Source organism: Mya arenaria, chromosome 9, assembly GCF_026914265.1.
Source record: "Mya arenaria isolate MELC-2E11 chromosome 9, ASM2691426v1".
NCBI classification, from domain to species: Eukaryota; Metazoa; Mollusca; class Bivalvia; order Myida; family Myidae; genus Mya; species Mya arenaria.
Genome location: NC_069130.1, coordinates 3,964,618 through 4,036,706, shown reverse-complemented (window position 1 = coordinate 4,036,706; position 72,089 = coordinate 3,964,618). Strand labels below are relative to the sequence as shown.

The window sequence follows — 72,089 nt, the reverse complement described above, 5'->3', positions numbered from 1 at the left end:
GATATTACTAGTTTTGATAATTATGTTAGATATTTGATGTAATAAGATGTCAATAATCACGCTTTAAATGACAAGGCGGTGGACGAGAAACAGTTGGAAACTAATGCAGTATTAGCCAAAGTTTAAACAACTGATGCATCGATTAAGCCTTGTTTCATGAGCATATAAACGCTCTATTTATTGACATTACATTTTATTTTATGCCAGAACAAAAATCCTAAAATGCAGCAATACTTACATGGCGATCTACGAAAATGCAGTTGCCAACTAATATTGCACTTAACCAAAGTTGGATTAACTGAATTTTTCGCCTAATCCTTATAACCTCTACCACGCCAGCATAGAGATCTAGATCTGATAAGCGCTTGCGGAGGCAGCCCCGCTCGTGAAAGTCACTCTTAGCCACCTAGGTCCCTGTCGCTACCTGCACATAGAGTTCTGGAGAATATTCGGCTCAGATTTCTAAAAGGCGTCGAGCGCGTGTACACCAAGGTTGAGCATCAGAGGTAATCCACTTACGAGAAAACCCGAACAAGCGCTACCAAATCTAGACAACCGTACCATCGTAATAGTTAACATTAAAATGACGTAATATAGCATGTTATTGTGTTAAAAACGTTGCAATATCATTATGTTATTTAGTTCACATGAAAAGTATATCGATATCTCGTTAAGCTTGGAATGCGCGTGTTATCATTATGGTTTTAATCACAAGAGCCAACAAATGCTTTGTGAAATGTTTTCAATAGAAATTCACAACGTTGGCAACTTTATTTCACTTATAAGCATATGGCTCCGAAAAGTGCAGCATAGGTACTAGCACTTATAGAAAAACACAACAGTGTTGTAACAATGCATATTAGAAAGTATAGAACTTAGCTGATTTCCAACATTTCTGCTTCATCCAAGTAATATTCCAAAACTGCTGGTTCTGAACTTTTTATAAGTATGTGTAATGTAAATGAATAAATGGTAAAGGTCGACTAATCTTTAACTAACGGCTTAATACCCTCAAGTTATATATTACGCGTACACGAAACACCTACACTAATCTATTTCTAAATTGAAAGGAAATTTGATTGATTCGCACATGGTTAAAATCGCTCACTATTGGGGTGTGATTGATAAACAGTGTGTTACATTCGTCCTAACAGTAGAAAATTACACCTTTACGTTACCAGCGGCAATTTTCATAACGTTTTCCTTTACTTTCAATCAAAACCATTTCTCCTTTGTATACAGTTTAGGCCGTGGTTACAAAACAGAACAGAACATAACATTTATTGCTAACTTGAACATATACAGTTCATAACATAACACACTGAATGGCAATAGTTGATAAATGTGAGACTCCATTAAATGAGAGAGGTTACAAACAGTATCATATCTGAGTTCAGACTCAAGTGGCCGAACTGCGAAACCTCATTAGACTGCAACGTTCTTTCTAGATGAATATTGATGATAATAGTTGCTATTTTTGTAACCGTTTTACATGATGCTAGTGTATATAAATATAACATTTGCCATGTTAAGTATCAAACTGTAAAAAGAGTTTCTTTTTTAGTATTTTGAAAAAGTTCTTAAGCCCGAAACGGCAATAAAGAGATTGATAAAGTATTTGACATTGTACAATTAGTAACATATATTTTTAACAATGTCTCTTGCATAAAGATAAAATGTTGTTCGTCTTATTCAAACAAATCAAATATTGCTCAAGATATAGACGAACGGAAATATGTAAGTTGAACCGTAATTTTCACACATACAAACGTGTAACGAGTGCCACACAAATGTGATCATAAAGTTATATACCTCTCTATACACCCCCCCCCCCCCCTGAAACCTCACAGTAGAAACGTATTTGTCACTTGTCAAAACGAAACATAAAATGTTAAAATAGTGGCCATACGAATACGTCTCTCATTCCCACAACAGTCTAGGCCACTGAGATAGATCAGGGGTCATATTGTTTTTGCTATGTCCGATATAGCTGTCATTTTTGAAGGATGCTAGAACAGGGGGTAAAGCTGTCTAATTATGTAGTTCTCAAAAGTTTGAGAAGCTTTCGACACGTATGCTTCATTTTTATATAGTAATACCATATTTCTTTCAGAGGTCACTTGGTCATAGGTCAAGGTCACATGGAGTCATATAACACTTTAAACATCTTGAAATGTCTTTGACGCAAATCATCTATGGTTATCTATATATATATATATATATATATATATATATATATATATATATATATATATATATATATATATATATATATATATATATATATATATATATATATATATATATATATATATTAAATTTATTTTCCTTTAGTGACTTTATGATTGTTCGATTCCGTCCGTCTGTCCGTCGCAGTTCATGTCCGGTCACTTTCATTTTGATGCATGGACCGATTAAAACAACTAAATCATAGTTTCTTAGATGAAAAACGGATATAACTTCCCTACTGGGTAAATGTTCATCTCATCCGGGTTACATGCACACATTTTCGGCCTAATGTAACATGATTTTGTGTCTTGACCAAACAAGTCCTAAATATACCGAGACTACATTTTGCTGAAAAAAGTAGCCTGTTTACTTGTACCACTCGTTAACATCTTAAATGAACTGGAACAACATGTATCTGATGCTGGAAGTTGCTGCCCGTTTACGTGTACCACTCGTTTGTATCTTAAACATACTTGAACTACATGTAGCTAATACTGTAACATGTGGCATGTTTACTGTACCGCTCGTTTATCTTAATTAACTGGAACTACATGTAGCTGATGCTGTAAGATGTTGCATGTTTACTTGTACCACTCGTTTATATGTTTGCTAAACTGGAACTACATGTAGCTGATGCTGTAAGATGTTGCATGTTTACTTGTACCACCCGTTTATATGTTTGCTAAACTGGAACTACATGTAGCTGATGCTGTAAGATGTTGCATGTTTACTTGTACCACCCGTTTATATGTTTGCTAAACTGGAACTACATGTAGCTGATGCTGTAAGATGTTGCATGTTTACTTGTACCACCCGTTTATATGTTTGCTAAACTGGAACTACATGTAGCTGATGCTGTAAGATGTTGCATGTTTACTTGTACCACCCGTTTATATGTTTGCTAAACTGGACCTACATGTAGCTGATGCTGTAAGATGTTGCATGTTTACTTGTACCACCTGTTTATATGTTTGCTAAACTGGAACTACATGTAGCTGATGCTGTAAGATGTTGCATGTTTACTTGTACCACCCGTTTATATGTTTGCTAAACTGGACCTACATGTAGCTGATGCTGTAAGATGTTGCATGTTTACTTGTACCACCTGTTTATATGTTTGCTAAACTGGAACTACATGTAGCTGATGCTGTAAGATGTTGCATGTTTACTTGTACCACCCGTTTATATGTTTGCTAAACTGGTAATACATGTAGCTGATGCTGTAAGATGTTGCATGTTTATTTGTACCACGTGTTTATATGTTTGCTAAACTGGAACTACATGTAGCTGATGCTGTAAGATGTTGCATGTTTACTTGTACCACGTGTTTATATGTTTGCTAAACTGGAACTACATGTAGCTGATGCTGTAAGATGTTGCATGTTTACTTGTACCACGTGTTTATATGATTGCTAAACTGGAAATACATGTAGCTGATGCTTTAAGATGTTGCATGTTTACTTGTACCACCTGTTTATATGTATGCTAAACTGGAAATACATGTAGCTGATGCTGTAAGATGTTGCATGTTTACTTGTACCACGTGTTTATATGTTTGCTAAACTGGAAATACATGTAGCTGATGCTGTAAGATGTTGCATGTTTACTTGTACCACCCGTTTATATGTTTGCTAAACTGGACCTACATGTAGCTGATGCTGTAATATGTTGCATGTTTACTTGTACCACCCGTTTATATGTTTGCTAAACTGGAACTACATGTAGCTGATGCTGTAAGATGTTGCATGTTTACTTGTACCACCCGTTTATATGTTTGCTAAACTGGAACTACATGTAGCTGATGCTGTAAGATGTTGCATGTTTACTTGTACCACGTGTTTATATGTTTGCTAAACTGGAACTACATGTAGCTGATGCTTTAAGACGTTGCATGTTTACTTGTACCACGTGTTTATATGTTTGCTAAACTGGAACTACATGTAGCTGATGCTGTTAGATATTGCATGTTTACTTGTACCAACCGTTTATATGATTGCTAAACTGGAAATACATGTAGCTGATGCTGTAAGATGTTGCATGTTTACTTGTACCAACCGTTTATATGTTTGCTAAACTGGAACTACATGTAGCTGATGCTGTAAGATGTTGCATGTTTACTTGTACCACCCGTTTATATGTTTGCTAAACTGGAACTACATGTAGCTGATGCTGTAAGATGTTGCATGTTTACTGTGCCACCCGTTTATATGTTTGCTAAACTGGAACTACATGTAGCTGATGCTGTAAGATGTTGCATGTTTACTTGTACCACCCGTTTATATGTTTGCTAAACTGGAACTACATGTAGCTGATGCTGTAAGATGTTGCATGTTTACTTGTACCACCCGTTTATATGTTTGCTAAACTGGAACTACATGTAGCTGATGCTGTAAGATGTTGCATGTTTACTTGTACCACCCGTTTATATGTTTGCTAAACTGGAACTACATGTAGCTGATGCTGTAAGATGTTGCATGTTTACTTGTACCACGTGTTTATATGATTGCTAAACTGGAACTACATGTAGCTGATGCTGTAAGATGTTGCATGTTTACTTGTACCACGTGTTTATATGATTGCTAAACTGGAACTACATGTAGCTGATGCTGTAAGATGTTGCATGTTTACTTGTACCACGTGTTTATATGTTTGCTAAACTGGAACTACATGTAGCTGATGCTGTAAGATGTTGCATGTTTACTTGTACCACTCGTTTATATGTTTGCTAAACTGGAACTACATGTAGCTGATGCTGTAAGATGTTGCATGTTTACTTGTACCACTCGTTTATATGTTTGCTAAACTGGAACTACATGTAGCTGATGCTGTAAGATGTTGCATGTTTACTTGTACCACTCGTTTATATGTTTGCTAAACTGGAACTACATGTAGCTGATGCTGTAAGATGTTGCATGTTTACTTGTACCACCCGCTTATATGTTTGCTAAACTGGACCTACATGTAGCTGATGCTGTAAGATGTTGCATGTTTACTTGTACCACCCGTTTATATGTTTGCTAAACTGGAACTACATGTAGCTGATGCTGTAAGATGTTGCATGTTTACTTGTACCACCCGTTTGTATGTTTGCTAAACTGGAACTACATGTAGCTGATGCTGTAAGATGTTGCATGTTTACTTGTACCACCCGTTTGTATGTTTGCTAAACTGGAACTACATGTAGCTGATGCTGTAAGATGTTGCATGTTTACTTGTACCACCCGTTTGTATGTTTGCTAAACTGGAACTACATGTAGCTGATGCTGTAAGATGTTGCATGTTTACTTGTACCACCCGTTTATATGTTTGCTAAACTGGACCTACATGTAGCTGATGCTGTAAGATGTTGCATGTTTACTTTTACCACCCGTTTGTATGTTTGCTAAACTGGACCTACATGTAGCTGATGCTGTAAGATGTTGCATGTTTACTTGTACCACCCGTTTGTATGTTTGCTAAACTGGACCTACATGTAGCTGATGCTGTAAGTTATGACATGTTTACCTGTATTACTCGTTGATCTGTCTGATAAACTTGAACTTCATGTACCTGGTGCTGAAACCTCTTCCCAGTGTTTTGAAACGCATAATACGAAACCAATAAATTCCGAAAATCATATATAATTTCATAATGATACCACCCGGTTACCCTTCAACTTTAATTCAGCATGAATAGTGTTCGAGCTGTCCTCAAGTATTTTCCGGGAGATATCAGATTGTCTGAGACTGCAGACTTCATAACTGGCATTAATAGTTCATAATGCTCAAATCATTATTATACGCGTATGAAATTGTATTATGAATATAATTTGTTTTTCTACCAAATGCATTCAATATTTTGTTTGAATAACATCCAGAGCGTGACATCAATTGATATGGCAAATGATGAATTGAAACATGCTTTTAAAACTTATATTACCGATCACATTAATGGAGAAGATGATAAATAATTGATAATGTGACGCTTCGTTATCCATCGTCAGTTAACAATTAAAGAAGTATTTTTATATCAGGGGGGATGCTTTATTTGTCTGTGACGGATTTACATATCGGATACGCTGATAAATAAGTCATAATGCAATAAATACCATCAAGCGAACACGAGACCATTAAATAAGAATTCAGTTTATTACTGCTACATTCATACCTCTAGATAGTGAAATGCATACGGGGTTTTGTTTGAACAATATCAAGTGCGCCGGGAACATTGATACGACAAATGATAGAAAATAATGTTATCATCTATTGTTATTTAACGTTTGAAATTCGAATGTGAAAATCGGTATTCTAATATAATTCGATGTTTTTGGTTGAATAAATATAGTAATAATAAAAACTCCATTATTTACAAACTTCATTAAAATCGCCGATCTGATTTCGCCTTGTTTACAAATATAAATGCAGTGGAATTGAAATTATTATTGTGTTTTGTTTGAAAAAAATTATACTGCCTAATGTTGGGATGGTACTGCCTCAGGTTGGGATGGTACTGCCTAAGGTTGGGATGGTACTGCCTAAGGTTGGGATGGTACTGCCTAAGGTTGGGATGGTACTGCCTCAGGTTGGGATGGTACTGCCTGAGGTTGGGATGGTACTGCCTAAGGTTGGGATGGTACTGCCTAAGGTTGGGATGGTACTGCCTAATGTTGGGATGGTACTGCCTCAGGTTGGGATGGTACTGCCTCAGGTTGGGATGGTACTGCCTAAGGTTGGGATGGTACTGCCTAAGGTTGGGATGGTACTGCCTAAGGTTGGGATGGTACTGCCTCAGGTTGGGATGGTACTGCCTCAGGTTGGGACGGTACTGCCTAAGGTTGGGATTGTACTGCCTCAGGTTGGGATGGTACTGCCTCAGGTTGGGATGGTACTGCCTCAGGTTGGGATTGTACTGCCTCAGGTTGGGATGGTACTGCCTCAGGTTGGGACGGTACTGCCTAAGGTTGGGATTGTACTGCCTCAGGTTGGGATGGTACTGCCTCAGGTTGGGACGGTACTGCCTAAGGTTGGGATTGTACTGCCTCAGGTTGGGATTGTACTGCCTCAGGTTGGGACGGTACTGCCTCAGGTTGGGATGGTACTGCCTCAGGTTGGGATGGTACTGCCTCAGGTTGGGATTGTACTGCCTAAGGTGGGGATAGTACTGCCTAATGTTGGGATGGTACTGCCTAATGTTGGGATGGTACTGCCTCAGGTTGGGATGGTACTGCCTCAGGTTGGGATGGTACTGCCTCAGGTTGGGATGGTACTGCCTCAGGTTGGGATGGTACTGCCTCAGGTTGGGATGGTACTGCCTCAGGTTGGGATGGTACTGCCTAATGTTGGGATGGTACTGCCTCAGGTTGGGATGGTACTGCCTCAGGTTGGGATGGTACTGCCTAAGGTTGGGATGGTACTGCCTCAGGTTGGGATGGTACTGCCTCAGGTTGGGATGGTACTGCCTCAGGTTGGGATGGTACTGCCTCAGGTTGGGATGGTACTGCCTCAGGTTGGGATGGTACTGCCTAATGTTGGGATGGTACTGCCTAATGTTGGGATGGTACTGCCTAAGGTTGGGATGGTACTGCCTAATGTTGGGATGGTACTGCCTCAGGTTGGGATGGTACTGCCTCAGGTTGGGATGGTACTGCCTAAGGTTGGGATGGTACTGCCTAATGTTGGGATGGTACTGCCTAATGTTGGGATGGTACTGCCTGAGGTTGGGATGGTACTGCCTCAGGTTGGGATGGTACTGCCTGATGTTGGGATGGTACTGCCTGAGGTTGAGATGGTACTGCCTAAGGTTGGGATGGTACTGCCTGAGGTTGGGATGGTACTGCCTGAGGTTGGGATGGTACTGCCTGAGGTTGGGATGGTACTGCCTGAGGTTGGGATGGTACTGCCTAATGTTGGGATGGTACTGCCTCAGGTTGGGATGGTACTGCCTCAGGTTGGGATGGTACTGCCTAAGGTTGGGATGGTACTGCCTAAGGTTGGGATGGTACTGCCTAAGGTTGGGATGGTACTGCCTAATGTTGGGATGGTACTGCCTCAGGTTGGGATGGTACTGCCTAAGGTTGGGATGGTACTGCCTAATGTTGGGATGGTACTGCCTCAGGTTGGGATGGTACTGCCTCAGGTTGGGATTGTACTGCCTAAGGTTGGGATGGTACTGCCTAAGGTTGGGATGGTACTGCCTAAGGTTGGGATGGTACTGCCTCAGGTTGGGATGGTACTGCCTCAGGTTGGGATGGTACTGCCTAAGGTTGGGATGGTACTGCCTAAGGTTGGGATGGTACTGCCTAATGTTGGGATGGTACTGCCTAAGGTTGGGATGGTACTGCCTAAGGTTGGGATGGTACTGCCTAATGTTGGGATGGTACTGCCTCAGGTTGGGATGGTACTGCCTAAGGTTGGGATGGTACTGCCTAATGTTGGGATGGTACTGCCTCAGGTTGGGATGGTACTGCCTAAGGTTGGGATGGTACTGCCTAAGGTTGGGATGGTACTGCCTCAGGTTGGGATGGTACTGCCTCAGGTTGGGATGGTACTGCCTAAGGTTGGGATGGTACTGCCTGAGGTTGGGATGGTACTGCCTAAGGTTGGGATTGTACTGCCTAAGGTTGGGATGGTACTGCCTAAGGTTGGGATGGTACTGCCTAAGGTTGGGATGGTACTGCCTAAGGTTGGGATGGTACTGCCTAAGGTTGGGATGGTACTGCCTAAGGTTGGGATGGTACTGCCTAATGTTGGGATGGTACTGCCTAATGTTGGGATGGTACTGCCTAAGGTTGGGATGGTACTGCCTAAGGTTGGGATGGTACTGCCTAAGGTTGGGATGGTACTGCCTAAGGTTGGGATGGTACTGCCTAAGGTTGGGATGGTACTGCCTAATGTTGGGATGGTACTGCCTCAGGTTGGGATGGTACTGCCTAAGGTTGGGATGGTACTGCCTAATGTTGGGATGGTACTGCCTAAGGTTGGGATGGTACTGCCTAAGGTTGGGATGGTACTGCCTAAGGTTGGGATGGTACTGCCTAAGGTTGGGATGGTACTGCCTAAGGTTGGGATGGTACTGCCTAAGGTTGGGATGGTACTGCCTAAGGTTGGGATGGTACTGCCTAATGTTGGGATGGTACTGCCTGAGGTTGGGATGGTACTGCCTAATGTTGGGATGGTACTGCCTAAGGTTGGGATGGTACTGCCTAAGGTTGGGATGGTACTGCCTCAGGTTGGGATGGTACTGCCTAATGTTGGGATGGTACTGCCTAAGGTTGGGATGGTACTGCCTAAGGTTGGGATGGTACTGCCTGAGGTTGGGATGGTACTGCCTAATGTTGGGATGGTACTGCCTAAGGTTGGGATGGTACTGCCTAATGTTGGGATGGTACTGCCTGAGGTTGGGATGGTACTGCCTAAGGTTGGGATGGTACTGCCTAAGGTTGGGATGGTACTGCCTCAGGTTGGGATGGTACTGCCTAATGTTGGGATGGTACTGCCTCAGGTTGGGATGGTACTGCCTAAGGTTGGGATGGTACTGCCTCAGGTTGGGATGGTACTGCCTAAGGTTGGGATGGTACTGCCTAATGTTGGGATGGTACTGCCTCAGGTTGGGATGGTACTGCCTCAGGTTGGGATGGTACTGCCTGAGGTTGGGATGGTACTGCCTCAGGTTGGGATGGTACTGCCTCAGGTTGGGATGGTAATGCCTCAGGTTGGGATTGTACTGCCTAAGGATAGGATGGTACTGCCTCAGGTTGGGATTGTACTGCCTCAGGTTGGGATTGTACTGCCTAAGGTTGGGATGGTACTGCCTAATGTTGGGATGGTACTGCCTAATGTTGGGATGGTACTGCCTAAGGTTGGGATGGTACTGCCTAAGGTTGGGATGGTACTGCCTCAGGTTGGGATGGTACTGCCTCAGGTTGGGATGGTACTGCCTAAGGTTGGGATGGTACTGCCTCAGGTTGGGATGGTACTGCCTCAGGTTGGGATGGTACTGCCTCAGGTTGGGATGGTACTGCCTAATGTTGGGATGGTACTGCCTAAGGTAGGGATGGTACTGCCTCAGGTTGGGATGGTACTGCCTCAGGTTGGGATGGTAATGCCTCAGGTTGGGATTGTACTGCCTAAGGATGGGATGGTACTGCCTCAGGTTGGGATTGTACTGCCTCAGGTTGGGATTGTACTGCCTAAGGTTGGGATGGTACTGCCTAAGGTTGGGATGGTACTGCCTAAGGTTGGGATGGTACTGCCTAAGGTTGGGATGGTACTGCCTAATGTTGGGATGGTACTGCCTAAGGTTGGGATGGTACTGCCTCAGGTTGGGATGGTACTGCCTCAGGTTGGGATGGTACTGCCTAAGGTTGGGATGGTACTGCCTAATGTTGGGATGGTACTGCCTAATGTTGGGATGGTACTGCCTAAGGTTGGGATGGTACTGCCTAAGGTTGGGATGGTACTGCCTCAGGTTGGGATGGTACTGCCTAAGGTTGGGATGGTACTGCCTAAGGTTGGGATGGTACTGCCTAAGGTTGGGATGGTACTGCCTAAGGTTGGGATGGTACTGCCTAAGGCTGGGATGGTACTGCCTGAGGTTGGGATGGTACTGCCTAAGGTTGGGATTGGGAACTCCTGAGGCAGAATCAGGATCCGTCGCGTGTACCGGCTACGATAAAGAAGGGTATAAAGACCCGGGATATAGATTTAGCGAATAATAGTAGTTCACTATATCTTCTTAAAGATTCATTTTGGTAATAGAATACTTAAATATTCGATCGAAAGAAGTACCGAATGTTTGAAAACTGATTTTGCCATTCGTTGGCATGCATGCTATACAAGCACACTGTTTTAATAATAATGCAACGACATTAAACGTGGTCATGTGATTCACGAACAAATACGGGATGGACTCGTTGATGGATCATTGACGTGCCGTCGGCATTTAATGAATTTATAACTATTCTGCTCTGACGTGATTGTTCTAAAGTATTTAAAATAGGTTTCACTCTTTTCAAATGAATCTTCTGAACGTTTTTGACCACCTGTTGCTTACTGGCACCGGATTTTCGAACTCAATCTTCTTCTTTTTAATTTTAAACTAAAAGGTAAAATGTGAAAAAATATTGTATTTTATTTTTTGATAAATGTGCAATTTGTTTTGTAATTAAATACTTTAGTATACAGTACAAAGTTCATATTTATAAAAAAAACATTTCACATTTTTGGTATTATAATTTTTAGTTTGGGATTATAAGATTATTTTTTTATTTAAAAAAAAAATGATTTAGTTTTAAAATCCAGTGGCAGTGCCAGTGCTGTTGCTCTAGTTATTGTGTGTTTTACCATTTGCCTATTAACATCACTTTCTATGACCTGAAAAATCAGCAGATTTTACGTATCACGCAACTGTCGTTTTCCAATTTCCAACTCCGTATGGCTACCTTTTTCACACTAGTTTATGAAAGTAATAAACCAAATGTGTTGTTTACAGAAACAGGTGTATTTCATTTCACCAGTGGTTATAATGTTTTTTTTATAAATTGAGCTCATTCACTGAAATCAACACATTTTCTGTTTCGTTTTTGAGGAAATTTGGAGATTAAAAGTATCTTCCATGACCGAGAGTGTTAGATAGGTTCATCCTAACCCTAGCGTAGGGTGTTGTTTTGCGGAAACGAGTTTTACCGAGTTTCCGCAGAACACCCTGCGCGAGGGACGCTGCTTGGCGGATGCTGTACACCGAACACCAAATTCGACGTTATACAGCACGTGATGCACATTGCGTGATACAAGACGGGAAGAACGTGGAGTAATACAAGACGTAAGCACGTGACGTGATCCAAACGTGATACTCATGGAGTGAAACATAACGTGATGCACTTGGCGTGAAAAAAGGACGTGATGCTCTTTGCGTGACACAGAACATGATGCACTTAGCGTGATACAGAAGGTGATGAACTTGGCCTGATACAGATCGTGATGCTCTTGGCGTGATACAGAACGTGATGCACTTGGCGTGATACAGAACGTAATGCACTTGGCGTGATACTGAACATAATGCACCTAGCGTGATACAGAAGGTGATGCACTGGGCGTGATACAGAACGTGATGCACTTGGCGTAATACTCTTGGCGTGAAAAAAGACGTGATGCATCGTCTTGATACAGGAGATGCACTTTGCGTGATACAGGACGTAATGCACTTTGCGTGATACAGGACGTGATACATCGTCTTGAAACAGGACATGATGCACTTGGTGTGATACAGGACGTGATGCACTTTACGTGATACAGGACATGATGCACTTTGTGTGATACAGGACGTGATGCACTTGGTGTGATACAGAACGTGATGCACTTGGTGTGATACAGGACGTGATGCATTTGGCGTGATACAGGACGTGATGCACATGGTGTGATACAGGGCGTGATACACAAGGTGCGATACAGGACGTGATGCACTTTGTGTGATACAGGACGTGATGCACTTTGCGTGATACAGGCCGTGATGCACTTGGTGTGATACAGGACGTGATGCACTTGGTGTGATACAGGACGTGATGCACTTGGTGTGATACAGGACGTGATGCACTTGGTGCGATACAGGCCGTGATGCACTTGGTGTGATACAGGACGTAATGCACTTGGTGTGATACATAACGTGATGCACTTGGTGTGATACAGAACGTGATGCACTTGGTGTGATACAGGACGTGATGCACTTGGCGTGATACAGGACGTGATGCACTTTGTGTGATACAGAACGTGAGTCACTTGGTGTGTTACAGAACGTGATGCACTTGGTGTGATACAGGACGTGATGCACTTGTCGTGATACAGGACGTGATGCACTTACGTGATACAGGACGTGATGCACTTGGTGCGATACAGAACGTGATGCACTTGGCGTGATGCACTTGGTGTGATACAGGACGTGATGCACTTGGTGCGATACAGGCCGTGATGCACTTGGTGTGATACAGAACGTGATGCACTTGGTGTGATACAGAACGTGATGCACTTGGTGTGATACAGGACGTGATGCACTTTGCGTGATACAGAATATGATGCTTTTGGTGTGATACAGGATGTGATGCACTTGGCGTAATTATAATACAGAGCGTGATGCACTTTGCGTGATACAGGAAGTGATACATTCGGCGTGATACGGGACGTGATGCAATTGGCGTGATGCAGGACATGAAACAGAGCGTCAGAAAAGTGTTCTTTCGTTAGAGCCCGTCTCATTTTTACATGCTTTCTTATTTATTTATTAAAAAAATGTACCAAAACGTATGTTACGTTGCCTTAAGTTGCATTTCGGTATGTCAGTAACAATAAGGAATTTAATTCCAACGAATATCATGTTATTCAATGTTTAATCATTATCAAATAACAAACATGTGAAAGCTGTTTATCATTTATTAGATATTATTAGACATAAAACAGCTGGATACAATGGCCCAAAGCATATTACATGAAATATATATATATATATATATATATATATATATATATATATATATATATATATATATTTACTATACTGAAAGTAAAAGTTGATAGCAAAACAGTATCAGAAAGAAAAAAAAATTATACATGTTACAACAGAAATACAAAAATAAGAACATTTCAGAACCTACAAATATATGCCTCATACCAATCAATATCTTAATAATAATAATAATAATAATAATAATAATAATAATAATAATAATAATGATAATAATAATGAGTCGAACATATATACGTATTTTGTCGTTCTATAGTTTTTAATGCTATACCCTCCTCTCCAGTTCCGAGTCTCTCCCAACCCTAACACCCCTCCAAAACTCCCCCACCAGCACCTCTCCCTGACTCCCCTCCCCCACCTTAAGCACTATCACTCCCTATCTCCACCCTCTCTCCCTTGCCTTCCCCACTACCCCCGCTTGAACCCCTTCCCCGAGCGGCCTTGACGGAGGCCCTCTTTTCAACCACGTCCTCAAGAAAGTCCTCGGTGAAGTAGAGCGCCTGTCGAAGCGCCAACAGGGCCAGGGCGCTTGTGGCAGCCTCCAGCTGAACCTCGTTCTCGTAGTTCTTAACCGGAAGTACGTTGTTGCGTGGCAACCCTAGAATAAAGTTGGACAAGATAAAATGGTATTCGGAAAAATTGCAGATAATGCTATGAAATTAAAAGATACTTAATGTATACGAGTTGGAGGAATAAAGTCAATATTGTATTATACATCTGAAAAAAAGTCTATCACTCATTATAAACATTATTTTCAGAGTTTTCCACACAACTGAAATACATGTTACGTAATGGTGATACCATACCTTAAAGGTTATGGCTACCATAAATTAGTACACTCGTTACTTGGTTTGGACACTTTACCGGATAAAAGATGGCTTGATTATACTGAGAAGTGAGGCGACGGCTTCAATTATAAATACAATGACAGCATTGAAGAAATAGGGCATTACGGACTGGTTGAATCATATGTGGTGTGACAAAATGACAGCACTGAAGAAAAAGGACATGTTACGGACTGGTTTCATCATATAATGGCGTGACAACACACCTAGAAGCTTGGCAACTGTGTCCACGACTTTTTCCACGTTTGTGTTCCGGAAGACACTGGACACGTTTTGCGCGACCTCTGTACACGCTACATCCACCTTTGTCAGCAGAACAGCCTGCGGGATACCTGTGGTTTAAACATAATGGTGTTTATTCTAATCACTGTGACGTATTATTTGTACAGTTTATTCTGATTAATGTGACATATTGCGTCTACAGATACAGGCGCACTGTATAGATTGGTGCAAAACACTTTGGATGTTTTTATCTTTTAATGCTTTATCGCGTTTAACATATTTGACTTTAAATTGATAAAAAAGCATATGATTTAGGTGCAGATAGAAATATGAGCGATATTAACTCTGGAATTTATGGCCACGTAACTATTAATTAAACTACAACATTCATAATAGCTCATATGTTATTATTTGTACCTAAATCATTTCCTTGTTTGTTCCTTGTTTCACTTTTTTGCGTTTGGTGGTCGTAACAATATTTGAATTCAATGATTTGTATTAAAAAATAACGTCTCTCACAATACCCCGCTCCCCCTCAATCCCCATATTTGTATTTAAAAGATAACTTTTCTCACAATACCACCCCCTCCTCTACCTTTCTGGTTCATCAGTTTCTGGAAGCTGTTCATCTTTTCCACGAGTTTCGTTGGCAAGTCGTCAATAGTGTTTGCCTCAAGGACAAATAACACACAGTGGACTTTGTCAGCAAGGCCGGGCTTGTGTATAAACCCCGGGGTCTCAGGGGTGATAGGGGTTGCCGGGTTGAACTGATAATATACATATAATCACACATACGTACTATCACGGTAAAGCGAAGACATCGGAGTACAAGGTGTAGTGCGAGGAGTTGAATTGGAATAACGATCATGCACATGTAATGCGTCCGTAAGTGTATAATCATTGACTATATTACAGTTAGGAAAACCATTTATTCACATGTTGTCGTTTATAAAAACGTTTGTATTGTATATTTAAATCATTATTTCCAATAAAGCAATAAAACCGGCCCACATCTACTAACACATAGCAGAATATAAGATAAATCACCGATGTATCCTACCGATGACACCGAGATACTGGTGAATATAATATAAGACATGACGTACGTAGATCTGTTTTCAGGCGCATGGTAGGAAGTTTGCAACTGCCGGAAAGCACGCCAACACTACTTCAATTTGTATAAATTTAGAACGGCAGCGCTCATATATACCTCGTAGTGTTCAGGCACGTGACCGTCCAACAGAAAGTTGCACTCGAGCAGGTCAAGCCCCTGGCTGACCTCAAGGCCGCGCGTGTCACACAACCGGAATTGGAGTCGAGAGCCGCCCTGTTTGCCCACCGTGTATGGCTTATACTGAAATTAAATAAAGGTTTAGTGTGGCGGTGCAAACAAAGATTAAAATAAGTACATTCTCGAGGGATAAACACAGTTTAATATAGAAAGAATCCTAAACGTTTATATACACACAGACATCGCTTATAATCCAGTCATGATGCATTTTTTTTTACTTTTTCTTCAAAACAATGTTCATAAGAATCTAGAAACTCAAGTGCAATGATAATGAGCTGACCGCTGTGGTGATGCTGTGAGCGGAAGTGCCACACCGCGCCCTCTGTGAAATGCGTCCCCGGAAGACAGAGTTCACTGTGTTGTAGAAGCTGGACTTGCCGGTCCCCACGGGACCCAGAAGAAGGACTCGGATGTCGGTCAGGTCTAGGTCACTCTGAGGCTTGAATGTGGCAATTTCCTCTTTCAGTTGGTCGAGGAGCTAAATTTAAAACAAAATTATATAAGAGTGGCTTGCAAATGTGATGACATAGTAATGGCTTTTAACTCAAAGATATCATATCGCAACTGAAACATGGAAACGTAAAGTAATGATTAAAATTAATGATATATGAAACCATCGAACGCGATTGTCGGTTTATACTTTACACATGCGTCAAATGTTGCTAGAGTTATGATTGTGGTCGTTTATCATTTCAAAACTGGATGTACACCTTGTCGTTGAGTTCGGGAGCATTTCGCCACGGTTTGACTTCCTTTGGTTTCTCCGTTTTCACTTTCCGCACCCCATCTACAACGATACCAAACATAAATCACAGAACAACGAACAGTAAAATCCTAAATGTTTTACGGATTTACCGGATAGTTCGTGTTGTAAACGAGTACGAATACCAAGGGCCAGTTACAAGTGCCCATCCCAGGGGCAAATCAGTGCGCATCCCAGGGGCAAATTACGAGTGCGCATCCCAGGGAGCCCGTTACGAGTGCGTATCCCAGGGGCCCGTTACGAGTGCGTATCCCTGGGTAATGTTACGTGTGCACATCATAGGGGCCGATTACGAGTGCGTATCCCAGGGTAATGTTACGAATGCGCATCATAGGGGCCTGTTACTAGTTTGCATCCGTGGGGCTCGTTACGAGTGCGCATCCCAGGGGCCTTGTACGAGTGCACATCCTGGGGTAGGTAACGAGTGCATATCCCAGGGCCCTGTTACTAGAGTGCATCTCTGGGGTTAGTTACGAGTGCGCATCCCAGGGACCCGTTACGAGTGCGTATCCAAAGTCACAAAACATACTCTTAAAGGGTAAAAATCAGAGAACAACATAAAAAACATTGAAAATTTATATCATTTACATGACATTTTAAATTTTTAAACTGCTATTAATGCATGTTTTAATACACTCAAAGTTTCAAAGTTCTAATTAAACACACAGTTTAAATCTTACATACTGTGCATATAAAACATCAATGAAATTGACTATAAAACATGTTTACATGTATAAACTACACTTTTGAATATCACTCAGCAAGACATTTGTTAAGCTTCAAGGGTATGCTAAAGCAAAAGTGAATGCAGAACACTAAACTGAACAATATTAAATTGAAAAAAAGAGAAGGCAATTTTACGCATTAAAATACAAAAAAATGCACTGTATTAAAACAATACATAATATTTTCTAAACATTGTTTCAGTTATTTCAATATTGGAAAATGCCAATAAAGTGAAATAATTACCAATTTTGTAAATAAGGAAGTAACATTTTATGAAGACATTTGAGCTTTAACATTGTGAAAGCAATTCCTGAAAAACTCAAAACCAAACTAGACCTAGATTTGAGTTTTAATAACCTTTACCATGGTGGGTCCTAGTTGTGTGTAACCCGATCCATGCTAAGTTCGGATATTTTCGGACCGGGATATTTACCATGGGATGTTCACCAAATCCATTTCAAATTCAAATCTTGCAGCAAATTACCACATCAGTACATAAAAATCACATAACAAAATAATAAATCTAGCATGTGACTTAACTTTATGTACCAATGATAGTAACAGAGAAATCCATAATTATGTATCGGATATTTTCATCTTCTCCCAACTCCGCCATTTTGTGTATACACGAGTTCACAGGGCATCTATACTTCATGCTTGTTTATTTTTCATTTTAAAGAGTATTCCTTGGTTACAACAACAAATCTCATTTATAGTGAAATATCAAGTTCATTACAAATTGAAATGGACTTATTCAAAATAGTTTTCCGTGTTGTTTTATCTAAATGTTTTGCACACAACTCCTGGCATTAGTATTAAAATGTCATGAGACATGTGTTCAACTCTTTCATTGTTTTTACTCTACTATTAACCCAAACATGAATAAACGTGTAATCTAGATTAAACACAAGCTTTACATTGACTCAATAACAAGTATTTCCAAACCATTTTGTGATTTCAAATCCATAAACACCATCGACCGAACCATTCGGAGCTCCTCGGCCATTTTATTCAAAAACAACCTCGGATGTATATGGACGTTTTACATACTTAAAAAGTGGTATGTTTAAGTCCGCTGCAAATAGATCGCGTAGTAATCTTATTTAGTAGTTAAAATTTATGACTTAACTCTTGGTAATCGTAATTATGTTTGCAATAATACCTTTCACTGGCAATCAATTTAAACTGAGAGCTATGAATACAACTCTTAAACACTACATTTAATTAATGCTTTTATTAAAAAAAATACGGACTACTTCAACAGATGTACCGGCATACATCCGAGGTTGTTTTTGAACACCGGTGTCAACTTAGAAATTTTACTTTCGATTTCACCACTCACACTTAGTGCACTGTTATTTGATATTTAACCATAAAATGTTTTTCTCACACATAATTTACAGATATTTGTGTCTACTAATTCGATGGCAGCCGCTGACAATTTTATTTTATATCTATAAACAACAATATTTTCATGACCTAAATTGGCGGTGAATAACAACAATCACGTAACAGTTATTGTTTGTGGCTGTTAAATTTGCCAATGTTTATTGCTATTGTTATTTTAACAACTCCTGCATATTTTAATTAGTTATTTCATACAAAGAATGACTGCTATCGTCAATTCCGCCATTGCCATCGACGCTGCCATAACAGTTGACTGGATCACATGCTATCACTATAAATTGGCAAATACAGCCACGGAACAACAAACCAGTCGAGATCTACTGCATTCGTACTCTTATCTGTGCGTTTTTCTTTCGTTTTGCACCAAAATCAATACGGTCGGGAAAATAATTTTGAAAAAATAGTGAAATTCATTTTTTATTTTTTTTGTACTTTTCGGAAAATTAGACACGCCGGTTTTGTAAACCAATTTATATAAAAGTAGTGGCCTTAGTTACGAGTGCGCATCCCAGGGGTTAGCTACGAGTGCGCATCCCAGGGACACGTTACGGGTGCGTATCCCAGGGACACGTTACGAGTGAGCATCCTAGGGGTTATTGACGAGCTTGCATCACAGGGGCTCGTTACGCGTGCGCGTCACTGGGGCCAGTTGCGAGTGTGCATCACAGGGATCCGTTACGCGTGCGTATCCCAGGGGCTTGTTACGAGTGAGCATTCAAGGGGCACGTTACGAGTGCGCATCAGAGGGGCTCGTTACGAGTGCTCATCACAGGGGCCTGTTACGAGTGCGCATCCCAGGGGACCGATATGCGTAAGCATTCAAGGGGCCCGTTACGAGATCGCATTCCAAGGGTAAGTTACGATTGCGCATAACAGGGGCTCGTTACGCGTGCGCATCACTGGGGCCAGTTACGAGTGTTCAACACAGGGGCTCGTTACGAATGTGCACGCCATGGGCCAGTAACAGGTGCGCATCCCAGGGGCCCGTTATGAGTGCGCAACACAGGGGCTCGTTACGAGTGTTCATCACAGGGGCCCGTTACGCGTGCGCATCCCAGGGGCCCGTTACGAGATCGCATCCTAGGGGTATGTTACGAGTGCGCATCCCAGGGGTTCGTTACGAGTACGCATCACAGGGGCTCGTTACGAGTGCGCATTCCGGGGGCCCGTAACGAGTGCGCATCCCAGGGGCCCGTTACAAGTGCGCATCCCAGGGGCCCGTTACAAGTGCGCATCCCAGGGACCCATTACGAGTGCGCATCCCAGGGGCCCGTTACGAGTGCGCATGCCAAGGGCCTGTTACGAATGCGCATCCCAGGGGCCCGTTACGAGTACGCATCACAGGGGCTCGTTACGAGTACGCATCACAGGGGCCCGTTCCAGTTACGGATATTAGTCGTTACTTCAAAAATTAAGTACCAACTGACAACAAGTTGTTTTCTTGTATTTCCTTAACGTTGTGGTATTTTCTTCTACTGACTTACGTAAGGTCGACTAAGGTGTTTATTGAATTGTGCCCCTGGAGTCTGTTTAAATTAAGATTTTAACAATATTTACACCTCAACTTTCATTCCTTAAATAAACTGCCTTTCGGCAATTGCGACATTCGGAACTCCTCGGCCATTTTAATCGAACACAACCTCGGATGCATTTGGACGGTTTACATACTCAAAAAGTGGTACATTTAAGTCCGCTGCAAGTAGATCGCGTAGTAATTGTATTTAGCAGTTAAACCTTATGACTTTACTTTTGGGAATCTTACTGATGTTTGCAATAATTCACTTCACTGACACTCAATTTAAACTTAGATCAGTAAATACAACTCTCGAACACTACATTTAATTAATGATATAATTCAAAAATTTAGAACTACTTCAACAGATGTACCGGCATACATCCGAGGGTTGTTTTCGATAAAAATGGCCGAGGAGCTCAGAATGCAATTGCGGTTATCATCCGATGAACGTCATCTTCGGATCAACATTTTAGAAAGTATTAATTAATGATAATATTAAATGTATTAGTGGCATTAGTGTTTCAATTTTACGTTTAAAAGTGATTTTCAAGTGATTGATCTTTTCCTGCGTTAGTGTGACGTCCTTCGATAAAATGTTTCCGGTTACAGTCGGATCGTTCTATTTACAGAATTGGTGGGACAGGATTACTGTAAGGTTTTAACATTTTTTTAATGAAATAATGAACTATTGGTGTAAATATCAGTATGAATTGCGGGATTGATGTCATTATCGGGGATGTGAACGCAATTTGGCGGGTCAAAGTACGCGTTGAGTCCTCCACACCCCAACTGCGTTTATACCCCGATAATGACATCACTACCGCAATTTATTCCTCAAATAAAACACAGATACACATTTTTAGTGTGTGTATACCACGTGATAAATTACGTCATATATGCTACGACAGAAGGCAACATTTTGCTTAAAAAGAAGACTTATATCAAAGATAAGTTTTCTTTTACTACACCATTTTAAATGAAACAAAGGGCAGTATATGCCGCTTAAAGAGCCACGCCTTCTTTTTTACCGGAGTTTGATGAGGTGAATAGTTTCATCAAACACTTCGACAAACCCGTTTCTAAAATATTTTTTTGACTGTGAACCGTCAAACGGCCGTATTGTGAAGGTTTGTCGAAGTGTTTTAAGAATCTACACTTGTTTTAAGTATTCACTCGAAGCAAAATATTGCCTTCCGACGTAGCATTTATGACGCAATCTATCACGTGGTATACACACACTGCATTTTGCCTAAGTTATACATTTGCCACTGAGAAACAACCCAGTGTTCATGTCGCTTAGAACTGTTTTAGCCTGATCGATCATGTCGTACGGTCATATTTTTTATCCTTTTTTGTGGTTGCAATTGGATATATTTTAAAACAATACGTTTATAAAATATTACTCTAGATAATATTTAGATTCATTAGTTTATTTCTTAATTCTATTTTGGCACTTTTTTCAGTTGAATTTTTTATTTTACGACCTTACCTGTCACTTTGTAGACCTCCAACTCTGTGACGTTCATGTGCCCGTTGTTGATCTGGTCAGTGGTCACCCCCTGGCTATCGTATGACTTAAATCGCAGGCGCCCGTTCAGCGCAAAGGTTCCGCTATTATTTGATATCTTTGCGCTGAATGCGTGCAGATCATGACCTGCTCCAAACACTGGTCCGAGAGATGGAGAACCATGAAAAGCATAATCTGCTTGACTACATTTTACAGGGAATTTATTGGCTTTTTGGTTACCAGAAAACCGAAGCTGGTACAAAAACGCGGTGTGGTCGTTTATATATGCACTCTGACTATGCAAACTCTGACCCGCGTACCCCCCAAACACAGAACCATTGGTGTTATACAGCACAGTGACAGTCGGACCCTGGCTGTCGCACTTTTGGTGGAAGATGGCGGGATCACACCCATCCCTTGTTATCTTGTACAGTAGGGTGAAGGTTTTGGGCCCTGTTCCTACCCACGTCTCTAGCTGGTCCATATCAGCGTCCGTCAGCTGGCCAGCCATGTTTCAGCTAACTCGTTAGTGAGTTGGTTGAGGTATTTATCTGAAATAGCAATACACATTGTACAAGGCATATTTCTTATTAGATGTTAGTATGTGATAAATCGTTTTGCAAATTGATTTGCAAATGTGTTTCAAAAGTGTGGTCTTTAAATACAATATTTGAGCAATATCAACATTTGTTAAAGGGTTCCAGCTTTTGAAGCATCTTCGCTTTAAAGCTGCACTCTCACAGATTGAACAGTTTGTCACCTTTTTTTTTGTCTTGGAACGGGACATTTTTTGGCAAAAATCCATGAGACTGTTCACAAAAAATAGATCGCAAATTTTTATATTTAAGTTTAAAAAATGATGTTTTATGCATTTTTCTTAAACCACTAGTAACGGTTTAAGCCATAAATATGAATTTTCGAACAAAAATATGAACATCTACGTCTGATTTTTTGTCAGCAGTCTTACATCATTGGTAAGCAGATATTTACGCAAAATTTGCTCTTTCAAAGACAAAAAATAAAAAAAACTTGTAAAAATGATATATCTGTGAGAGTGCAGCTTTAACGCTCCTAATGATTTGCCACAGTTTATTTCGTAATACTTTTTGTTTGTATTTGTAAAACGTGCATTAACAGACAATGTGCAAGTCCCTTTAACACAAATGAACAACGTTACACATTGGGTCTACTTCTATGCAACGCACTTGGGCACCGTGCTCTAATTGGTGACTTTATAATTAACCCAGGGGTCGCATGCTGGATTACGAGCCTTACCAACAATAAATTCTAACAGACATTCGAGAGACGTTAAACGGGGATGCCGGTTGTCAGTGATTTACAAAGGAGCACGCCGCGGTTTTGGATATCAGAGTAGCAGGGACTCTAACATTCTACCTGTGCGGTATGCATCACAACCTACAAGACTCATAAACTAGTCAAGACCTCCAATTAAACAAAATATGCATTTACGCAAATCCTGTGGTGATGTAAAATAAATCGTTTAACGTTTACCTGTCACTCTCAACACGTACGATAGAATGATTTCCTGTTTCTGTTTCCTATGCATTAACAGTAGGCGTACATGTATGAATTTTCTGAAAATGTCGTAGGATTAAAGTCTTTTGTATATATATTTAAAAGCGTATTAAAAATGTATATGTATTTCCAAGTGGATCGTCCGAGTAATTTTTCGAACTATGACAAAAATACACCGGTAATGTAAATTATGACATAAATAAATAAATAAAACAGGCTATAACCAAACTTTCAATTAATAAACGTGTTTACCTGTTTCTTGTTCCACAAATAAAATGTTACTTTCGCTTTCGATGTCCATATAGGTCATGTAGAAATAATATGGGCGATACTATTTCCCGTTCTCTCACCGTATTATCCGGTCTCATCCGGTGTTCTAATTCCCGGTCCCTAGGTATTAAAATAACTTATGGTTTCAGGCAACGGATTTTGTTGCCGATGTTTCGTAAACAATATTGACTATTTTATTTGCTTTAAATATGAGTAAAAAAGAAATATATTATTTTCAAATAAAGTCGATACTAAGGTGATGTTTATTTAGCTTTTTAAAAGACTGGCTTGTTTCGTACGAAAATAGAAGTATTTTGAGCGAAAATAAGCAAAATCATCTAAAAAAATCATATTCAATTTCTAAAATACTTACACTACATACGCAATGAGACTGATCACTCTATAACTTGGTTTAAACAGTATTTATTTTTTTAACTATAACTTGATCATGTGTATCAAGAAAATAAGACTTGGCGAGAATACCTTTTAGCGAAAATATGATATTAGGGAATACGTAATGCATACATATAGGAATACATATAAAAATGGTGAAGTGCTTAATGGTTCGAAATTAAATTGATTTAAATAGTATTCATATTCTGTTGTAAATTTGCCTATTGTTACTGTTACTAAACCTTACTATATGATCTGCAGACTATTATAGTCATGAATGTATGTTCATTATGTGTTCAACATTTAGTTTTGTTATATTTCTATTTAGAAATATAGCGAAAGAATTTAACTAAAAATAAAAAGTATTATATTAATTCTGTCATCTTAAACTATGATTAACTATTAACACTTCAGAGTGTTCCATCGCTGACGGTCACTTGGCTACTGTTGTCAGGTTTGTTTGATTATTTGAGTTTATCAACGTCTGCCGGCGCCCATTGGCTTCATTATGGCTTGACACCGCCGTGACGCCACCATGACTTAAGTTGTGTTTAAATGCAATAAGTGACATAAGATAGAAGTGAATGCAATTCGCAGTCAAATCCAGACATTGGAAGACTTGTATAAACAGAATGAGATACAAGAGATCCGAGTGCGATACCCTAGCTCTTTGCGAAGAGACCTCTTGGTTCTTTTACGTGCTAAGTGTAAAGCACCGATACATGGGATACAACATTTCTCGGTTGAACCACTTTTCCAAGCACTACCCTTTAAATGCCGAGCGCCAGGCAAGGGAGCTACTTGTACCAACTTTCAACGTATTTCGGTATGACACGGCCAGGGATCGAACCCATGACCTCCCGCTCCGTATGCGGACGCCTTAACCACTAGGCCACGTAGACGGTTTACTGTTGTCAGGCGTGTCTACCATCGCTTTTATAAGATGCCGCTACTGTTTATTGCTTGGGTACTATCACTAAAGGTGCACGTGTCAAATTACTACTCTAAAATGGCTGGGTTTCCAACTGCGGGAAATATTTTATACTTAACCACTCTATACAGTAATTTGATAATTGAAAGAAGAAATTATGTGTACATTAATATATTTAAAGCACTCAATTCACTGGAATGATGGCTTGTATCGGAAATGTATCACTACAGTACTTAATAAAGTTATTCAAATATAAACGGAAAAAATATTTAATGTTCACATAACACGTAGTGTAATATCAAACCATCCAGAGTATTCTAAATATTTGCCAAGCCACAAAAATTGTATTGGTGTCCGTCCACTAAGGGGAAATCTATCTACTCTGCTCTTCGCGTTGTTTTAATATAAACATATGTTATTACGGTCATACAATATAGGTTGAAGATATATACTGGCAATACTTTGAAGAGTACGTGTTTTCTGGATTATTTTCGCAACAAATTTAGTCCAATATCTTATTTCTTATCATAAAGTGGTACTCGTCTTCAAATGCATTAGAATCCCATATTTCGCAATTTCTTGTCTATCATATAATATACCTGTAAGCATTCTTAAATTATAAGTACGCAATTTCGTACAAGCAATTGTAAGATATCTTGGCACGATATTGTCTAAAAAAGACTCAACTTCAAATGTGTTTTTTAAGTTCACTACACACAGTTAAAATACCATTTTCATTGACTTTTCTTCACCATTAAGGTAGATATTCGTCTATAAGTCGTTGTTTAAAGGTACAATTAACATGGTTTTAAATATAATATCGAAACAATTGAAGCAATTTATGATTATTATTTTAGTACAAACGCGTACTTAATATTTTTATCTTCGCCTTTATAAAATCATATTTTTATATGAAACCTATAACTATTATTGGTTTAATTATAATTGTTTAATTGATATGAACTATGTTGGTTTGTTTTCTTAATAACTGTAATCAATTGTAATCTTACTATCCCCCGGTCACTCACACCTTCTCGATCATGGCAGATACCTACTATATACCCAACCCCTCCCGACCAATTCGTAATGGGCAGCCCACTCCAAGACCTATCATTGCAAAATTTAGTTTCTTCAAGGACAGGGAGCGTGTGCGCAAAAGTGGTTTTTTACTAAAAGATACCAACTTTGGTATCCATGAACAATTTCCTGACGAAATCGAGGCCAGACGCCGCCCACTTTATCCGATCCTGTGACAAGCCAAACGCGACAAGAAGAAGACGGTACTGGTTCGAGATAGGCTTTACGTCGATGGTGTGGAGGTCAGAGTTGAGGCACCGCCGGCCGCTGGAGCGGGCACCCAACACGGTAATAAGCCGTCCCCACAGCGCCCGGGAAACCAAAGGACTTCCGGCCATACGCCCGTTTAGGATAGCCGCGGTGACGGATATGAACTGTTTCATTCAGTAGCATTAATGTTTGTGGACTTGCATCAAAATTATTAATTCCGGAATTTATTGATTATGTTTCTAATTATGATATAGTAACATGTTTTGAAACACATCTTGATGATTTAGATGTTATTAGTTTGGATAATTTTGAATGTATTTACCAAAACCGAAAGCGAAAATATGCGAAAAAATCAGGTGGTATTGCAATTTTAGTTAGATCGACTATAGCAAAATACTGTTTAAACATTGATTCTGATTGTGAATATGTTCAGTGGTTCAAGTTTTGTAAAAAAAAAATTCAATACTGACGAAGATGTTTTCTTTGGTGCGGTCTATGTTCCCCCAGAAAGTTCGAAATATTTTACTCAAAACCTTTACAATCTTTTTTTAGCTGAATACGAACAATTTAGTTGTAATAATAAATATGTCATTACAATGGGTGATTTAAACGCAAGAACTGGTACTTTAGATGATGTTACTTATGTTGATGATAGCATTTTTGATGTTATTGATGTTAACCCCAATACATTATTTGATATCGATTTAATTAATGAGCTAAGACGCCTGAACTTCTCACTAAAGCGATCATCGATGGATAAAACAGTAAATAAGGTTGGCAAAGATATAGTTGATTTTTGCAAAGGCAACGATTCCGTTATATTAAATGGTCGTGCTTTTAATGATAAAGATGTTGGGAATTATACTTGCCAACAAACCTCTGTAATTGATTACACAATATCATCGGCCCATAGCCTTAGATTATTTCAACAGTTCACAGTTGATGATTTTAGCTCACTGTTTTCTGATGTGCATTGTCCTGTTCTTTTTTCCCTGAAGGCACCATTAAACATTAACTCTGTTAGTCCCAAGCTCGATAAAGAAAGGGTTAAAAGGTGGAACGATGATAAAGCTGACATCTTTAAGCTAAATATTAATGTTGCACAAATCAACAACGTTATTTCGAAAATAGACAACTGTGATAGCGTTGATAAACAGTTTGTTAATGATATATCTGCTGAGATAGAAAGCATCTTATTAAATTCAGCTAAATGTACCCTTGGTACATATAAGTCAACTACAAAGCAAAAATGTAAACCAAATCATAAACCTTGGTACAATGACCAATGTAAAGCGGCACGTAAATATTATCATATATGTAAACGTAAATACCACTTTGTAAAAAAAAACAGCTCAATAAGACTGAATTAAGCAAAGCAAGTAAAAGCTATAAAAAGGCATTGCATACTAATTTTGTAAATTTCAAGAGAAAAACCCGTCAAAAATTACGTAATTTGATATCGACAAAACCTAAGGACTATTGGAATTATGTCAACAGCCTAAATAAGAAACAAAATAGCCCTGATGTTGATATGTCTGTATTTTACGATTTTTATAAAGAGCTCAATTCTGATAATATTAATCAGAATGATGAACCAATTTCAGATTTTCCAAATATCGATGTACCAAATAGTCTTAATGACGAAATTACTGTAGATGAAATACTAAAAGCTGTACGTTCTCTAAAGAACGGCAAGGCGTCCGGGTTTGACCTACTCATAAATGAATATATTAAAAACAGTATAGACAAGGTACTGGAATTATATCATAAATTATTCAATATTGTGTTGATAACTGGTTTTCTTCCAGACTCATGGACTGTAGGCTGTATAGTACCAATATATAGAAATAAAGGGGATATTCAATTACCTGAAAATTATCGCCCTATTACATTGTTAAGTTGCATGGGTAAATTGTTCTGTTTTATTTTTTTAATAATAGACTGACTCAGTTTGTAGGAAATTATGATTTACTGAATGTTAACCAAGCGGATTTCCGGAAACACTATTCTACCATTGATAATATATTTGTTCTGCATATGTTAGCGGAGTACCTTAAATTCAAAAAGAAGAAATTATTCTGCGCTTTTGTTGATTTCCAAAAAGCTTTTGACTCGGTGTGAAGAATAGGTTATTGTCAAAATTGGTAAAATACAATATATCCGGAAACTTCTTAAATGTAATAAAAACTATGTATAGTTCCATTAAGTCATATGTATCGTTAGACGGTAAATATTCGAACTTTTTTGCATGTAACCGAGGACTTCGCCAAGGAGAAACTTTATCTCCGTTACTGTTGTCGCTTTATCTTAATGATTTAGAACACTATATGGTAACAAGAAATGACAAAAGTTTAGTGGTAAACGATGTGAACTTAGATATGTTTATTAGACTGCTTGTTTTATTATATGCCGATGACACAGTGGTGTTTGCGACCTCAAATCTGTACTCAATACATTTAATTCTTATTGCTGTCAGTGGAACCTAAATATTAATTTTGATAAGACAAAAATTATGGTATTTGGCGATAAAATGAAACGGAATAGAGATATTAAAATTAATGATTGTACAATAGAAGTCGTTGATCATTTCAAATATCTAGGAGTTCTGTTCTCGAAAAACAGACATTTTGCATTAGCTAAGAAACATGTAACAGAGCAAGCTCGTAAAGCAATGTTTAGTTTATATAGAAAAATTAGGAATTTAGACCACACCATTGTACCAATTTTGACATATGGTTGTGAGATCTGGGGCTATGGTGACCTGTCCCTTATTGAGAAAGTACACACTGATTTCCTTAAACATATTCTCGAAGTTAAAAAGAGCACGCCTCATGTTATGTTATATGGTGATCTTGGTCGCTATCCATTGTCGATTTTAATTAAGAAACATATGGTTTGATTCTGGCATAATTTAGTTACATCGACAGAAGGCAAACTGTCTACAAGACTTTATAAAATAGTATATACCGACTTAAATGACAATGATACTCATTTCAAGTGGATGCAACATGTTAAACATATTTTTGACGAATGTGGAATTAGTTATGTATGGAATAATCAACATTTTAATGGTACAAAACAACTGCTATTAACTAGAATCAATCAAACACTTTCTGATCAATATATACAAAGTTGGACATCTGATGTTAATTCCTTTTCCAAATGTTTGAACTATAGAATGTTTAAGGATACGTTTGGTTATGAATGCTATTTTGACAATGTTCCTGATTTCTATTTGCAATATTTGATAAGATTTCGAATGTGTAATCATCACCTCCCTATTGAAAAGGGGCGATGGTTTAATATTGAACGTAATAATAGGAAATGTCATCTTTGTCAATCAAACGATGTAGGTGACGAATTTCATTATCTTTTTAAATGTACTCGCTTTGTTGATGCAAGAAAACGACTGCTACCGCATATTAAAGGTGATAACTGTAACACAATTATGTATAAAAAATTGATGAATGAAACAGATGAAAAGAAATTGATAGATTTAGCGAAGTTTTTTAAGATTATACTGGATTATTTTATTAATACAACAGGTTAACTAGCGCTTACCTCAATTTTTACTTTAAATTGTTACAAATTAATATAAATATATTTGTTATATTTGTCTTAGTTGACTCCAGAAGATAGAATATAGCGTTCTTATTCTTTTTCTTAGTACCTACACAGCTTGACCGATTTAATTTGTGTATGTTTATTTGTTGTAAACCTCGTATCACATGTATTATATGTGCAGAGTGTACAATAAACTTTGATAACAGAGACCGGGTGGGAAATAATTAATTAACTTAATCATCATGCTAGTGGTCTAGGAAAATGGGGTTTAACACATACACAGCACGCATTTCTATCAAGTGAAATTCTATCATATCACTTGGTGGTGGTGATGCAGAAACATTGAAAAATGCTGACATTTTTGCTGTGCCAATGAATTTCAGACATTTAAATTTTAATCTTATTGTTATTTTTAGAGGGCAGTATAGTACCAGTGGTGTGGCTGGCTCTGAATTCCTGGCTTGTTCTAATGAAAATTGGCAGATTAGGTAATGGTTGTGCTATTTTCAAAATTTGGACAGCAATTCAACAATCAAGTACCCTACTGGTTTTAGCCATAACGTACTTGCATGTTTGAGTAATTTATCAACAAAGAATGGCGGTATTAAAATATCAACATTGTCGTGGAATCCCAACATGAAAACAATTTTATTTTACATCAATTCTAAAATTTGGTCCAAAGCTTAAAGCTGCTCTCTCACAGATTGACAGTTCTTCTTCAAGTTGGTCATTTCTCAATTGATATCAAAGAAGTAAGGGAAGTGATTATTTAAATTAAATGTACACAGAGGATGGCTTAACAAGCAATAGTGCAAAAGAAATCGGCAGTTTTCCAAACAATTGAGATCTGTTTTATTATGCATGACCTTATATGAATAAATTGAAGGAATTGTACCATATTCAGCCGATTCTGAGACATTTTTATTAAAAAAATCAAAACTGTCACTCTCTGAGTGACTGTCAGTAAAATATTTTTTTTTCTTAAAAGTTTAATCGCCTTTAGAGATAAAACATCAATGTTCAAACTTGAATATAAAAGACTGTGATTTGATATTATGTCAGCAGTCTAATATCACTGGTTTCTATATATTTGCACAATAATTGGCTCATTAAAAGACAAAAATAAAAAGGTACAGTAAATCTGTGAGAACGCAGCTTTAAGGCATGAAATACATGGAAAACATATTACACAACTGCAATGCCAACCTGGAAGGAAAAATAAGTGCAAGATGGCATTGGCAGAACAAATAAAGGTGAACTATTTTGTTGAGTTCAATTTTTAAGACTTCAGAAAATCCTTTAATAGGGTACATCCTTGGAAAAGCTATATTGTGAATTGGGCTCTTTAAAATGTGAAAAGGTGAAAGTGGTCTAGAGGATAAGCCTAGGTGCCTGCCTCAAATCCAAGGTTGTGAGTTCAAGCCCCACCAAGATTCTTTCTCATTGCCTCAGAATAAGGATGTCCGTAAGGCAACATATTTGAGAGTGATTCTGTAAGCTTTCAGCTTGCGTAGCAATCTAGCTGAAATGATTAGGCATAAAATAAGATGCTAGCTGACTTGCAATCAATTTTACCATTTCTATTGATTTGTTTTATAGTCTGTTTGAATGTTTATTAGAAGTGATAAGCATTGCTTACTGCAACCAATATTTATTTTCTTTATAAAGTTGAATTTAACGAAAACATAATATGACTTGTGATTCTACAGATACATTTGTATTTCTTTTATTGTATGGGTTTATTTTCTAAAATGATGTAATAAAAGTTATTCTAATTTTCCTTGCGAAAATGTGTGGAGGTTTTGGCATAGCATAAGTGTCATTATCATCATTGTTGTGTGCAAATAAAACATTCAAACAATGTTATACAAACTATTAGGATAAGCCAAGTACTCAAAGAGACCGGTAATATATTAAGACAAATAAAATGCATACAAAGATCTATAGCTCTGAAGCATGGTTATGCTTTAGATCTCTTAATGTGAGTTTATGGTTAAGACTGGGACATGCAGTATTTTTGGCAATGAATATTTAATTTTGTATTAGCAACTTAATGCCATGCATAGGGGTTAAACACCAGAAAGATTGTGAAGTCTCCCAAAATACCCAATGCTTTTTAAAAGGGCTTGGAACAGAAATGAAATTTAAAAATGGGAGCAAAACCTAAATGATACTCTCTATTACATTGGATTGCATACGGATGGATTGTTATACGTTGACTAATATTTAAAATAAAATAAAGGGACATGTTGATCAAAACTTAAAGTTACTGGAGTTATACTTTCCATTTTATGGAGTCGGACATTAAAAAGAGTCAGTATGTGTGAACAGTGATCTAAAGGCTTATTATTCAAAATAGGTTGTAAAGTATTATTGAAAAAAAGGTCTGGTATACATTGCTTCAAAGATTAGTAACCTAGCTAAATATTTTGTTTCAGGCTTTTATTTACAAAAGAAATTCAATTGAGTATCCTATCAGTTACTGTTTTGGTTGGGTTTTTAATTTAAAAATGACAATTTACTCACAGAGATTAACACTAATTATTATTGATTAAGACAAATATAATGTGTATGGAAACTTTAAATGAGAGGGTTTATTCACAGCCTAGGTGGAAAAGTGAGCTCTATGTGAAGCATGATATTCCGTGAACAAATACTACTTGAAGACAAGTCAAGTTCTGCCAACTTAGCTAATACAACGTTTGGGCCGCACCTCCACGCACTTTGTGTGGTACATTTCCCATTGAAGCTAAAAAACACAAGCAAACTTTGACTTGAAACTTACATTTCATAGGGTAATCGTACGCTGATTGAAAAAAAGCTGACATTTAGTCCATTCATGCATTTAATCCGATTAATTGCTTCATGCATGCCATGAACTATGACCATTTCGATTACTGTCAAGTGCATTTTCTGTGTGCTCGCGATTTGTTTTAGAGGAAACAGTCGGCTTCAGGTATAAGAAACATCTAAATATTCAGATGCGAACATTCTTTGATGTTACAATAAATATCTTCTCTTAAACATGCACACTTAATTTAACACAATCGATTTTCTTGTTGTTACAATGGTCCTTCTTTACACGGATTGAAAATGGCGTTCATCGCCTATGTAACATTAAAATTTGACCCCGTTGAAAAGTGACCCCATGGGTAATTTTTCAACGGATTATTGATCAATGGTCAACGTTGAAAAATGACCCTGCCCGTTATTTAATGACCCCAGCCATGCATTAAAAAATGACCCCGTTGAATACTAATCAGCTGTATGCAGGTCATATTTCAACGTTGAAAACATATCCCAATAAGCTAATGCAATACGCCTTTTACCATACAGTTGTAAGATAAACATTTTTGCATCATTTTCATATTTTTAAATGATTAAAGGGGCTCGTTCACAGATTGCCAAATTGCACTTTTTAAGATTTTTTGTTTTATATTCCAAAATAAACTGATGCAACGCACCAGATATGTTAATCAAAGCGCTGAAAGCGCTGCAAGACTGTCGGTGACGTAACTGAAGCAAGCAAACACTACCGCAAAGTTCATTCAAATGAAACGTGATCAAATGATTTCATACAAATGACGAACACTCTTTAAGGTAGATGAAGAAGGATAAATGTGATTATAATAAGCACAAATATATTGGCCCTACTTAATCATGTATCCAATGGCCTACAAGATTCTTCATTCAAATTTCCTAATTTTGAAGCGCTTTAAATTAGTTAAATGCATATTCATTATGTTAAAATTGCTTCAATTTATGACGTCGCTTATAACAGTTTCAGTAAGCAATTACATTCCTTCATTTTATTAGGGTCTGTTGAAGCCAATGTCTTTAAAATGCAAATACAATACAAACTATACCCAAGATTCAAGGGACATAATAAATATATAACTTTAAAATGATGCTCTTTCAAGCCTAAAAATGCCTCCCAGAACTTCTATCAACAGAGTCCACATATCTACAAAATTTGTGCTCGAGTTACTTTCTTTGATATAAAAGTGAAAACAAATCTGCATGGTGCTGTGGCATCATACCATGAAAAAAACTAATATCTTTAAAATTTGTTTTCTAGTTTGTTTTCATATAAAAGTGTTAATAAATCTGCATGGTGCTGAAGAAAAAAAACTAATGTCTTAAATTTCAAACCTGCAGCATTAATTAGCGCCTATTGTCAAGAATATCTGGACAATTGAATGAAATATGCATGGACCGAAATGACAGCTGTTTTTTCATTGACAAAAGATGCCTTTGAGGCAGTTGTAAGATTATGCTATTCAAAGTAAGAGGGTAGTTGGTACAGTTTTCACTCATATTCAGATGATGGCTGATATTTGCTGATAAACATGTATCCTCTTTGCAGCAGGGAATAAGTAAATGACATAGTTTTAATGACCAATATGGGAGATGTGACCTTGACCTCCAAATTCAAAGGGGTCATCTGCTGGTCACCCCAAACCTAAATTTCAAGTTTGAAGGCCATGGGTGCAGACTTTGTCGAGTTGTCACACAGGCAAGCTTTTTGCGTTCAATGGTCTGTGACAAATCAATAGGGCTCACCTACTGGTCAGGCCCAACCCCAAAGTCAAGTTGTTCAAGGGCCATGGGTGCAGGCTTTGTCCAGTCATTATTAGTACAACCTTTTAGCATTCAAGGTCACTGTGACCTTGACTTTTGACCCAATGACCCCTTAAATCAATAGGATCTTCTAATAGTCAGACTTAGCCTCCATGTTGAGTTTGAGGGCCATAGGTGCAGGCATTGTCAACTTATCAGTCAGATGTATGGTTTGACACCTTCCTGTTCAAGGTCACTGTGACCTTTGACCATATTACCCCTAAAATCAAAAGGGGTCATCTACTGGTTAAACCAAACTTTCATGTCAAGTTTGACAATAGGTCTAGGAATTGTAGAGTTATCACCCGGAAAAGCTTTGGTCTACTGTCAGACAGACGGACGTAGCGGCCAACATGTGCAAAGCAATATACTCCTCTTCTTTGAAAGGGGCATAATAAATTGAAATTGATTAAATATTTTTGTTTATTATGTTAATTAACTTACACTAAATACAACAAGTATCATTTTGATATTTTCGAATGCTCATTTGGGCATGTACATGGGTTTTGATCTGACTATGAACATGAAACTACATAGTGATGTTCCCTCCTATCAATTCTAAATTTAAATAACCATGAGAAAAAAAGAATGTTTTCACTGCACCATGAATAAATATGTCAAACAAAATAAATGTCAAGTTATTCAAGATTAATTTAACACTGTTCTTTTGATGATTTCCGTGCATTCCTGACTGCAGGTTTTTCCCATTTTCCCACACAGTTATTTCATATTGGCCTTACAAGGTCAGATCTTGAGTTGGGTCTTCATTGCTGGACACTATCTCTTTATCTCCACAGAAAACACACTGGTGCAAGTTTCACTGCAACAACTGCAAAAAAAGGTATATTATATTCTAACTGAACTCTGCATCAATATTCAATTATTTTTTATTGGATTTAGGAAATGTCTTTGTTTTAAAGGGTTCATATAAATTAACGCATTTTTTTCAATTTAATGCATTATCATGCTGGACTCTTTGACATTGATGGTTAAAACAAAGAAGGCATATGATTTGTGTACAGATTAAACATTATTAATTATAAATGTGTTCTTTAATTAATAGACAAGTGGCAACAATTTCCCCAGTTAAAAAGCTTACATTTGTATATCTGCAGATTAATCATTTGCATTTCTTTTGCTTTGATCATTTAAGTCAAATGAGTTAGACATGATAATGCATTAAAATAAGAAATATATTTTTGGGCATCAATCTATAGTGTGTGCCTTCAATCTAGAAATAAATTTCTTCTCAACAGATGCTAAATTATAAAAAAAACAAGAGATGTTTGTCAAACATTATGCCCCCCCCCCCCCCTGAGCGCCATGTTGTCAGGATTATATGGACAATTGAATGAAATGTGCATGGACCGAAATGACAGCTGATTTGTTGCCGTTAAGGCAGTTTTAAGATTATGACCATTAAAGTGTGAGGATAGAGTGTGTTATGACCATGACCTTTGACTCAAAACCCAGTCATCAGCTGGTCACCAGAAACTTAAATGTCAAGTTCGAAGTTGGGTGCAGGCATTGTCAAGTTATCACACAGACAAGTTTTTTTCGTTTAAGGTCACTGTGACCTTGACCTTTAACCCAATGACCCCTTAAATCATAAGGGGTCATCTACAAGTCAGATGCAACTCCAAGTCAAGTTTGAAGGCCATGGGTTCAGGCATTGTTGAGTTATCACTCGGACAACCTTTTACCATTCAAGATCACTGTGACCTTGACCTTTGGCTCTATGAATCCTAAAATCAATAAGGGTGATCTACTGGTCAGGCTTAACATCCATGTCAAGTTTAATGATCATAGGTTCAGGCATTGTTGAGATATCAATGGGAGAAGATTTGTTAACTTTTTTGCGTTAAAGGTTACTGTGACATTGACCTTGGCCTGATGACCCCCAAAGTCCATAGGGGTCATCTACTGGGCAGGCCCAACCTTCATGTCAAGTTTGATGACCATAGGTCCAGGAATTGTCAAGTTTGCTTTCAAGGTCACTTTGACCTTGACCTTTGACCCCTAAAATCAATAGGGGTCATCTACTGGTCAGGCCCAACATCCATGTCAAGTTTGAGGGCCATGGGTGCAGGCATTGTCGAATTATATCTCGGACAACCTTTTACCATTCAAGGTCACTGTGACCTTGACCTTTGGCCCAATGACCCCTAAAATCAATAGGGACCATCTTCTGGTCAGGCCCAACCTCCAAGTCAAGTTTGAGGGCCATGGGTGCAGGCATTGTCGAGTTATCACTCGGACAACCTTTTACCATTCCAGGTCACTGTGACCTTGACCTTTGGCCAGATGACCCCCAAAAACCATAGGTGTCATCTCCTGGTCAGGCCAATTCTCCAAGTCAAGTTTGAGGGCCATGGGTGCAGGCATTGTCGAGTTATCACTCGGATAACCTTTTACTATTCAAGGTGACTGTGACCTTGACCTTTGGCCAGATGACCCCCAAAAACAAAAGGTGTCATCTCCTGGTCAGGCCAATTCTCCAAGTCAAGTTTGAGGGCCATGGGTGCAGGCATTGTCAAGTTATCACTCGGAAAACCTTTAACCATTCAAGGTGACTGTGACCTTGACGTTTGGCCAGATGACCCCCCAAAACAATTGGGGTCTTCTACTGGTCAGGCCCAACCTCCAATTCAATTATGAGGGCCATGGGTGCAGGCATTGTCGAATTATATCTCGGACAACCTTTTACCATTCAAGGTCACTGTGACCTTGACCTTTGGCCCGATGACCCCAAAAAACAATAAGGGTCAGCTACTGGTCAGGCCCAACCTCCAAGTCAAGTTTGAGGGCCATGGGTGTCGGCATTGTTGAGTTATCACTTGGACAACCTTTTACCATTCAAGGTCACTGTGAACTTGACCTTTGACCCGATGAGCCCCAAAAACAATAGGGCTCAGCTACTGGTCAGGCCCAACCTCCAAGTCCAGTTTGAGGGCCATGGGTGCAGGCATTGTTGAGTTATCACTCGGACAAGCTTTAAAATTATTTTACCATTAAAGGTCACATTGACCTTGACCTTTGGCCTGATGACCCCCCAAATCAATAGGGGTCATCTACTGGTCAGGCCCAACCTTCATGTGAAGTTTGATGAACATACGTCCAGGAATTGTTGAGTTATCACTCGGACAAGCTTTGGTCTACTGACGGACCAACCGACCGACCGACCGACCGACATACCGACATGCCTGTGCAAAGCAATATACCCCTCTTCTTCGAAGGGGGGCATAAATATATAAACCAAGATTTTGATTATGACATACCTGCATAGTTAGTGGTCTCCATAACTGCTCAGAAATGCTCCCTATGACAAACTAAGTGCTGGTGTATGGCTGGGTAATAGTGCTGCTCCAACCAATAGTGCAATTCTTCCTACAGGTGGACCAGCTCCTCAATATGGTTTCTGTCATGGCAGTGATAACAGTATGTAACATGCCCCTTTCTACTTTCCAGAGAATGAATCTTCCAATCTAAATTACAAATTTAAGAACAAATATATACATATGTGCATGTAACGTTGTTAAAAACAAACCATTTAGATGCCACAAAACTATAAGATTTTAGGTGAAAATTGAGCCAAATCAAAACATTTAGTCATTTAAAGCTGCACTCTCACAGATTTACTGTTTTTACAACTTTTGTATTTTTTGTCTTGGAATGACCTATTTTTTTGCTAAAATATCTGCAAACCAGTGATATAAGACTACTGACAAAATATTAGATTGCAGACTTCCATATTTCAGGTCGAAAACAAAGGTTTTATGGCTTAAAGCGTTACTAACGGTTTAAGAAAAATTCATAAAACATTTTGAACTTAAATATAAACATTTTCTGACAAATTTATTGTCAGCAATCTTATATGAATGGTTAACATGCATTTCCACATAAATTGGCCCATTCCAAGACAAAAAATAAATAAAGTAGTCAAAACATTCAATCTGTAAGAGTGCTGCACTCTCAGTCACAGATTGAAGGTTTTGACAACTTCTTTTACTTTTTGGCTTGGAATAAGCTAATGAAAAGCAGTATGAAAACTGATGAAATAAGACTGCTGACAAAAGGTAAGATAATGTTTTTTATATTTACATTTGTAACTATTGGTTTTATGGTTAAAAGCATTACTAACGCTTTACTAATAATGAGATTTTTGGCACAGAACATCATCTTTTGACCGTATTAAAATAAGAAAACAGCGTTCCAATATTTTCAGTTGTCTTTTTTGACTGAATTAATATAAGAAAGCAGCGATCCCCTTTTTCCAGTTGTCTGTTATGTCCAGTGTTCAGAAATTCGCATAAAATAATTCATTACAAGACCAAGAAATAAAAAAGAGTTGGTAAAACAGACAATCTGTGAGAGTGCAGCTTAAACATATGATATGCATTATCAGCCAAGTGCAGACCTACTCACATCCTGGCTACACAACCAGTACATTCATCAGCTTTACTGATTCGAACCAGGCACATTTATATTGGTAGACTAGCATTTTACCATTCTGTGCTGGCCAGTAAAGTTCTTATTTGAATTAGAATTCAAAATGTATATACCTTTGTTCATTTTTTTTGCCAACTCTGTTTTAACTGAACTTCCTAAATGAATGAGAAGTTTCAAAAAAAAATTACAATATCTCAGTAAATACCTGCATTTATGTGTTTCTTGTGCAATCTGTCAGCTTTGGTAGGCTCAGGTTTCATTTTGTCCACCTCAATACTTGTAATCTTCTAGTCTGATGTACTGCCATCCAATTTTTAAGTCAGGTCAGGCAGCCATTTCAGCTTTGTTCCAGTTGATTGTATCAGATGATGTTAACAATACTAGCCTTGTATCCAGGCACTTCTCAATCTGAAAGTTTACAAAAGAACATGGCCTGTAATATTTAATAAAAAAATCATAATTGTTTACTCCTGGATGATGGGTTCTAAAGTAAACCTTTGAGAAAAGATGCTACTGGTATGGTGCTTGAACCCACGACCATGTGAACACTTGCATGGAGATCTGTCAAACTGAGCTAACTGGGTAACTGATTTTTAGGCAGCTCCCAGCTTGGCTCTACAATTGACAGGTGCATTATACATTATAGAGACAATAAATCAAACACTTGAAGCACTAGTCCATATAATAGTAACTTAACTGATCTTTTTACAAATTTTGAAATGGCATATCCTTCACATACAATTTTTTTGCACCAAAAGTGGGTAGCTATTCCGATTGGGATTCCGGGTCAGATAATTATATATATCTAAAATATGAATTATGTACACAAAAAATAAAAGCTGACGAATTATTATGAGTTTGATGAGTGTTTTTCTTCATTTCATACTGTCAAAACATAATGATATAAACTGTTGTACATGAAGATCACCTGCAAGGCTGCGGTGCATAGATTTACATAGATGTAAAATGGTCGTGTTTAAATGCATTAAATGCTTGTTTTGTGAAAAAAATCTTTGCACTTACATGGTAATAACTAAAATACGAATATAAACCTTTAATATCTATTTCAAACATATAATACTTATCTAACTACGATTTCAATATCTTTCAACCCCCACCCTGTTTTGCACAAACCCGATAAGACATAAGGGATTGGAAGAATCCCATACAACACGTCTATTTTTTTAGACTATTGAAGCATATATGTTCTTTTTTGATGGTTGAGACGTTTCAGGTTAAACAACAATTAAAATCCGAAATAATTTTAGTGAATAATCAACTCTGAATTGAAAGTAACATGAACATGTTGTAGTGAAGGATTTGCCATATATATATATATATATATATATGTATACATTTTTTTTTAATCGTAAAAAGAGTCCGTCAACGTACAAATATTTAGACTAAGAGATGTAGATCAGCTAGATGTACCTTCTAGTCCAAATAATTGTATGTTGACAGATTTTTTTACGATTTTTGATACAGCAAATCCTTCACGTACAAATTGTTTTGTATGAAAAGTGGGTAGTTATTCCGATCGGGATTCCGGGTTAAAGCATATTGCATCTATAACGTATCATAAAAACAAGAAATATTACCAGATAATGTTATTTTATATAAATTCCGTAACCAAAAAGTAATATCAAGCAAATAATTATGAGTTTGATGGTTTTTTCTTCATTTCATTCTGTCAAAACATAACAATATATACATGAAGGGCACCTGCAAGGCTGCAGTTCACAATTTTACAACAATCGGAACATTTGAGCCATCAATTGTAACAACTCGCCATCTTCGGTAAGCTTCGAGATAGTCAATCCCTGTTGGATACTGGCTGAGGTGTTCAGATTGTTCGGCCAAGGCCGAGTTGTTACGATTGTATTTTCTCGAAGCTTGTTGGAGGTGGCCGAATTATTACGATTGGGTCAAGTTGTTCCACTTGGCATAATTGTTGTCTGTGACTGTGTCAGTCAACTTTCCTTTTAATGAAAAGGTTAATAATGTGTTTTAATGCATTAAATGCTTGTTTTTTTGCAAAATAGCTTTGCACTTCCATGGTAAAATATGAATATAAATCTTTACTTTATTATCCATTTCAACCATAAAATACTTCACTTAATACAATTTCAATATTTTTCAAACACCCCCGCTTTTTGCACAAAACCGTTTAGACGTTAGGGATTGGAAGAATCCCGTATAACACGTCTATTATTTCAGACTAATGTACATGTACCTTCGTTTCCGAAATCGATCACTTCCTGGCAGCTCATTTCTGGATTGTCTCCATCTAAATTTAACATTTTTAGACGCATACATTGATGCCATTTTTGCTTCGATTGATGTTAAAGCAATAGCACTAAATGCAGGTCGGTTATTTTGTAGAAGAACGTGTTCGAAGTAACATTCAATTTCATTTCCGCATAATCGCCGCCATATTGTGTATGACTTTAAAAACTACACCCTATAGTCCAAAATAACAATAGGCATAACGTTGACACACTGTGATAGGTATAATCCAAATAATTTACTCAAACAAATACAATAGTTCGATTGCTGCTGAAAAAATCATTTGAAACATAAAAGCTATTTCACAAAATATTACATGACATGAACTCTTTAACCGCGTATGATTTATTTCTTAATAGCTTTCATTCATAAAATAAGTTCTTTGCCGGGGTTTGCCGGGTCAGTCTTGAATGCCGGGATATGTGTGACGTCACACGGAGTGCAAACTTGTGGTGTAGCTTACTATTGGATGTAGGGTAAAATGACTTCGTATATAAATGCTATACTTTCATTATTTTTCATTATTTTGTTCAATAAAACTCACCAAATTGCAACGGTACAACTATACTAAGAGTAACACGCAATGTTTGTCATAAAAAAAGGCAATAACGCGTTAAAAACACATAAGCAGGTACTTGACGCCCCACATTCACGTAAGTAGTTCTGTTGCTACGCAGGTGGTGTGTATTAATATATTCATGTTCAATATGTCGTGTCAGGCGACTAGTCGCGTTTCTGAAATACCGCTCTCTAAAGACTGTCGGCTTGCAGCCGACAGTCTAAAAATTGAAGACTGACAACTGGACTCTTAGAAACCGCTTGATTTCTACAGCGTTAAAAACGCTCTACAGACCTCTCTCTATATCGAAGGTAGTGTACCGATTCCGTTGCCGAGTGGTCTAACCCGCTGAACATACTTTTGGACCTACAGTCGTGAGGTCGGTAGGTCGTTGGTTCGAAACCCCGCTCTGCCAGTTTTTTTCCCCGCTTTTTTGCATTGTTTATTGTCATAATATATATGTCAAACAGCATCAGGGTAAAACATTGACCATAAAGATTAAAGGATAGTTTTCCATGCATGCTAAAATTTAGGACCAAATTATTTACGAGTACTTTACAATAACTTGACGTGTTCTTCACAATTGTAGATACCGTTGGTGTAATCGCAAAATGTGTCTTTCGTACGCTATGCTTTGGTTTTGGGTGTCTATTCGAATGATGGTGCAAATAAAGTTGAAAATATAATTTCGTAAGTAACTGGTGATTAAATCGCAACTACTCATACACGGCTGCAATAAAGGTGTATACGGACCTTCGTTGACTGACTGGCCGGTCCTTATAATGTCATATGGCCCTCGTCGGTGTGTTATATTTCTTAAATAGATGTTGTGAATGATAGTTTAGTTCCATCGACATTTCTGAGATTGCAACGCCCCTTATCAGATAAATTTCATTATATATTCATAAATAATTATATATTTTTAAAAAACAATAACAATATCTTAATTCTTGTTATAAATATAGAACTTCAACTACTCCAAATATGACGAGTTGAGTGCATTATAATACAGGGTATTGGCTCAGCCTCCACGCTTAGACTCTAGCTCCCTGGCTTTTGGCTCCAGCTCAACCCAGAAAGATAATAAACATGCTTATTCCGGTAAACAGGCGGTCAATTTAATTCCCAACAATATAAAAGCACTCGTTAATACTGGTTTTATCTTAAATGTATGCTTCTTGAGTGAAGATCAGCTAAATATTGATGAAAATGTTCTACTTTCGTTTGTAAGCATGCATGTGTTTGATGGGAGAATCGGTTTTATAACTCCATAAACAATATGTGTACAAAATAACCGAAACACGTGTGAAGATCAAACATATTTATATGGCACTGCATTCCCCGATTTCTCAAATAAGCCGTCATAATAGTGATATAAGATAAATTAACGAGTTATACTTACGTTTTATGATGATATCCATTCTTTTGCTCTAGCTCGGAAGAGTCATTGGCTCTTTTTATACACAGTTCCTAAAAGAGCTGGAGCCACTGTTTCGCAGCCGTGTCATAGCAGCTCGCCAACACTTTGTAACGTACAATACTCGTAAAGGCTAGATTGACCATAATGACTCATACTTCAAAAGCAACAACTCGTAAATACAACGTACCTCGTATAACGATCGTACCACTGGTAACAAATTGTTAATTTTAGTCATAAATTTATCATTATAACTCAATATATTAGATCGCAATTTGGTCGTTATAAACATATCTTTAATATATCGTTAAACTGGTCAAATCGTATAAATTTCCTGATGAAATATTTCATAGAGGACATCCTGGGTCTTCAAAATAATGTACCTTTATTTGAAACCTTTCAGTTTTCATACGAGTTTTGTATTAAAATGTATAATTATAATGAACCATGGTTGGGTTTCGTTCAGTCATTATCTAGGTCATCTCTTAATATCCAACCGATGGACTGGATAGAAACGTCTCATCGGCCATCGCAGTGATCAGCCTTTTCAAAATAATAAAGTTACTCTTGCTCGAATTTGGCCCTAATCGACTTCAGAAATTCTGATTCAGAAAACATTTGATAAAATAAGTTGAAACATTATATATAACTCTTCCGGCAGACGGCAACTGTGTCTTAGTTTCTTTTTATAATAATAAGTACATTGAAGAATGAATAGTGTGTGCAGTTTGATAAAACATTTGTTTCAACAAAAGAAACAGGTTTTGACTCATTTTCGAGACTTTCTGTATTAAGCCAATTTTGTGCGAAATCGAATCCTCTCCTTTTCATAGCATGGCCTTGGGTGATAAAAAGCTTATTGTTTAATTCGACCATGTGACTTAGCCTTTTAGCATGCACATCAAATGTGTAAACAAGCTTTCCCTTCGATTTGAACAGACGAACTAATTTTTTCAATGCTACCAAGTTGCGCACAACGCCTATGACGACACATGCATTTTGAATGTTTGTATCCAATATAATATTTAAAAGACTATATATGGCTGCAAAACCAGAATAGCAAATTCGCTCTTCAATGTGCCGTAACATTAAATTTGATAAATTATAGTTTTGTTTACAAACGACACACCCCTTTCCTAGAAAATTATTCTTTATGGTCAATGTTTTATCCTGATGCTGTTTGACATAGAAATTATGGAAATAAAAAATGCAAAAAGCAAAAACTTGATGATAATGTTGGCAGGGCGGGGTTTTGAACTCACCATCTACCCACCTTACGACTAAAAGTCCAAAAATATTGTCCAACGCGTTTACCACTCGGCCATGGAGGTTTGAAATTAAAAGTACTACATTCGATATAAAGAGAGGCTTGCATGGCTTTACTAACGCTTTAAAATCATGTTGCTTCAAAGACACTTTTTGACCATAAAGATATATCCACATAGTTTGAAGAAGGCCAATAGGCATTTTTCAAAATTTGACATATCTAATGCGATGCATCAGTTTATTTTGGAATATGCAATTGAACACAAATATTCAAAAGTGCATTTTGGCAATCTGTGAACGAATCCCACTTATGTCGTTAATGAGGAGTTGATGCTGAAAAATGAAAGTTTCATGGCTTTAGATCTTATACTTCTGTAGTTTTGAAGGCCACAGATTTGGTAATTAAGGTGGGATGCACTGACGCATGGTCCGGAGGGCAAATTTATATGCCCCTCTTAAAGCTGCACTCTCACAGATTGAACATTTTGACAACTTTTTTTATTTTTTGTCTTGGAACGAGTCATTTCTTGCAAAAATCCATGGAAACAAGTGATATAATACTGCTGACAAAAAATTATATCTCAGATTTTTATATTGCAGTTCAAAAATCAATGTTTTATGCAGTGTTCTTAAACCGTTACTAATGGTTTAAGCCATTAAACATAAATTTTCGAACGGAAATATGCAAATCTGCAATCTGATCTTTTGTCAGCAATCTATTGTCAATAGTTTGCAGATATTTACGCAAAATTTGCTCTTTCCAAGACAAAAAAATAAAAAGTTGTAAAAACGGTAAATTTGTGAGAGTGCAGCTTTAAGTGAGGAACATTGTATTGCTCCCCTCTTATGCACGGAAACGTACAGAAACGTCACCATGCATGTGCCGGAAAGGATGGGATGGCGAGGGGTCGTGCCCCCTGAAATTTGACAAGCCCTTCTTTAAACATATTCATGCCAGCCTCCCCCCTCTCAAATTTAAATCGGACCCCTTTCGATATAAAGGTTCCCTTATTGGGCGCATAAGAGACCATACATATGCGGTAAAACATGTTCTCTGGTTCATAAATAATTGAGAAAGAAACACTTTTGGTTGTCAATATTTCAGGATGAGTTTGACCCCCGGCATTGTAATCTGGATCCGCGCATGCTTAACGTTATATAATGATGTTGTTGTCATATGTTGTACGTATGCCCTTTTCCACCTGTTAAAAAAGACCCCATTTGTGATCAAAATTTAACGACTGATCACATTTCAACGATTTTTGGATCAAAACTTAACGTTGAATTGTTGGCAGGGTCAATTCTCAACGTTGAAAAATGATCCATGGGGTCACTTTTCAACGGGGTCAAAATTTAATGGCAGCCGCATCGCACTTTCGTTTATCCTTACTCATCCTCGGCACCCCATCGTATCATAACCTATGATGATCCTTACTACTATTAACGAGGTCTTTCTCGAAGCTTGCCGGAGAAGGCCGAGTTGTTACGATTGATTACTGCCGTAAGATAACCTGATAGCGTTGGCAAATCGTTTCGAGTTAAACACTTAATTTTCGTGATATTTAATTAGTTATCTAGTTAATATTCGCGATACTTTTTTGGTAAGATAAATATCATAATACTAAAAATAGGCTGAAAAGTGCCCAGAACTGCCACCTATTACCCTTTTTAGGTAAACAACATTAACAGGTTAACTAGGTATGGTAATTCCACTTAATTAAAAACATAATACAGTCAAACCTGGTTGAACGGTCACCTGCTTTAAATGGCCACCTGCCTTCACGCCCCACTCCAAATTCCCCCGTACGTTTTTACTATATAATGTACGTGTATTAAGCGACGAACTGTCTAACGCGGCCACGGCCACTAATTTTTGTCCCCATGAACCCATATAATCACTAATTAGCGGCCACCAATCTCTTGTCACTGTCACTCCCGCTTATAAATTTTTCCAATACACAGCTTTAATTGCGTATAGAAGTTTACGGAAAAGAACGACAGCCTCGGGTATCTCCGTCATCCAATGAAAATGAATATTGCATCACACGATTGTCATGCGTGTTTTCTCACCGAGAAATCATGTTTATTACACGTCGGTGAATATTTTGATCAGAATTGACCCAATTAATGACACAATTAATACGATAATTAAATAATTATGAAGTTAATTATTAAATAACGACAAAAACTCCGGTTATTATGAATTCGAAGTTTGCGTGAAACAAGTTACGATTTTTATCCACTTCAATATTATCACGGACCTATAAACCAGTCCGTGATATTATTTATCAAAGTGCACGGATTTATATTTCTACGAACGGATATTTACAATGCATTGTTTTTGATATTTTTTAACTTTGATTATTGCTGAAAAAAGACTAAACGAAAATGTTTTACTCTAAAAGAACGTTTTGAGTGTATAAAATTGAAAATGGCCGTAGTGCAAGAAGTGTTGCCAAGGAATTTAAACGGACTCAAATCAATTTCTTACTAAAGTGTAAGCGTGAAATTGTGGAGGAATTTGAAAGCAACGGAAATCCAAACGCAAAAAGACAGAGGAAAAATACAGGAAATGTGTATGCACATGTAGTTGTGTAGACTGATCTGTGGTGTGTTTTGTTTATGCTATGCATCAACATTTATTTAATGTACGGACTACTTTAAAAAGTGAACTTAAAATGTGTTCGTACATAAAGTTGTGTAAATGTGTAGACTGATATGTGATGTGGCTTGTTTATTCCTTGCATCAACACTTATCTAATGTATATCATTTATAAATTTGAAATAAAGTCATTTTATCTGTACAAATGTATTTGTATTCTACCTTCTTCAATAATATTGATACAGATGTTATTGATTGTGGTATGAGGTGGTGGTTAAGATACATACTCCACCTCTGAAGGAAGCTAAAGTGGTTGAGATGTCAATTCTGGATTAAGTGGCCACCTGTCTTAAGCAGCCACTTTGATCATTTCCCAAGGGTGGCCACTTATACAGGTTTGACTGTAACATGTTAACTAGATAAGATTCGTGTTACCTGTTATCTATAAATGCACTTTTGGCTTCCTGCAGTAACTGGTTATCTAGTTATGGTTTGCGAATTCCACCTAGTAAGTAATATAATAAGATGTTAACTAGATAAGATTCGTGTTACCAGGTATCATACATGTTGTATTGATTTATATGTATATGTGTATGTAAATGATTGGGCCGGAGGCCATATATCATAATAAAATTATATCTAAAAAAAAATATCTACATGTAAATATATTCATACGACTGATTATTTTCTTCTGTTTTGCGAATTTCATTTAGTAAGTGGTAACACGAATCTTATCTAGTTTACAATAATAATAATAATAATAATAACTTTATTTATAGAAGGTAACACATTAAGACATCTATATATAGGCATCATATTATGAAAAACATAACACACGTCTTATTTACAATGCGGCCTTCTGAAAGAACATACACAGACACACACACACACACACTAAATAAGATGTGATGCAAATAATTAATACTCAAAACACAAATTTGAAAAACACATTTTGAACAATACCGCAAAAACACATATTGTTAAAAAAGCATTATTACATTTTTTCGTCATGGCCTATAATTAGAATTAATGATCGTTTTAACATGTAAAATGCTTAGTTATTATGGTTTTAACTAAGTGGAATTCGCAAACAATATCTAGAAACATGTTAGCGCCTGAATCTGGAATGCAGTTATAGGTCACTGGTATTTTCTACTTTTTTCTATTTTCAGGTAGTAAGTTATTTACTAAGTGGAATTCGCAAATCATAACTAGATATCCAGTCACTGCAAAAAGCCAAAAAAGGCATTTATAGGTAAGGCCTAAAACGTGTGTTTTAATATGTAGTTTAATGCATTGATCGCCTTATACACGGAAGCTAACTTGAACACTGTTTTCCAATGATGAAAATAACATTCTCATATAAAGGCTTATAATACAAAGGCTACCTACCCTACCTATTTTTATAAAGGATGTAACCCTAGCCAAACAATTTGTTTAGGCCTTAGTGGTAACAGGAATCTTATCTAGTAAACCAGTCGTTATATTACTTATTAAGTGGAATTTGCAAACCATGACTCCTTAATATGTTAATGTTGTACAGCTAAAAGGTAATAGGTGACAATTCTGGGCACTTTCAAGCCTGTTATTAGTCTTATCATATTTATCTTACCGACATCGCGATAATTAACAAGATAGCTAGATAAATACCGCGAAAATTAAGTGGTTAACACATAACAAATTCGCAAACGTTAAAGCTGCACTCTCACAGATATACCGTCTTTCACTAACGGTTTAAGAAAAATACCTAAAACATTAATTTTTTAACTTAAATATAAAACGATCAGCGATCTTATTTTTGTCTGCAATCTTATATCACTGGTTTCCATGGATCTTCGCAAAAATTGGCTCGTTCCTTGACAAAAATAAATAAGTTGCCAAAACGTTCAATCTATGAGAGTGCAGCTTTAACAGGCTATCTTACGGCAGTTATATGCCACCTTATGATATACTTTGGCATACACTCCGGTCGGTTAAAGTCAACATTTCGTTTTCATTAAAAATAACCATACTTTGAAAAAGCTTTGTCTGTAAATCTTCAAGCATAATATGTCTGCAAGAGTAAACAACATATTTGAAACATCGTTAAATAACTTATAAACGAAAGAGAGTCAAAAAGAGTAAACCAGCATTGTAAACAAACGTTTCATTCATAAGCCATGCTAATTTGTTTAAAAACAAATATACAATGTAAGTGTCTAATATTCATCAACAATGTGTCTGGAGTTGATTCTGTGCGAGTCCAATGCTCTACTTCTTTTTAATTCAGAGCGAAACAACAACAAGTAAACCTATGTTTACCTCAAATTCCCGTACTTTTCAGCGTATAGCAAACCTAAAGACCGGCTGTGCTATCTTATGTCTGAAGTACACCAAGAGATGATCCGGTTTAAGATAGTAATATTTGATAAACCTGGGGAGATATCACAAGGTGAACAAGGTCATTCAAGTTTTTATCAGCAGAGAGCAATCCCCGCAGCTGCTGTATCACTATGCATAGTCACAGAAAGGCTTGCATACATGTAGAGGTGTATTTTTACTCGGGTGAATAGCATATTTTAGAAGCGAAGATAAGATTACTCTCGCATTTCAAAGAACTTTTAACAGTGGAGTAACTGACAACAAGGAACAACAGATGTACATGTGTATGCAAATGTAATTATTGTATCACTCCTTTATACCAACAAGTGAAATGGCGCCGTGTGGGGAAAGTTACATCCATTGGGAGCGTACTGTACCTGACGACGGTATTAAGACTGTAGGGGCGTGTCTGGCGAAAAACGCGGCGGAACTCGGGGAAGGGGAGGCGCTTGTTTTTGTTACACCAGGTATATGAAAGTCTATAAGAAGCAATTACAATTATTAAAGAAAGGTTTCAAAACGCTGTATTTACGTTTTCATGTACGTATGTTCTTTGAGTTATACACCATACAGGTAGCGTAGTGTGTACGTGTGCATAGTTTGTACGCGTAAGTGTTGACTGTGAGTTATACACCATACAGGTAGCGTAGTGTGTACGTGTGCATAGTTTGTACGTTTAAGTGTTGACTGTGAGTTATACACCATACAGGTAGCGTAGTGTGTACGTGTGCATAGTTTGTACGTTTAAGTGTTGACTGTGAGTTATACACCATACAGGTAGCGTAGTGTGTACGTGTGCATAGTTTGTACGTGTAAGTGTTGACTGTGAGTTATACACCATACAGGTAGCGTAGTGTGTACGTGTGCATAGTTTGTACGTTTAAGTGTTGACTGTGAGTTATACACCATACAGGTAGCGTAGTGTGTACGTGTGCATAGTGTGTACGTTTAAGTGTTGACTGTGAGTTATACACCATGCAGGTAGCGTAGGGTGTACGTGTGCATAGTTTGTACGCGTAAGTGTTGACTGTGAGTTATACACCATGCAGGTAGCGTAGTGTGTACGTGTACATAGTTTGTACGCGTAAGTGTTGACTGTGAGTTATACACCATGCAGGTAGCGTAGTGTGTACGTGTGCATAGTTTGTACGCGTAAGTGTTGACTGTGAGTTATACACCATGCAGGTAGCGTAGTGTGTACGTGTGCATAGTTTGTACGCGTAAGTGTTGACTGTGAGTTATACACCATGCAGGTAGCGTAGTGTGTACGTGTGCATAGTTTGTACGTTTAAGTGTTGACTGTGAGTTATACACCATACAGGTAGCGTAGTGTGTACGTGTGCATAGTTTGTACGTTTAAGTGTTGACTGTGAGTTATACACCATACAGGTAGCGTAGTGTGTACGTGTGCATAGTTTGTACGTTTAAGTGTTGACTGTGAGTTATACACCATACAGGTAGCGTAGTGTGTACGTGTGCATAGTGTTTCCGTGTACGTCTTGACTGTGAGTTGTACACCATACAGGTAGCGTAGGGTGTACGTGTGCATAGTTTGTACGTGTAAGTGTTGACTGTGAGTTATACACCATGCAGGTAGCGTAGGGTGTACGTGTGCATAGTTTGTACGTGTAAGTGTTGACTGTGAGTTATACACCATGCAGGTAGCGTAGTGTGTACGTGTACGTCTTATCTGTGAGTTGTACACCATACAGGTAGCGTAGTGTGTACGTGTACGTCTTGACTGTGAGTTGTTCACCATACTGGTAGCGTAGTGTGTACGTGTACATATTGTGTACGTGTACGTATTGACTGTGAGTTGTACACCACACAGGTAGCGTAGTGTGTACGTGTACGTCTTGACTGTGAGTTGTACACCATAAAAGTAGCGTAGTGTGTACGTGTACATAGTGTGTACGTGTACGTCTTGACTGTGAGTTGTACACCATACAGGTAGCGTAGTATGTACGTGTGCATAGTGTTTCCGTGTACGTCTTGACTGTGAGTTGTACACCATACAGATAGTGAAGTGTTTACGTGTGCATAGTGTGTACGTGTACGTCTTGACTGTGAGTTGTACACCATACAGGTATTGAAGTGTTTACGTGTGAATAGTGTGTTCATGAACGTCTTGACTGTGAGTTTTACACTATACAGGTAGCGAAGTATGTACGTGTGCATGGTGTGTACATGTACGTCTTGACTGTGAGTTGTACACCATACTGGAAGCGAAGTGTGTATGTGTGCATGGTGTGTACATGTACGTATTGACTGTGAGTCTACACCATACTGGAAGCGAAGTGTGTATATGTGCATGGTGTGTACGTGTACGTCTTGACTGTGAGTTGTACACGACACAGTTAGCGTAGTGTGTACGTGTCCATAGTGTGTACGTGTACGTATTGACTGTGAGTTATACATCACACATGTAGCGAAGTGTGTACGTGTGCATAGTATGTACGTGTATGTCTTGAATGTGAGTTGTACACCATACAGGTAGCGAAGTGTGTACGTGTCCATAGTGTGTACGTGTACGCATTGACTGTGAGTTATACATCATACAGGTAGCGAAGTGTGTACGCGTAAGTCTTGACTATGAGTTGTACACCATACTGGAAGCGAAGTGTGTATGTGTGCATAGTGTGTTCATGTACGTCTTGACTGTGAGTTGTACACCATACAGGTAGCGAGGTGTGTACGTATGCATGGTCTGTACGTGCACGTCTTGACTGTAAGTTGTGTACCATACAGGTAGCGTTGTGTGTACGTGTATTCTTTGACTGTGAGTTGTACACCATACAGGTAGCAAAGTGTGTATGCGTGCATGGTGTGTACGTGTACGTCTTGACTGTGAATTGTACACCATACAGGTAGCGTAGTGTGTACGTGTACGTCTTGCCTGTGAGTTGTACACCATAAAAGTAGCGTAGTGTGTACGTGTACATAGTGTGTACGTGTACGTCTTGACTGTGAGTTGTACAACATACAGGTCGCGAAGTATGTACGTGTGCATGGTGTGTACATGTACGTCTTGACTGTGAGTTGTACACCATACTGGAAGCAAAGTGTGTATGTGTGCATGGTGTGTACATGTACGTATTGACTGTGAGTCTACACCATACTGGAAGCGAAGTGTGTATATGTGCATGGTGTGTACGTGTACGTCTTGACTGTGAGTTGTACACGACACAGTTAGCGTAGTGTGTACGTGTCCATAGTGTGTACGTGTACGTATTGACTGTGAGTTATACATCACACATGTAGCGAAGTGTGTACGTGTGCATAGTATGTACGTGTATGTCTTGAATGTGAGTTGTACACCATACAGGTAGCGAAGTGTGTACGTGTCCATAGTGTGTACGTGTACGCATTGACTGTGAGTTATACATCATACAGGTAGCGAAGTGTGTACGCGTAAGTCTTGACTATGAGTTGTACACCATACTGGAAGCGAAGTGTGTATGTGTGCATAGTGTGTTCATGTACGTCTTGACTGTGAGTTGTGCACCATACAGGTAGCGAGGTGTGTACGTGTGCATCGTTTGTTCTTGTACGTCTTGACTGTGAGTTGTACACCGTACACGTAGAGTAGTGTGTACGTGTGCATGCTGTGTATGTGTACGTCTTGACTGTGAGTTGTACACCATACAGGTATCGTAGTGTGTACGTGTCCATAGTGTGTACGTGTGCATAGTATGTACGTGTACGTCTTAACTGTGAGTTGTACACCATACAGGTAGCAAAGTGTGTACGTGTCCATAGTGTGTACGTGTACGCATTGACTGTGAGTTATACATCATACAGGTAGCGAAGTGTGTACGCGTAAGTCTTGACTGTGAGTTGTGCACCATACAGGTAGCGAAGTCTGTATGTGTGCATGTAGTGTACGCGTACGTCTTGACTGTGTGTTGTACACCACACAGGTAGCGAAGTGTGTACGCGTAGGTATTGACTGTGAGTTGTGCACCATACAGGTAGCGTAGTGTGTACGTGTGCATAGTGTGTTCATGTACGTCTTGACTGTGAGTTGTACACCATACAGGTAGCGTAGTGTGTACGTGTGCATGGTGTGTACGTTTACGTCTTAACCGTGAGTTATACAACATACAGGTAGCGTAGTGTGTACGTGTGAATGGTTTGTACGTGTACGTCTTGACTGTGAGTTGTACACCATACAGGTAGCGAAGTGTGTACGTGTGCATGGTGTTTATGTGTACGTCTTGACTGTAAGTTGTACACCATACAGGTAGCGAAGTGTGTACGTGTGCATGGTGTTTATGTGTACGTCTTGACTGTAAGTTGTACACCATACAGGTAGCGAAGTGTGTACGTGTGCATGGTGTTTATGTGTACGTCTTGACTGTAAGTTGTACACCATACTGGTAGTGTAGTGTGTACGTGTGCATGGTTTGTACGTGTACATTGTTTGTTGTCCCGTTGTTATTGAAAGAGACTCGTTTATCGGAAATATTGATGTAACAAACAGTATACATGGACGCAACGGGAATGGCCATTAGTTTATAAAATCACGAGTGTCAGCGAAGTTGATTATCACACGTATATCGAACACTAAATGTAAACTCTATTGAAACATTAAGGTGCTTGGCAACACGTACAAGTTACAAGTTATGTTTGGTAATTAGCAATTTTTTGTCTAAAAGTCTTTGAAATAAGAAAGAATAATGCCTAATTGTTTTATTCATGAATTGTCACCAAAAACAAGACGAGCTGTATATGTCTTTGTATTTCCTTTTTACATGTTTGTTTGTTTTGTTTCCTGTTGTTGTTTTATCACACATGATGTATTTCCAATCTATTGGTATTAGGTTCCTTTATAAACGGCAATACTGCTTCTATTTTCATGTCTTATTATACTTTCCGCAATTTTCAAGGTTTATGTGTTAAATAATATATTTAACATTCTCACTTTCATATCAACCATCATGCACGCTGATTTGTGTGTAACTTGGTTGATGTTTTCCTTTTTTTTCTTTTGTTCTTTCCATTTTTGAGAAATTTCTGGAAAATCTGTCAATGATACAAAAATCATTCAAAACGTGTTATACATGAAACTATATATATTTTGATTGTTTATGTGTGTGTGTATTCCATATTTATGTTTATATTTGTGTAATGTGACGATGAGCTGTATATGCTTAAGTCAAAAATAAATTTTCTGTTTTGTTCTGTTCTGGTAACCTATCTAATATTTAGCACAAAACACACGTATAAAATGATTTTGAACATAGTTATGTGTGTCAAAGGTATCAAGTAGGTAAAGCATTTGCAAGGAAATTACCTGATAAAGTCATAACCTGTTAAAGTCGTTTTCCCTTAACTAAGTAAGAAATGGACAGTTCTTTGTTTCATTTCGCGCACGTATACTTTATGTTCCACCAGACGTTACTGTCTAATTGACCATCCTCTACGTACACGACAGGTGCGCAATACGAGCGTAATGTGGTCACGTGGAGGCAACTGCACGAGAACTCGTTCAACGTCGCCAGGGCGCTTCTAAAACTCGGTAAGAACATCCAAAGTAAAACATGTGTTTCTTTCTGATTAATTCAGTTTGCATATATATATAAACGTTAAATGTATATAATATGTTCTTAGATTGTTTGTTTCTCTACAGCTTTTTTGGATTATAAATGTCATAAAACCTTTTTACGCAGTTGACACATTCTTAAGTGTTATAATCCTTTCTTTTAACACAAATTTTCAGGCCTTAGAAAGGGCGAGTGCGTAGCGATCAATCTCCGTAGCTGCCCGGAGTGGGTGTACCTCACTTTCGGATGTATGGTGGCCGGGCTACGCCCTGCTTGTCTTTCATTCACATACACAGACGGAAGTGACGTCGTAGCAACCATGGAACGTCTCCAGACATGCGCACTGCTTGTGATGGATCCGGGGGAGAACGGAGAAAAATGGGGCGTCTTAGAACCGCTGTTGGATAGTCATAGCAACGATGCATCAGCTAAAAGTTCACGTATGCCCTATCTCAGATATTTACTCGGCCACGAGGTCAGTACAAACATCTTAAGTAACGTCAAGAAGTTAACTGATTTACTTTACACCGATTCGAGCGACATGACGTTACCGGAAATAAGCGAGGACGACATAGCGCTGTTACTGCAGACATCTGGAAGTACAGGCGTCCCAAAACTGGCGGCTCACACACACCGTTCAATTCTCACACCGCGTTACCTCCATCCAGAAACAATAATGTTCGACAGGTGGGTGGCTTAAATGAGAGTAGATATATGTTTATTCAAATGTGTAGTACATGTTCAGTTACGTGAGTACGCCAAGCCAGCTGCCAAGGGCAAGGGCTTGTCTGATACTAGTACATTAAAAAAGGATCGTTGTCATTTAAAATGATTAGACATGACTATTTTTATAATACAGTTTAGACTTATTTGCGCTGACTTTGCTCGCATAAAACCATAAATAACTTTGCTTTGCGATTTTCACAACAATTAAAATAATATGCGAAATTAAACAATGTTTTTAAATGTTGAAACGTTTGTGCATTATTTGCTTTGTGCAATAAAACGCACCAATAGCTTTACAATATAGTAATATGAAATGTATAGCATAAGATATATAACACGCTACTTATGGGCCACTTACCATGTGTCGATAATGAGTGGACCACGGCATATACACATTTGCGGGCTGAGTGACCAGTACTTATAATGTCATTTTACCTTCACTGGTTTGTAATACTTGAGGAAGAAGTGCAAAATTTACAAATTGCTTTTAAAATTAACGCCTTCACTAGTTGGTCTGCACTATGGATGCACTGTCACGGGTACCGGACTTTATATGATCCCAACATCTCTGAAGGGAGATGAAATCTGCCAGATTTGAATCAATTTAATATTCAAATTAGATAACAGTCGAACCCCGTTGGCTCGAACTCCCAGGGTCCGGCGATAAAACCTCGAGCCTCGCAATATTCAAGCCATGCGGGAATGTTTACCTTCAGTATAAATAAATCGGTCTTAACACCAAGTTCGAGCAAACGAGGAATTCGAACCAAGCGAGCTCGAAGCAATGGGGTTCTGTATTTCTTAAGCTTATACCTGAGGCCCTAAGCCAATAACAATTAGGACAAATATTGAACAAAATGGTGAGAAGTGACGATCTCAAATAACAGAACTTTTTTTTCTTCTTTTACTGCATGCTTTTGAATTTCAAGCCTAGTAGAGAATATTATGCAATCTGAGCATTCTTAATCTATGAGTATTAGTTTTAAATCCAAGAAGTGTATGCCTTTTGCAGGTCGCTGAGAGTCTACTGTGACCGGCCGTTCACCTGGGTCGGGGGTTTCCCCTTCCAGGTACTCACCGGACAAACCCGCGTCACCACTTCCGGTTTCGCCTCTTCAGGCGCGGACCTAATGGACGCCACCGTCCAGATCATCCAGCGTGATCGGTGCACCCTCATGTACGTGCTCCCGCCGTTCCTGCACGAGATGATTCGCCGGAAGGTTAGTATGATTTTCAATTATTTCTTTCAAATGCGAAGCGCTGGCGATTATGTTAATATACATAGCTTAATAACTGATATAAATATCTTTAAATGCCTTTATTAGTTAAAATTATCAGTCTCTGTATATTATTTAGTTAGGGTACTGAAATTTGGCTCTTACCTTCCACACACCTATAAGTTTTAAAAGTTGCTTTTTACCAATGAATATTGCAGGACAAAATTCCCTCCGACTGGCCCCTGAGGTACATTCTCACTGGTGGTCAACCGATCACACGAGGTGCAGTGCAGTGTATCGGCCCGCTGTGTGACAGTGTCGTCTGCGCATACGGTGGGACGGAGTTCATAATTTGCGGCCTTGGGGTGGTCACAGATATAGAAAACTTCGTGGAGTTCTCTTGTGGTAAGGTCATCACTGGACCTGGGTTTGAATTTAAAATCGTCGATAAGGGCGGAAAAGTAGTTCCAATGAACGAGAGGGGAGAAATATTCATCCGCAGTCGGGTAATATTTAAGGAGTATTACAACGATCCTGAGAAAACGAAGGAAGTGTTCACAGATAACGGCTGGTACAAAACAGACGACTTAGGGCGGATGACGTCAGACGGCAACATCTTTGTTGAAGGCCGGAAGTCCAACATGATTATCAGCGGTGGGATGAACGTTGCCCCGGAGATCTTGGAGCGCGTTCTGAGGAACTGCCCGGGGGTCGGGGCAGCCGCGCTGGTTCCCGTCCCCGACCCGGTTTTCTACCAGGTTGTGTGCGCATGCGTCATTAAACAAGATGGAAGTGACTTAACAGAGGAGACCCTTAGAAGGTTTTGTGAGGACTACCACAATGACAGACCTGGTGTGTTCACTGTTTTACCGACGTTTTACATGTTTCTGGACGAGTTTCCTCTCTTGTCGTCCGGGAAGCTTTCACGGAAAGATCTTAATAAGTTAGCCCAGGAACGCTTTATGCCCGCGTTAAAATAGACAAGCTACGCGTGCCATTGTATCACAGGGATGTTTTAGAGAAAGGAAGGGTTTAGTGAAGGAAAAGTTTTAAGTAAAACAAAACAATTTGTTATTTCATTTTATTCTTGAAAAGTAATGGACTTGATTTTTTTTTTAAAAATGGGCGACGTCAAACAATGTTCAAATTTACTTCTGATTATTTGAATGTAATTCCATGTTTTTGAAGAAGAGCGGTGCTTGTTTTACTCTTTTCATTGTAACCTTCAGTAAAGTAAATGTATTAACTTCATGTTTGTATTTCTTGCCTGAGCAACATTAGTTAAACAAGCACAATTACTGGAATAATTTCTCTTATCTGAATCGTGTAAATAGAAGTCATTGTAGGACCTCAATCTAGCTTCAATATCGCGCTAATCAGAACTGATTATTTGCACTGCCTTGCCATCTTTTGAATTGTTGTATGTTGAGACTCAGTGAATCAGGTAAAATTCAACCAAAGCTATATTGTGACAAATGGACATTTTAGGGATCCGACGTACAAACAGACTGCGGCCAAATATAATTATGGATATTTCTTGTTAGACATGCGCGTAGCTAGGGCCAATTTGGGATTACGAAGATCGTTGACGGACAACGTATTGACCCCTTCACGCCCTTTCCTATAATACAAGGTCTAAAGATATATTCCAGACATCATATTTAAATACACAAATGAATACTTTAATATATATATATATACATTGTACCTGGTAAATACAAATGAAATTAAATACAGCACAGTAAATAAATGAAACATACCAGCAGTGTAAAAGTATTGTTTTACAACAATGCAAAATATTAGTATATATGAGTAAGAGTTTCCCAGATGTGACTCCAACGACTGTCAGAACAGCAATGCCCGAGAGATAGAACGGCCGGAATGTTACGGGTGATTACGTGCATAAATGTATTCGTATATTAACCAATTGAAAGTTGTTTGACCACTATAATACGCACACACTGTCCACTCTCACACATACTCCATAATAATGTACGCGCAATCTAAACGCAAGCAGGCAATGATAAATGAACATGAACGGATGCATATTATAGCCTGTTACGTACAGTCAACTACGCGCTTGTAAGAGTAGGGCTTGCCTTTGCCATGTATAGAATGTGACCGAACATAAGCGTTGCACATACAATAAGTGCAGTATCTTGCTCATCAATTCAACTGTCATCGTAAGTGCAATGACCGATTTGAAATATTACAAGGCTATTATAAGGCCTTCAAATTCTAGTATATTGTTGTATCATTATATCGTTAAATAACATATTCTTTACCTTGCAAAGTATTATTAGTTACACTGTTATTAGCTGGGGGTATGTGCTCTCGCATGGTATGAAACCACTGGGGGTGTATATCACATATCCCCCCCCCCTCCCAACTACTTACAGTGTAAGAATATATCTCACCGAGTACCTTTAATACCAAGATTAGATAAATATATAATGTATTTGTTATAAAAATATTCAGTGACGCTCAAATTTTGACAAGTCTCAAAATTATATTTTAAGAAATACAAAAGTTTATGTAATCAAGTTTATTTGGAATAAATACAATAACAATGTAAAAATAGCAAAAACATTGTTTGACAGCATATATATTTTCTCAGTAAGGTTACATTAAATTATAACTGTACAAGAAAGGTGTATCACAGTCAATAATGTAATTATAAGAAAAACAACAACAGTTAACTGTTTTTAACACTTACGTTTTAACAATTTCTTGAAGGTAACTCCTCAGCACATTTGCAGATTTCCTGTTGCATCGAAGCGTCTCTTCTGAACTTAATTTTAACCTTTTTTGAGAGATTCGTCACTTGTTGTGCTTGTAAACCGTTTTAAATCGCCATTTTGTAACCATTGCTTATGTAAACAGTCGGTTACACACAGCAGATTGCTTGAATAAAATGGATATTCAATAACGTGCATGAATTAGCTCCCCTTTAGTGAAAAGATAAGCCGAGAGAGAAGTTACGATTTTTTCGGCCGCCATTTTGTTATGTCTTTTGCGGAGTATGAACGTTACAGGGGTTGTATGAAACATACTGGAAATTACGGGGGGTATGGATTATACACGTCGTGCATGACCGCTCTTGGCCAATCGGATAGCGTCATTCATGTAGGAGGTGAGATATACCACAATAATATGTGGATTCCTGACATCAACGATTCCTATTAGTGTACATCGTATACCTTATCTGGTGACGTATACACGTATATACATGCAATAATCTGGACAAGAAGGCAGACGAACACTAGCACATAATTTAGAGGCTAACTTCACCATTGTTCTAGATAAGCCCCTTGTAGGTTACACACCACCATTGTCATTTCCTCTATAATTCAATGTGAAATGATTATTTTTAGACAACATTTAAAGGCATTTCGAGCGAATGCAGACTATGATAAACATATATATTCTTAAAGTTCAAGCTTTAAATTACCTTTTAAGCCAATAAAAAGGGGGGTCAAGTTATTCCTAAGAAAAATCTTTCCACTTGAAAAACAAACTCTCAAAATGGCACAGTCCGCCATGACAGTTCTTCCAAAATTACCTTTCAACTATAGGGCAGCAGTTTATGTTTAAATCTCTATTCTAAATAATAAATCAAGCAATAATATATACTTAAGGTATAAAAGTTTCAGGAATAAGGATATTTTTTATTTACAGTGTATTGTGCATGTGAAAACATGTCTATCAGTCATGAAAACATTATTTTTTATTGAGAATTTTCCACACAACGGAAGTACATATGACGCAATGGTGACGTCATACCTGTACATAGTGACCTCGTTCAGCCCCTATATAAACCTTGATAAAGGCATCACGAATTCTGCCGTATATAGAACATTTTAGAACGAGTGTTTGGACTTAATACCGGTTTTCATAATGCCTGTAATTATTTAAGTGCATTTTAAGGCTAACGAACGTAAGTTTTGTTTACCTTTTTCCAATAGAGTGCAAGTAATAAATAGCCTAATGTTTAATTTGTGAATTATGATAACATTTTGATATTTTTTAGAATGAACGACAATACAATTTCTGTTATGTAAGCCGGAAACATGGTCAAGTCACTGTTAATACTGGCTGCAGAGGGGGGGGGGGGATATTTTGTTTAAGCAGCAATGACTTCATTTGTCAAAAGATAGATATATTCACGAACACAGGAAAAAGTTGTATTGTTTATGATAAACTTTTGATTTATTTCAATATGTATGATACATATCATTCGTGTAACGTAAGCTGGAAATGATCCATAGTCATATCAACAGCGTATACCGGCTTGTAGGTTGGAAGTTTATTTTATTTAAGCAGCATTGTCTTTGCTTATCAAAAACATTTTCAAAAACCCCAAAATAAGGTATACCAATGTGTATTTGGTCATGGCAAAATATCATAAGCCCAGTGCCGAAAAGGTAAAACTCGATATAAATTAGTATGTTGTTATACACCCCGTATACATCCAACATTAGAGATTACACACATAAGGGGGTAAAAAAACGGCACTCGCCCCGAAAGACTGGTTTTTAGGACTATAAAGGACTTTAACATTAGCTAGGCTGATATAACCTTGAATACACAAATACGATAGAAACTCCAGCAACCTTCCTTCTTTTTAATATATTAACGAAAAATAAAGATGTCCCAAAAGAACTCAAGCTGTGTACCTGACATATATAAAAATATAGTATCTTTTCTCTTTTTTTGAAACAAGATATATAGATGTTATGTATACACTCGATCTGTTTGTTGCGACGTTCAACCTTTCCACAGGTTCGCTAATGGCGTTTGAAGGAACAGCACGGGTTCTCTTTATTTTTGCCATACTACACGTGGCAGGTGAGTCTCGATTATTTATTTCCTGCAATGTTCATCATACCATCTATAACAAAGCGCTGGTGACCTGGCATGTCTCGAAGAGGGAAATCACCTACTTGTTAAACGGCTTAACTATATACGCACCAACGAGTCCTTAAAATGACGTCCATTCCTTTTTAAGCTTTCATAATCCCCGCTACTTCGACTAAATCGATAAAATATAAACATGTATTAGATGAAAGTTACAGCAGCCATGAATGTGAATTAACTAAAACTAAGCTAAATATAGGCTAAGAAACAACTAGCGGAATTCAATTCCACTACCAATGTTTACCGTGTAGCAACCACCTTTCCCCGACCACTAAATACTTTAAATAGATCATTACCTTATTGCCCTCTCCCTGGTTAGTGCTTACAGTATCGGATCCCCGTTTCGCCGACCATGCTATTCAGTTACGCAACCACCATCGAATCCAACTCTGCCCGACCAATTTATTCCGTGAAGCAACCACTATCGGATGCCCCTCAAACCAACCATGGTATTCAGTAAAGCAGCCACTTTCGAGCCCCTCCCCCCTTTATACTTTAGCGGACCCTCTCTCAAGCTACAGTATACTATGTAGCAACCACTATCAGACCAATCAGATCCCCGTCTCCCCGATCATGGTATTTAATAAAGCAACCCCTATTGAATCCCTCTATTTCCGACCGTTGTATACTGTTAACCAACCACTAGCTTATTTCTCTCCCCCGAACAATGTTTACAGTGTAGGAACTATTATCGATTCCCCCTTGTCCAATGAATATGGTGTGACAACCACTATCCGACCCCCCTCAAGACCATCCATGGTATTAAGTTAAGCAACTATCGAATCCCCCTATGCCTGACAAATGTATACTGTTTAACACCGTATAGAGTGTAGCAACCACTTGAGGATCCTCCTCTCCTCGACCATTGTTTACCGTGTAAAAACTCACTTGAGGACCCCCAATTTGTTCAACCAATATATGCTGTGTACGAACCACAACTGGATCACCCTCTTCCAAACCAATCTATACAGTGTAGCAATCACTGCCGAAACAACGTCTTCTCAACTAGTATATACTATGAAGCAACCATAATCGGACCCTCCCACGTTCTGAAACGAAAACAAAACAGTGTAGCAACCACTTGCAGAGCATCCACGCATCATGAACTGAAAACAGCGTATAAACTCGCTTATCATACTTCTCTCCAGCCATTGTATACATAGTAGCAATCACTAGCGGATCCCCCTCCACACAACAAATGTTTACAGTGTAGCAACTACTAACATCTCCTACTTCTCTCAAGCAATTGTATACATAGTAGCAATCACTAGCGGATCCCTCTCCACCCAACCATTGTTAACTGTGTAGTAACTACAAGCATGTCCTACTTCTTTTCCAGCCATTGTATACATAGCAGCAATCACTAGTTGATCCCTCTCCACCCAACCAAATTTTACAGCGTACCAACCACTCGCATTTTCAAGTTCTCTTCCAGCCATTGTATACATAGCAGCAATCACTAGTGGATCCCTCTCCACTCAACCAATGTTTACAGCGTAGCAACTACTAGCTAATTTACCTCTCCGCGGCAAATGTGTAAAGCGTAGCAACCAATCGAGTCCCCCTTGCCCCGACCAATCTATACAGTGTAGTAGAAACTAGCGGATTCTCTCCTCGACCAATGACTACAATGTCGCAACCACTTTCGTATTCCCTTATCCCCAACCAATGTTTACAGTGTAGCAACCACTATCTTAATTTCCTCTCTCTGACTAATGTATATTGCGTAGCAACCACTATCGAACCACCTCTGCCGGATTAAGATGCAGTAAAAAAACTCGGGGAACCGCTATCCTCGACCAATGAATACAGTGTTCCATCCACTATCGGATCCACTTTTCTCCGAAGAGTATTTTATGTGATAACAACTTTCAAACCCCGTATTGCCAACCAATGTTTACTAGGTAGCAATTCTAAGTGTATCCCTCCTGTCGCAGACTAGCGTATACAGTTAAGCAACCACTATTGGATCCCCCAGTACTTTTCCAATGTATACTTTGTAGCAACCACTTGCGAGTAATCCGTTTCCCAACCAATGGACGAGTGTTATAGACACTAGCGAACCCCCCTCTTATTTACCAAGATATAATCTGTAGCAACAACTAGCGGTCCCCCATTCCAAAACCAATGTATAAAGTTTATTTGGGCAGCCATAAGTGGACCCCCTCTTTAAATAAATACTGTGTAGCGCCACTAGCGGACCGCTTTTCACTAACCAATGTATACAGTACAGTGTTGCATTCGCAAATAGATCCTTCTCTCCCCGATCATTGTATACAGTTAAGCAAAAAGTTTCAAAACCATCTCTGCCCGGCCAATGTTCACTATGTAGGAACCACATTTGGATCCTCTTCTCCCCGACAAAAGTTTACTGTTTAACAACCACTAGCGAACCCCTTCCCCGACCAATGTACTGTTTAGCAAGTAGCGTATCGACCTCTTCCGAGTAACGTATACGGTTAGGCAACCACTTTTGGATCCTCTGCCCGATTAATAAATACTGACTGTGTAGCTTAACCTGCGCATCTCCGTTTCTCCAATATTTTTCCCCTAGCAACCTCAAGTGGACCTAGAAGGGCCACATCCGGCTTTATCCGCTTTTCCAGTCATTCGATAAACTCAATAGGGTCATACAATTATAAATTTTATATTTAAATCATTTATTCGATTAAGTTGTTTGTTTAAAAGGAATATTTACACAAAAACAAAATTTTCAATTCAGCATGTTTCCAGAATTTATGAGATCATTGTCAAAAGATAGTACATCTACGTTTTAAGGTTTTTATAACCCTACATTGTATTCCAATGTGTGGTTACTTTCTTGTCTTCGTGTTTCTTTATTTTTTGTAATTTTTCCAGTTTTATTGATACCCTTCGTTTGTAAGGTGCCGTCACAACCTACACATGGGGTTCCTGGGGTGACTGGGGATCTTGTATCAGTAACTGTCCAGACAGCAACACCGGCACGAAAACCCGCACTAAAGAATGCATCGCCCATATCACAACGGCAAACCACACCACCACACATTCAGTTGTATACATCCACTGCGGCATCTCGACCCATCGTCACCAGAACACAAACTGCAGTGTTACCTGTCCAAGTAGGTAACTCCAAGCTTCAAATCTAATCGGTTTGGAACAATCGTAGTCTTTTTCACCCATCAATCAGTGCAATCAGTATTGAATCGGTATTAATCGGTATAAAAGCAGTAAAAACAGCGCGATAACTGGTCAAGATGACGCAATCACAATACAGTAGCATGATCATGCCCCGGCAGCAATGTCGTATGTTATAGTATTTTTGTATTACTTTTAGAGAAAAACATTTTAATTGTTTGCGTAACATCAACATTTATTTGAGATTATTTGGCTTGTTTTCAATTAAGCGATGCAATTTAATGAACGCTCCAAACGCCTTAATATTTACAATAACAACCTTCAGCTTACATGTGGATGCCATGGTCTGACAACAACAGTTGCAATTCTACACATTCATTTTTAACATTCCTAATGATTTGCCACATTTTAATTCGCCATACGTGAAAAATGCGTTTAACAAAAACATGTGCGAGTACCAATCTGCGATTTTTCCCTACCCAACATGGATAAGTTTTCATCCATAAATACATGCATCATATTTTTTTAAAAAGAGCTTATTTCTTATGTGAAATTTCATTCTTTTCCGACAAATGCTCAGGTACTGTTTGTAAAGCGCTATGCTCCGCCCACTTATCTACCTCATTAGCATATAGTGAGTCAGTGATCCAGTTTGGAATTTCGTTGGTATTTCTCAAACATTTCTTTTACTAAAGCATCGTTTGGACCTCGTGAATATATTTGACATTATATGAGACTCTATCATAGTTATATACTCACTTTTTGTTCTCTAATTATTTAATCCTACGTGACACTTAGGCTTTAAGCACCTCAATAATTTAAATTACCGAAACTATTTAACGTCCCACCCCCTGTATGTACAATGTTGCATTGTAACTACACTGGTTTTGATTGAATATTTCTGACGTAAGGAACGCGAGAGGGTCCGTTTAATTAGGTCACATGATCGATTCATAAACGGATCTGTAGGAGCGTCTTAGTTGGCAACAAAATTCAGTATATGTTCGCTTAATAGTGTGTCGTATTCGTAAAGCGCACATATGACCCTAAGATAGTTTCACTTTATGACTGAGATCTCTGATTAGAATAGGTCGAGTAGGTCACGTGTGTTTCATTAAAGGATCTTCGTTATCTACAAAATCATAACTTGATGAATAACAGAAATTATCACTAGTATAGTTAGTTCACAACTAGGAGCCGTATTGTATAAGTTAGTAAACCCAGTGCGTAGAGTTCATTTTTAAGTACTGTATGAACAATTGTGTTATCATATGTATATTTTGTCCACCAGTAAACGGAGGTTGGGGCGGCTGGACATCATGGAGCACGTGCTCGGTCACCACGGGAACAGGTAGCACGGAGCGACACCGCAGCTGTAACAACCCGGCGCCCGCACATTTCGGCAAGGACTGCACGGGGATTAGCCAGCAACATAACCCCTGCACCGGTAGATCATACATGTTGTATATACATACTTCGTAAACGAGTCAAACATTCACTGTAACTATTAGAGTTTCAGGATACATATTTATCCAAATTTTGCAGTGATGATTATCCGGAAAATTATTATTCAAACTATCTAAATATAATTTCCTTTTTGACATTTTTAAATACTAGCAATAAGCCTGGCGTAAATCATTTGAGAAAATAGCGTAAAAATATATGTATGCATATTCAGATATGATGATCACGATCCAATACAATTTTTAAACACTGTATGAACAATTGTGTTATCATATGTATATATGTATATACATAAATCCTGTCCTTAAAAGTTCTTACCAGAACTATACTTAATAGGTACATACATTATTTCTAGTAAACGTTTGGAGTGACTGGACCGCCTGGAGCCAGTGTACCGTCACTTGCGGCACCGGGGAAAAATTGCGCATGCGCCATTGTGTAAACGGAAGCCGATGTGACGGCGCAACTGTAGACAAGGCTTCCTGCGCACTATTGCCCTGTTCTGTAGGTAAGGACTTAATGCGTGTTTTATTGTCCCCCCCCCCGTTCTTTAGGTAAGGGCACATACAATAAATGTGGTCTCTTCTTGCCCTGTTCTGCAGGTAAAGACACGTAAAATAAATGCGCGTAGTCTTTTCCTCACCAAAGCAGCACTGTCTGATGTGATATGGTAGTCATGATTTTTTGACCGAGTGCTTACTATGAAATTATATTAGAAATATAATTTATATTATTAACTTAACTCATATCCAATGCAATGTTTGTGTTTTGTTCACCTTTTTGTCGACGATGTAGTGTCAGGACCAAATCATTTAATTCGAAAGGTGCATCACTTTCCAGTGTATATGACCGAAGTGGACAAAGCATGGAACGCGTCAATTACACGCCTTTGTGACTATTTTTACAATTTGGTAATAAGTCTGATAGAAACTTGTTTCCTTTTTGATGAATAGTTCTATCATGAAAGGCTATTTTAAACTTATTCTGCATCGTTTACTAGTTCTAAGTTACAACGTTATTATCAAAATAAATTCAATCGCACTCAGATAACAGCTAAACTAACTTAACAACCGAGTTACGATATCTGACTCTTCGTATCCCTAGATGGCGGGTGGAGCACGTGGAGCGATTGGAGCGGCTGCAGTGTCACGTGCGGGTACGGAGGCCGCTATCGAAACCGAACATGTGATTCCCCAGCGCCTCTTCATGGTGGACGGCCCTGTGCGGGAGTTGACAGTGATATCGATGTATGTTATGATGTTGCATGCCCAATAGGTAAGTAATTGCGTTCTATTGGTTTCAATTTGCAAGATTCGGAGGTGATAAGCAGGCACAAACATGTGATTTTCAAGGCCGCTCAATGGCGGGCGGTTCTGCATGGGTAAAGATATGTAGTGAGATCGCTAGTCACAGCGATGAGTGATTATGTGGTGGATGCGGCATGCAAGTAATGGTCATTTGCCGTAAATTGCACGTTTCCATAGCCCCCATTATTGTTAAAAATAAAAAAGCTGATATGATGCTATTTCCACGCTGAAAGAGCGATGACTGACCATCAGAACCATACATTTAACACTTCCAAAAACGGAATAAAAATAATCTAAGACTTCACTCTACCGAAAGGACGTTCTCGCAATATGCATGAAAACCGGCTACTGAGTGAAATTATCGATGTGTAGGAAAGTCCAAAGACAGACAATTGGTTCCCACAGTTTCTGCAGTATTTCAGCAATTGATGTACTGCTTGCCAATGGTATGTTATCTACTTTTACCATCTTACTATTTTGCTGAGAGAAAAAGTGTTTTAATTAAAAATTCAGAATGTAGCTTTGAGTAAAAGCATCCGATGTGGAGTACTCTGCCCTTCCAGACGGTGGGTGGGGTAATTTTACCTCGGCTGGCTCATGCAGTGTCACGTGCGGTGTGGGAGTGGCCTACTCAACCCGGAAGTGCGAAAAGCCCCCGCCACAATTTGGTGGCAAAGAGTGTGAGGGTTCCCCTGCCTCGTTTGAGAAATGTGAAATGCCCGGATGTTTAAGAGGTAGTTACCCTTTCCGCGTCATTTTGTCAAGGAGTGAATATTTACAAATCAGAAATTCGTGTATCATCGAATTGTGTTGCTACACTATAAATTCACGAAAGCTTAACAGTTTAAAACGTTCTCACCTAGACGGAGGATGGACAGGTTGGTCTAATCTAACTTCCTGTAACTCCATCTGCGGAATGGGGATGCAGCGGACCCTCCGAACGTGCACGGCTCCCGCCCCCGCCAATGGCGGTAGACAGTGTACAGGCGATTCCATGCTCTCCCGCGAGTGTGACAACGGGCCATGTCCATCAGGTAGGTTCATTTCTGTCGGCTAGGTTCAAGTACCCCTAGCAGTTTGATGTGTTATGGTATGTTGATAATATCGGGAAGGCAAATTTGGCATTGACATTTTCTTATGTCCCTCTATTTTACCAAAGAGCTGTATCTGCCAATCCATGCTCGTCGACTTTGTTTATTCAACCTCATAAATTATTACCTTAACAGAAAATATTGTGCTCATTTTCATAGACAGTACGTTACAATAAGTGAATTGCTTTGTGACATTTATGTATAACATACTTTAGCTTTTTTTAGCACGATCGAATAAAAGAAATTGAAAAACAATGCCGTTTTACTAACAGATGCATGCATAATTTCAAAATCACCCCCTTTTAGACATAAAAGTTTGTGATGGAACATTGCTTAAAGATGCAATGCGCGGCGCCCAGTCCGCAGACTTCAATTGCTATAACACTTCCGGTACGGATACTTCCGGTTCGGGTAGTTCCGGTATTGACCCTAAAGGCATGATTTCCGAGATGTGTCTGGCGCCCGGCACAGATTCCTGGATAATAGGCGTTCAGGTTATCAATGTTTGGTTATTATTTGCTTTCAACGTACGATTTTAACACGGTACTCGTTGAAGTCTCGCTATACCATGTCCGTTATTTACTTTAGAGATGTTTAAAGCAACCATTTCGCCATGTAGCCAGGTCCATTTAAATATTCACGAAATATAATCTCCTGAAGTCTTCAAGTTATCGCATTGCTTAGGGGATACTTGACACTCTGTTTAAATCTTACACGATATTTGGGTCCTTTTGCTTTCAATATTGCTACTTCGGGATCACGTGATTTGTTTTTTTTACATTTATAGGTCTCTTCTATTTGCTCCCAACTACCAATCTACTCTCCCTTGGCAAGTTTAGAGACCGGATCACGGAAACATAAATACGCTATACTCCTGGACTGTTTTCAAGAAATCCTAACGGTGAGATAATTCATAATGCAAGGTGGAAATCCAATTAGGTTTAACTAAATATATTTTAATAATTCATATGTTATTGCAGTATATCACATCCCTGTTTTCCGTGTAATATACCCATAACGAATATTTTTATCTTACACATGTGTAAGATAACGTATCAGACATTTCTATTGGCTAGACTAATCACACGCGACCTAGATATCCCTGCGCATTGTTTATAAACAAAATGGTTTAAACGCCAACAAATACCTACCTTAATGAAGCTGTAGGACTTCCGGGAGACAAATGGCTAACGAATCATAGTTCATATTGTTTAAAAACTTTCTGAAAACAATGTTCCGCCAACCAGATCATTCAGATCACTAGTCACAGAAATATGCAGTCAGTCAACAAATACAGCCACATTAGTGACAAACGCTGCAAAACCATTGAAGAAAGCGACAACGAATAACTTTTAAATCCATGCACACAGTAAAACTTGACAGACCGACGTAGGTCACATAAACCGCGTAAATGCATGTACTCTCAGTGTGACGTCATCAAATTGTGTACTTGTTGGGTTTTGTTTGGTTTAAATTGTTCGTTATTCATGTTGTTGGATATTTTACTACACATTTTAATATTTGTGACTTGTTAAGCGCTTTATCAGAATTAAAACCTGGTAACTGCTAGCTATTTTTGTCATTTTGATATGGAACTATTTATATGGCGCATCGTTGACATTCCACTCTGACTACTTTGGCTGTCAAACAATGGACCAGAAAGTGAAACTAAATTGGTAATAAAAACACCGTTTTAAGTATGTGATAAAAAAAGATCTGACACTTTGTCATTTTATACAATAGTTTTATTAAACTCGTCCATGAAAGTTGTTAGTAAGCTCGCCAGAGGCTTGCTTACTAACAAATTTCATGAACTTGTTTAATAAAATCTTGTGTTAAATGACAACTCGTGTCAGATCCTATATGTGTTACCTTGTGACGTTTGGTGTCTCTCGCTGAGTCTCGTTCAGGACTTGAACCTACAGTCTCTTGAACGGTTATCATTATGAATTATATGTATTGATCATTGTAATAAGAAACCACATTCCTCTAGACGGCTACCATTAAGTTAGGGCAACTGGCGATGTCTCTGTATTCGGTTCACTGTAATAATAAACCAAGTGCCAATAAACACGGTTACCGTTTAAGTTATGGCTACGGGGGATGTCTCTGTATTGTTCATTGTAATAAAACTATTCTACAAAACCATGCAATTTGCAAAGAATGTTGCTTGAAATTGTTTCAGGTGAAAGCGATGAGTGTTTAAAACACGCACGACCGATGATTTGTGTGGTATTTTGAAACGCATATGTTTGACTTTTTAATTCAATGTTTTATCTTTCTAATTATCGATTTCCCAATCAAGCAATGAATCAAATGCATCCATTCTTGAATGTTTATGTATTGCTTTTTGAAACCCATTAACTGAAATAGCTTAATCATTTAAGAAAACTTCCATATTCTACTATTTTATGCATAAAACTATTTTACCCTTACAGATAGCGACAATGGATTGTCAGGGCGCAATACAGAAAGCAACTGTTGATCTAGAACATACCCCACAAGAGTATCATTTGCTGACCTGGTGATGAATGATTGATCTGTTACTCGTATATGTTGTGTTGGCGAGTTTGAATAAATATTTGAAACGCTGTTGTCAGCTATAGCATCAAGCTGTTTGACCATGAAGCTTCTGCCATAATCGTATAACATCAATTAGCCGGACAAATGCATACCTGTTTGAAAATCGCTCAGATATTTTAAAACAATCGTTCGCATGTTTCAAAACAATTTTCCAATGCTATAAAACGATCGCCACCATGTTTCAAACGATTGCTTACAAGTTTGAAAATAATTTATAAAAAATATGTACGTACGACATTTGTTTTAGAACGTGTCACGGATTAAGCTAAAGGAACTGGTCTAGGTGACATTCCCACTTAACATTTGAAGGAAGCTTCTACCAGATATATTGTACAATTTAACTGAAGACATGGAAATTGCACGTGTAAACCCTTGTATATTAACAGTAACCTTGAAGTTGGAAATAATAAAGCTAATTTTGTATCTAAATGTTTATAAACATATGCTTACACACTACATAATAAATTATATTTAATGAATTACAATCATGTTGTGAAATACATTGTAGTAATTTCACAGTTGCCTGCAGTGTACACTTGATGGATCACATTATAAGTAATAGTGCTAAGGATTATTTACAGGCA

At 38.3% G+C, this 72,089-nt stretch overlaps 3 protein-coding genes and 2 long non-coding RNA genes across 6 annotated transcripts; 3 read left to right on the top strand and 2 right to left on the bottom strand.

Moving 5' to 3' along the window:
• Positions 1-14,078: 14,078 nt before the first annotated feature.
• On the bottom strand, positions 14,079-23,847 carry LOC128202827 (interferon-induced protein 44-like). The gene is made up of 8 exons (XM_052903982.1): positions 23,785-23,847; positions 21,979-22,547; positions 16,788-16,864; positions 16,358-16,555; positions 15,997-16,140; positions 15,382-15,553; positions 14,771-14,896; positions 14,079-14,317 (listed from the first exon to the last, which is right to left on the bottom strand). The coding sequence occupies exons 2-8, from the start codon at positions 22,505-22,507 to the stop codon at positions 14,079-14,081; spliced, it is 1,485 nt and encodes a 494-aa protein (XP_052759942.1). The 5' UTR covers positions 22,508-22,547; positions 23,785-23,847.
• An 11,189-nt stretch (positions 23,848-35,036) lies between these two features.
• LOC128203117 (uncharacterized) lies at positions 35,037-41,514 on the bottom strand. Of its 2 annotated transcripts, XR_008255864.1 has the most exons (4): positions 41,280-41,514; positions 39,252-39,454; positions 37,876-38,082; positions 35,037-35,426 (listed from the first exon to the last, which is right to left on the bottom strand). It is a non-coding gene; the product is annotated as an uncharacterized LOC128203117 (long non-coding RNA). The 2 variants fall into 2 exon arrangements; XR_008255863.1 differs by lacking the exon at positions 41,280-41,514 and having other exon boundaries at positions 39,252-41,123.
• Positions 41,515-49,868: 8,354 nt separating this feature from the next.
• Positions 49,869-58,006, top strand: LOC128202826 (medium-chain acyl-CoA ligase ACSF2, mitochondrial-like). Its single transcript, XM_052903981.1, has 5 exons — positions 49,869-50,004; positions 54,975-55,058; positions 55,260-55,770; positions 56,822-57,029; positions 57,245-58,006. Exons 1-5 carry the CDS (start codon positions 49,869-49,871, stop codon positions 58,004-58,006), a joined length of 1,701 nt encoding a protein of 566 aa, XP_052759941.1.
• Positions 58,007-60,886: 2,880 nt separating this feature from the next.
• LOC128203116 (uncharacterized) lies at positions 60,887-65,038 on the top strand. The gene is made up of 3 exons (XR_008255862.1): positions 60,887-60,963; positions 61,809-61,874; positions 64,829-65,038. It is a non-coding gene; the product is annotated as an uncharacterized LOC128203116 (long non-coding RNA).
• A 141-nt stretch (positions 65,039-65,179) lies between these two features.
• Positions 65,180-71,475, top strand: LOC128202825 (coadhesin-like). The gene is made up of 9 exons (XM_052903980.1): positions 65,180-65,228; positions 66,352-66,507; positions 66,880-67,032; positions 67,629-67,799; positions 68,395-68,565; positions 68,695-68,865; positions 69,229-69,416; positions 69,710-69,823; positions 71,361-71,475. The coding sequence occupies exons 1-9, from the start codon at positions 65,180-65,182 to the stop codon at positions 71,448-71,450; spliced, it is 1,263 nt and encodes a 420-aa protein (XP_052759940.1). The 3' UTR covers positions 71,451-71,475.
• The last annotated feature ends 614 nt before the right edge of the window (positions 71,476-72,089 follow it).

What these genes read in the sequence shown, in the direction of transcription:
- LOC128202827 (XM_052903982.1), bottom strand. Translation starts at nt 22,507, where the DNA reads ATGGCTGGCCAGCTGACGGACGCTGATATGGACCAGCTAGAGACGTGG. An exon ending in GGAGGTCTACAAAGTGACAG is followed by an intron (nt 16,865 to 21,978) that starts GTAAGGTCGTAA and finishes GTATCGTTGTAG; the next exon opens with ATGGGGTGCGGAAAGTGAAA. An exon ending in GAAACTGATGAACCAGAAAG is followed by an intron (nt 14,897 to 15,381) that starts GTAGAGGAGGGG and finishes TTTAAACCACAG; the next exon opens with GTATCCCGCAGGCTGTTCTG.
- LOC128202826 (XM_052903981.1), top strand. Translation starts at nt 49,869, where the DNA reads ATGGCGCCGTGTGGGGAAAGTTACATCCATTGGGAGCGTACTGTACCT. An exon ending in GCTTGTTTTTGTTACACCAG is followed by an intron (nt 50,005 to 54,974) that starts GTATATGAAAGT and finishes CGTACACGACAG; the next exon opens with GTGCGCAATACGAGCGTAAT. An exon ending in ACGAGATGATTCGCCGGAAG is followed by an intron (nt 57,030 to 57,244) that starts GTTAGTATGATT and finishes TGAATATTGCAG; the next exon opens with GACAAAATTCCCTCCGACTG.
- LOC128202825 (XM_052903980.1), top strand. Translation starts at nt 65,180, where the DNA reads ATGACGCAATCACAATACAGTAGCATGATCATGCCCCGGCAGCAATGT. An exon ending in ACTATTGCCCTGTTCTGTAG is followed by an intron (nt 67,033 to 67,628) that starts GTAAGGACTTAA and finishes TCGTATCCCTAG; the next exon opens with ATGGCGGGTGGAGCACGTGG. An exon ending in CCTGGATAATAGGCGTTCAG is followed by an intron (nt 69,417 to 69,709) that starts GTTATCAATGTT and finishes TTACATTTATAG; the next exon opens with GTCTCTTCTATTTGCTCCCA.